The sequence below is a fragment of the Denticeps clupeoides genome, chromosome 6, assembly GCF_900700375.1.
Source record: "Denticeps clupeoides chromosome 6, fDenClu1.1, whole genome shotgun sequence".
NCBI classification, from domain to species: Eukaryota; Metazoa; Chordata; class Actinopteri; order Clupeiformes; family Denticipitidae; genus Denticeps; species Denticeps clupeoides.
The window spans coordinates 3,588,085-3,656,976 of record NC_041712.1 but is presented as its reverse complement, the minus strand read 5'-3'; the positions used below and the strand labels follow the sequence as shown (position 1 = coordinate 3,656,976).

At 42.5% G+C, this 68,892-nt stretch overlaps 1 long non-coding RNA gene across 1 annotated transcript; it reads right to left on the bottom strand.

Annotated features, from left to right (window-relative positions):
* Positions 1 to 15,356: 15,356 nt before the first annotated feature.
* LOC114791814 (uncharacterized) lies at positions 15,357 to 21,149 on the bottom strand. Its single transcript, XR_003750045.1, has 3 exons — positions 21,083 to 21,149; positions 16,238 to 16,341; positions 15,357 to 15,446 (listed from the first exon to the last, which is right to left on the bottom strand). It is a non-coding gene; the product is annotated as an uncharacterized LOC114791814 (long non-coding RNA).
* Between the last annotated feature and the right edge of the window lie 47,743 nt (positions 21,150 to 68,892).

Genomic DNA, 68,892 nt, shown 5'->3' with positions numbered 1-68,892 from the left:
CGTGTCAGGCAGCATGTCGTTGAGAAGACGTCTGCCGCCTCGCACTCTGAGGCGAGGTGGAGAAATGAGCTCTGGCACCTGAACGCGTGAATACATTTTCTCGACTGGTAATTTCACCCCGGACTGACAGAGTCGGGATCAATCTCTCCAGAAAGCCCTTTTTGCCTGCCAGTCGTTGGAGATGGTGCGACATGCCGGAAAATACGGAGCCAGACAAATACGTCCACGAAACATGACAGAATCCTCCGGCTCGAGCGTCCCGGCGCACGACAGAACAACACGGCGGTTAGACTCTAATGTGACGTGAAATGTGAGAATTGTGGAAGTGTGGAAGAAACTGCAGAAAACCGCAGGCCTCAGATGGAGAGCTGAGGAGAGCCCATGGGATGTGAGATCTTCTGTCCGGGAAGGCTCCATTACTGATGGAGCCTCACAGACACGCTCCAGGACAGACTGCATGTGAAGGGGTGGCAGGGGGCGATCAAAACACCGCTTGAAGATGGTTTTAAGCCCAGAGTAACCCATCTGCTCTGGTATTATGTAACACATTACTGGTGGTGGGAAGGTCTCGTTTCAGGTTTGAGAATCTATATGGAACATGGAAGAATTGATGCGTTCATAGATTTACCATCATCGCCCAAGCACACTGAATGCTATTGATTTTTTTATGAACAAAAAGGAACTACCATTATGTTTGCCATCATGTCTTAAGCTTGGCCATTTGTAGCTGTCAGTTATAATAGCCCCAAAAAAAAAAAACATTCCCCAAAGTGCATAAACCTTTCACAATGCACCAAACCAAATTTAAACCAAGATCAGTACAATTTTTAATTAAAATTAAAATGTAAAAAAAAAATTATTTAACCATGCTGTGCCATCTGATTTGCCGGGAAAACCTAATTACAACATCAGATAAAATGTATGCCGTACACCGGCCGCTATTACCCCTTCGAGCCTAAACTCATTACACCTCTAATTGAATTAACTGGCCAGTTAAATGAAGAGGAAAACGGCATTGCTCAACTGTAATCTCTTTTCTCTAATGTCAGCACGGACAGATGTGCAATCACTCACGGGCATCACGCTCCGACATGAGGCGGTATCACGAACTCCTCCTAGAGTTCCGCAAAGGATGCTCCAGTGTAATCAGAATATGCTAATAACACTCGGGGCCAAAGCCTGCATTCCGAGCTCAGCTTACAGTCGGTGTCTCAATCTGCAGACCTGAAACCACAACCGCGTTTTTGCTGCAAAGCCCTAGTGCTGTGGTGTGAATCAGACATCAGATCAGCCCGAGACGGTTTTGCTCTCTGCCAGCCTGAATGTGCAAAATATCCCAGGAGACTTCAAAGCTGCGTAATTGTCTCGGAGAGAAGAGTTTGCTTCTGTCTGAAACACATTTGTCCTCGTCTGACTGTTAGGTGTCTCGCCATGACGCAGACACAGATATCAGGAAAACAGGAAACATGGTACGGTTTCTGTATCTATTAGGGCTGTCAAAATGAAACACATGGATTATTACATGAACGCATAATGCAATTGCTTAGAAACGAGTTAAATTAATTAATGCATTTAACGCCGCTGCATTTTGTTGATTCACATTTACGTTATTTTCTAAAGGAAACATTTCAATGCGTACAACGCAATGCGGAATGCAGTTATGATGCAGTTATCATAAAATTAGACAGGGAAATATGGAATGCATATGATGCACTTTGCACTTAGCCTGTGTTTCCAAGCAAGGTAATCTATGCAGCAGCTGGTCACATGACTTATGAGACTACAAACAATGTAAAAAGATGTTTCAGAATAATGATAGTTATGACCCAAGAGTCAAGTGTGGTATTAAATCTTTTCATTGTAGATTAAGGAAAACAATCCAAACTTAATCAGCAGCACACCAATGCACTCTGCGATAAGCTGTCCCATATGTTGCTTCTACGCAGAAGACGGCCACGTGAGGTGGACGCTTTTCACACCTAACCTTGTTTCCCTCTTCTCCATTATTCACTGCTGTCAGGAAGTGTTTAGAATTGACTTTGAGTAATGACAGGTCTTGCATTGAACAACCTGCCAAGATGTAATTGCTTGACAATTATGCACTGCCCTCGTACATTTAAGCATAAATAGGTCCTCTAGTCAGCAGTTTGCAGACCCTGAGTTTGAATTGAAAAGGTTAGCGATGGACTCTTAGTCTTAAAATGTAGTTCTCTTAAAAAAAAGTCTCCAGAGCAAACTTTAAGCTTTTGACATCATCATATGTACAAACCAATTCATTTCAAAAGGGCGGCAAAGGAAACAATCTGCCCCTGAATAGGCATAATTTCTCTGCATTATTAAAAATGGACTTCAGAGCTCTGAATGTCAGGCGGCTTGAAAGCGGAGCCTCGGCAGGGGGCTTCTGAAGCTCACAGTGTACTGGAAGAGACGGGGTTTGGCTGAGCCGCTCTAATCTGCATCACTGTCTCATGATCGGTAGTGCTGGCGCATTGCTATGATGTCGGTGCATGGGGCAGCCCTGATATTTGATTTTTATAATCTTCGCCCCGCAAAGTCTCAGGATTTGAGTGCCTTGGAGTGATCGGCATGCCACTAATGGGCTCAGGCCTCAGCTCTACCTGTGCGCGAAACACATTAGCTGCTGGATGCACGAGTCAGGAATGTGGCGCTCATTAGCAGCGGGGTAACTAACTGGGGCCGGCTGCTTGCACGAGGGTGGGTGTTGGCATGCTGTCGCTGGTACATTCGCACTTTGCAGCCGTCAAATTCGCACCCTGCGTTCCTGTTTAAAATCCAGTCCACTGCAAACTTAATGTGACACTTCAGATGGAGCGAGCCCAGTCCTGGACACTGATGTCAGTGTGTCCTGGTCTTCCCACCCGCTGGATGTCCATTGTCCATTCTCTCGGCATCGCCCTGCTCCCGCGTCTCCTTCGGACTGACTCAACTTGACTTGCCTGTGTTTGCACATGGCCCGTCCGAGCTTCAGGGAGCAGCGTGCAACAGGGCTGCCTACAGTGCTGAGCGCTGTCCAGCTTGCAGGCTGACACCGGGGCCGGTGAGAATCCCCCGCGCTCCTTGACGGGCGTGCCAGCTATCAGCTTATGTCTCAGGTAATGAGACCAATTCGCTCCGGCTGATGCCTGGCCAGGACAGGAGTGTGATGCCCTCCCCCTGGTCTCCTCACCCACTGCCGCAAGATAGCCACTAAAGGTCTGAGGATAGATGGCAAGGTATCCTTGTGCACTATAAAAAATTAAATGTATTTCAGGTAAAAGCTTCGTTTGAAATCAAGTTTCAAGAATTCCTAACAAATAGCGTATCTTGTCAAACCCTTTGGCAGATTTATTTTTGGCATGATCATAGATCATTTGTCATGTGACATCGTTGACCTCCACGGATTTCCATCTTTGGCCTGTACTGCCTTAATCTTCCAAACCATCTGCTGATTCCCTCTGATAGTCATCTGCTAGAACTCTAATATACTACCTCAACATTACATCATAACTGGTCTCCAATAACCTCTATATGCCATGTTTTCCAAGGTTTCTTCCCTTTTCAGGTTTTTTCTTTGCCACTGTCACCTTTTTCTGCTTGCTAGGGGCCTTGAGCACTGATGGAAAAAAAGTGTAAAAAGTGCTGTATAATTGATTTGACCTGACTTATTTAATCCTAGTATGGTGTTTTTGAAGAATATATCCATGATGGCTTAACAATTAGAACTGATTTGAAAATTAGAGCCAACCGGAAACAGATATTTCATTTTTGCAGTATAACGTAATACTTGTTGATTTAGAGTTGAGAATTCCAAATGAGTAATCTTGGAAGAATTCAAGGCTCTCAGTTGTGTTTGAAGGGTCATCTCTTGAAGACTTATTTAAAATATAAAAAGTAATCCGGAAACTCCCGTCAAATTTCAAATCCCTGTATTCCCTTCATGAACCTGATGATCAATGCTGAAGCTGATCATTTATTTTTATAAATTTAATATATTTAATTTTAAATACCTGAAGCTCGGATGCCACCTGACTGCTCCCACTTCACGAGTAATATGTAACATGTTTGATCATCCAATTGCTGGTTGTAGACTGGTTGGGAGGGGTGCATTTGTGATCGCACATCATGTACACTATATAACAATGCACAGCCGCACTCCAGGAATTTGAGTGAAAAATCTGCTCAAAAATCTGATATTTCACCAATATACAGTACACTCAAATATGGACCACCACATAATTATCCTACAAATGTAAACATTGCAATTACACTCTTTTCTGAAGTATGTCATTTTGATACATTCACATGGGTCACTAAATCAGTTTCAGGGTCTTCTCATCTGGCTCTCAATCTCTCCCAGTAGCTTTTGTTTAAACCTTTTAATCAGTACATTTTAGATAAGACGCTGAACATGCATTACTAATACCTGCAACTTCAATATAGTCCTATCTTCATGTTAGTTACTCGGTTATTTGCTTCATTTTTATTAACCTAGTGTCAGGATTAGAGGGCATGTGAGACCCAGCAGTGGCAACCTCAGGACTTAAATTAACCCTGGTAAAAAAAAGAATGTGATTGTATTAAAAAAAAAAGTGTGCTACAAATACTTATGTATTGTCAAACGGAAATAAATGGGGTATGTAAAATGTAGCCGAACTGTCGGTTTAACTTCAGAAATAAGTAGTGTTAACATCATTTTGTCACGGTCCCAGCGCGGGACCAGAACATGAGCATGTGTTGGACGAAACGAGAAACCCCGGTGCGATTGGACACAAGGAGGCAGGGAAGTTTCCTCCGGTTTAGCATACGAACAAGAGCTGACATGAGCCGCAACACCACACGGATGGTGTCCTTTGCGTTTTAGGTTGGATTGGGGAAGGGACAGGATGAGGGAAGAGGTGAAAGGTGAGGAGATGAACAGGATGAGTCTTACGGGTTGAGATGGAGAAGGAGCCGAGTCGAGTTGACAGATGCCAATCAATGACTGAGCGGCAGGGAGTGGCCATCTTACCCAATGCGCAACCCAGATGCGGTCATCTCAGGGCGCATTTGCAGACATGGCAGGGCAGGGAACAGGTTGTTTGGGACGAGGGGCTTCAGTCAGTTTAATGCAGGCAGGGGGATGCAGAGCAGTGAGTGGGATTGGTCCTGAATTGGCGTGATGGTGGTAGAGGAGCCATTCATCAGAAGCATGATGCAGAAGTAGCATGAGGGAAGAGGCAGGGTTTTTTTACTGGGAAATCCAACCATTCGAATCGACATTCAGCAAGAGAAATGGTCAGTGGCATGAAGGGTTGGTTATCCAGCTGAGCAGAGAAGGATTTTCCAAAGAGCAGAATTTGGGGACAGTCGGGGTCATACACAAGAAAGCAGTGAGGAAAATGCCAGCAGCAAAACACCGTAAGTTGTTATTTACTCCACTTCAAGTTTTCTGTGGCAGCTCCCCGGCTGCGGCCACCATGACAGGACTCGGCGGGCGGCATAACACATTGTCAAACAACTAAATAGCTGAAACATGCACACTCAGGCTTATTCTTTCAATATGAACACATGAAATGTGAAGATGAAAGTGAAGTGAAAATGAAGTGATTGTCTGCAGCACAGCAATGAAATGTGTCCTCTACTTTTAAGTGGACAGCCATGGCAGGCGCCCGGGGAGAAGTGTGTGGGAACAGTACTTTGCTCAGTGGCACCTCAGATTCACATAGGGCCGCTTCCATAAGAGCTAGGCCACCATTTCCCCAATGCTTAAGATGGCTTTGATAAAAAATATGATTAGGATGGATATGTTGCCACAATATTTGGCACATTATAAAGTAGTGTGCATTGTGTAATTTAATAAAGTGTCACCATAATTTCTTTAGAAGAGAAATTTTAGTTTCCTCCAAAAAATATCTGAATGTCCACATTTAAATGTTCCTGAAATATGAGCTGGAGAGATAGCTTCTACAGGAAGATATCTATTTGCATTTAGGTGATGTGTGAGCTATTTGCATTTAGGTGATGTTTAAATTTATTAAATTTGTTACAGTTTTTCCAAATTGTATCATGTCTAATAATTGTCAAATGCTATTTGCAAACACTTTACATATGCAAGATGAAATTCCTTTCTGCAGTGGTGTCCTAACGGGAGAGGAAGAAGACACGTCATCATTGCCGGTTCAAACCTCAGGTCTCCGAGGTGCCACTGAGCAAGTTACCGTCCCCACACACTGTTCCCTTGGCGCCTGTCATGGCTGCCCAATGCTCATCAAGGGTAATGGTTTAAACAGATGACACATTTCGTCATGTGCACCGTGTGCTTTACAATGACAATAACTTCACCTTCTCTCTACCACTCTAGTAATTAACTGGTGAGGTTACAGTCACGTCTCTTAGGACCCTTCACCTTGACAGCTTTCACCATGAGCACATCTTCTCAGCACATGTGTGACTGCATATGTGATGTGCATGCAAGGAGAAGGACAGGTCTGAATGCTCAACCCTGACATAAAGGGTGTCACGTGACGGTAGGAACGCAGTACTGGGTGACGTGTTTCCTATTTAAACCGGCGGCACCAGCTCTTCAGTGCTCAGTCATTGAATGCCATGTACTCGGTGACCCGGCTCCACCTCAAATGCCAAGTAAGTCCGATCCTTGTTGTTATCTCTCCTCCTCATCCCTGTTACCTGAACTGCATCTTCTTGTTTTGTCTTTGTTTTACGAGCGTCCACATCCGAGGGTGTGGCAGCATTAGCTGTATCACAATCATAGGTCAAACAGAGGTGATTCACCCTCCCCCTTCACTGCTCCGCACTCGGGTCATTAGTCTCTTCCTGTCCCATGTCAACCTGTGGGTCACATGGCTTGTTTAGGAAAGCAATGGGTGAAAATAATGTAAATCACTCAACTCAGCTGGCCTCCCAAAATGTGTCTTATTTTGGACTAAATATGATATGTTGTCTACAATTATCACTCACAACAATGATTAAAAAAAGAGATTCCAATCAAGCCCCCCAAAAAGGAAATGTTCAAAAATGCCATATGTTAAATATGTGAAATGACAAGTAAAAAATGAACCTTTATACTACTAAAGCATTATGTGTGAAGATTCTCAGTCATCCAGGGGAATTTGTCTGAAAGTTGAGTCATGGCAACTGGACTTTCTTTCTTGAAAGTAAAGTGGTGAATTGTATGTTTGTGTCCCCAGAGTTGATGTGATCTGCGAAGGCCTGTACTTCCTGGCTCTTGATCTTCACCCTGGTGTCATCCACAGACCTGAACCACATACCTGAGTTGAGTGCTTTCTCCTCCACTTCTTCTCTGTACAGGTTGGCAACAATAGGTGACACAAGCGAGCCCATGGCACATGTCTCTGTCTGTAGAAGTCGCCCTTGTATGTGAAATAAGTGGTGCTCAAGCACAAGTCCAGGAGCAGGCAGATCTGGTCTGGGTTGAGGTTGCTTCTGGCGGTGAGGGTGCTTCTTCTTCCAGTCTCCTTCTTACAGCTGTTAAGGCTGCAGTGGTGGGGATGCTGGTGGTCTGTGTGTCCAACCACAGTGTGAGCCAGAATTGTGCCCAGGTGTCTAGCAATGTTATACATGACTGAGTTAATGCTACTGACTATGAGTCTGAGTGGGGCTTCATCCTTGTGTATCTTGGGGAGTCCATAAAAGCAGGGGGTGGTATCCCCAGGATAAAGGCGGTAATAGGTTGCCCTGTCAACGGCATTTTCCATTTCCAGGTGTTTCAGGCAGTCTAACACCTTCTTTTTGTAGATGTTGGTGGGATCCCTTTTCAGTTTTTCGTAGGTTTGTTTGTCCTCCAAAAGCGAGACTACTTTTGTCATTGTTATCTGCAGAGTTCAGGATCACAGTGCATCTTCCTTTGTCCGCAGGCAGTATGGTGATGGTCTCATCTCTGCTAAGAGATGACAGGGCCCTTCTGTCCTCCCTGGTGAGACTTTGAGTCGTAGTTGTTCCGCCTCTGCCTCTGGAAGTTTTTTGTTCTGGATGGCAGATTCTGTAGCCGTAATGAAGTCCACAACTGGAACCTGTTCAGGAGTGATGGCGTAATTAAGGCCTTTGGCTAAGACCTCTCGCTGATTGGGAAAGTTCCCTGTCCATGCTGCATTTACATTTTACATTTACAGCATTTATCAGACGCTCTTATCCAGAGCAACTTCCAATCAGTAGTTACAGGGACAGTCCCCCCTGGAGCAATTAGGGTTAAGTGTCTTGCTCAGGGACACAATGGTAGTAAGTGGGATTTGAACCTGGGTCTTCTGGTTCACAGGCGAATGTGTTACCCACTAGGCTACTACCACCCTACGAGATTCTTTACCCATTTGTGGAGGCCTCAGACACAACCTATCTCCACCCTTTTTTGCTGCCCTTTCATCAATCCTCAGGAGAATCAGGCCCAATTCACATGTCCACCAGGTTGGCCACATTTAACAACCCACTTAATGGGGGCAGGAGGAGCTGCCAGGGCGGGGCTGTCACATCCACCCCCCCTTGCCTTTGGAGCTCCTCAGGGCTGTGTGCTCAGTCCAATGCTGTTCACCCTGCTGTGCACGACTGTGCAGCTCCAACCACATCATCAAGGGGCAGTGGTGGCCTTGTGGTTAAGGAAGCGGCCCCGTAATCAGAAGGTTGCCAGTTCGAATCCCGATCTGCCAAGTTACCACTGAGGTGCCACTGAGCAAAGCACTGTCCCCACACACTGCTCCCCAGGCGCTTGTCATGGCCGCCCACTGCTCACTCAGGGTGATGGTTAAATGCAGAGGACAAATTTCACTCTGTGCACCGTGTGCTGTGCTGCTGTGTATCACATGTGACAATCACTTCACTTCACTTTACTTTACTTAGAAGTTCACCTCATCAGCAGGAACAATGAGTCAGCGTACAGAGAGGAGGTCCAACGACTGACGGACTAGTATAAGGTCAACAATCTGTTTCTGAATGTGGACAAAACAAAAGACATGATTGTTGAATTCAGAAGAGAACAGATGGCCCACTCTCCACTGAACATTGACTGATCTTGTGTGGAGATTGTCAAGAACACAAAGTTCCTCTGGGTTCATCTAGAGGAGAACCTCTCCTGGAATCTCAACACCAGATAAACAGAGGATAGTGAGGACGGCTGAGGAGGTAGTCCATAACGACCATTTACCACATGCGATGTATCAGGAAAGCCCCAGTATTGTTAAGGACCCTACAAACACCTCACATGCTCTCTTCACCCTCTTCCCATCTGGAAAAAGGTACAGAAGCATTCGGACCCTCACTGCCAGACTCTGCAACAGCTTCATCCCACAGGCCATCAGTTACCTGAACACTCAGGGACTTTCCACTCTGGTCTGACACACACACACACACACACACACACACACACACACACACAACCTCTGTTATATTTAAAATGTTTATCTATCTGTAATGTTATCTATTAATCCACCATTCCATTTTGCACAGCAGTATTTGCACTATTTAACTTTGTACATTTAATTTTCCTTTCAATAGTTTAACGCTGTCTGTCACATTGTTGTCTACATGTGTTTGTGTCCCCTGTTTGCACTTTATGTAGTTTGTCGATGTTGCACACGTGCACTTTACGTGAGTACGTATCTTTGTTTAAATGTTACATGTAGCACCGGAGAAAAGTTGTTTCATTTCACTATGTACTGTCTAACATGCATGTAGTTGAACTTGAACTTGAACCTCGTGTGATGCTGTGTGTGCTTTGATGGGTTTTCTGGCCCACGTGCTATGGTTCTTTGTAATTTTTTAAAACGTTCACATTTCATCATGTCACCCAACGTGGCATTAGGGGATGTTCTACATTTAATTGAAATTAAGTATATTTTTAATGTTCTGCTGCAGAGGGTATTTAAAGAACAAACCATGGAAACTAATTCATGGCAGAGATCCTATGATGAATGATCCAGTGGTCAGGTTCTGTCATATGCAGTACCGCCTGCAAGGTTGTCAAGGTACACATACTCAGTGGTGGTGTACTGATCACAACTGGAACCTGACTCTTTTCTTTGGCTAATAATATCAGACAATTACATGGCACCTGACTCTGTTTCAACTGTGCAGCATCAATCTTGAGATTTTTTTCTCAGTGACCTTTCCCTGTCCACGGCTTCTCTTTTGGAAACGAAACCAATTAGCATGTTTTCATAAGAGCTTCTTTCTGATTATTTTGCACTCGATCAATGCATTAATAAGTGTATCCACTTGAAGGACTAGAGGGAGGGGATGTTCTTAGTACACCCGTGTCACTCTCAACACAGGGACATCCTGCCAACATCCTATGGGCCACATCATTTCATATTTCATATTGCATTGCGGTAACTGGTGGATCTGCCAGATTTGCCACATTACCATTCCTACATTGCCTTAAGCATATTAGAACTTGCAACACAAGACATTGAGGATGGAACAGAGCACTAGGTTCAAAATGTAGGAATAAGGTCAATAGAAAGTTGAAGACAATAGTAGAACAAAAGAAGAATCAGAAAGAAACAAAAGAGAATGCAACAAAGGCACAGATATCTTACCAGACAATGAAAGCAAAAAGAAAAGAAGAAATACAAGCAACTTAACAATGAAGTCAGAAGAAAGATACAGATAACATAATATAATTATGTTACAATATAAATAAAAAAAAAATGATGAGGGAGGCCAGGACTTTAAGACTGCTTACAAGGAGAAGGAAATCCAGGGAGGATCCATTGAGAGCAGAGATGACAGTGTACAGAAATAGGAGCAAGGTGAAAGGATTCAGTTGAGGAGATATATTCAGTTGACAGGAGAATGAAACTAACTTGGATGAGGCAGAAAAGATGATATGGCAGCTTATCAGAAGAAAGGAGAAACTGGAGAATAATTTATCTCTGCAAAAAGAGTGAAGGAATACGTTGACAATTAGAACCTTGGAGGAGCAGTTTTGTTTGGCTGCGAACTAATCACCAATATTTTTTCTGTACAGCGATAAGCTCATGAGGGAGGCACCTGAAGTCTGTCAAAATGGAGTCAGAATAGGAGGAAGTCTGGTCCAGTGTATCAGATATACCCATGAGTCCAGCATTCTTGCAAACTGAGAGCAAGAGCTTCAGAAAATGATGGACAGAGCAGTGCAGCATTCAAAAGTTTTAGAGAGCAAAGTTAGACGAATGGAAACCCAAGGTAATGCAGATAATGAAGATGAAAGGAAGTGGTGTGAACTGTGAAATAAGAATTAGACTGAATTTACTCACCAGGATAAGTATAGTCAAATCAATGATTTAAAAAAAAACAAGGGACTGGATCATTTTAAGGGCAAGGATAGCAAAGCAAAGTGAAAAAAGTGAAAGTGTCATTGTGAAACACTGCAGCACAGCAGTGTAGCCTGGTGGGTAACTTACTCACCCACGAACCAGATTCAAAGGTTCAAGGCTCACAGGTTCAAACCCCACTTACTACCATTATGTCCCTGAGCAAGACAGTTTACCCTGAGTGTCTCCAGGGAGTCACTACTGATTGTAAGGCGCTCCGGATAAGGGCATCTTCTGAACACCATAAATGTAAATGGAATGACTGAGGTTTACAGGAGAAGATGTCTAAAAGTAGAAATAAAGTACCAAGAAAACAATATGTACACTAAACTCTGTGCTCATGCAGGGTCACTGCTAAAGATCACAGAGAGAGAATATGCAGAGCTAAAAATGCAATTCAATGACCCACAATTCCATAACCTATAAAAATAACTGAACTCAATGGTCAGTTCGTGACAGTAAAACATTATCATTTATTAGTAGTTCAATTACTGAAATAGTGCTTTGTCAAAAATATCCAACATTAATGCTAGTGTTATGGAAAAAAATGAAGCCCGTGGCAATACCCAAGCTAAACCGTAGCTGTATAGAGCACCAGATGGACAGTTCAGGGACAGTCCAGAGTCAGTTCAGCAGGAACATTGTCTGAGCCTTATGGTGAGAAAGCACTTATTTTAGTCACCTTGGAGGAATTTCTAATTTCCACTTAGGTGTCCAGCTCTCACCATTTTACAGAAACTGCCTGTAAAATTGTAGCCGATCACACAGACACACAAGCTGATTCGCTGAAGACAGCTCCAATCGAACTAGGAAATGCATTTGTAAAGAAAAGTAATTGTGTTAATATCTTATTTTATGGGACTATGCTTCCATCCTGATCACATCTTGCTCCATTTCAATCAATCAATTAGTGAGACCTGATTATATTACTAATTATATTGATACCAATACAAGGAAGAAATAAAAGCTAATTTAAAAACAAATAAAACAAGTTATTTTAAATAGTGCTTAAAGATTTTTGAATCCTCCTACAGGCTGTTCCAAAAGCAAAGAGCACAGACACTAGTGATGTAGATGATGTAAACTCTTCATGTAGTCAGGTCAATAAATGGACTTCCATCTTTATTCTAATAAGTAACCAATGAATGGGGTTTCAGGACAAGTGCAGAGTTTTAGTTCTTACACTGATCACCTGAAGAAACTGCTTTTAGTCTCTGTTTTCATTGCACATCACAGTGATGCTCAGGGTCACTGACATTTTGGGTTCGACCTTTATCTTTATCTCTTTATCTTTAAAGCTGAATAATAGCCATTGTACGATTTTGAAGGAATCTACAGGTGTCCTGATCTTCCATATGTGGCCCCTTCCTTAGTGACCTGCACATTCTCCAGCATACCATCGGAGTCTATATCATTGTTTGCATCAGAGCTCAAACTGAACCTGAGATCTGGATTAGCTGCTCCAACAAACATTATTCAAGATGCCATTGGCCTGTTTCGCCTCTGCCATCTACACTTTTGTCTCTTTGTTTACCTTCTCGGCCCATTGTGCAGATTAGGCTGCAGCTCCTCTTGTCTTGTGTTGAAGGTAAATTGAATGTCTGACAGAAGAGGGAGAAAAGAATTTAACAAGCTCTGTCCAACTAGTACGCCTGCTGACATGTCCACAGCTAACAAATGCCATAGTGAGGGTAAGTACCTTAAAATTAATGTGACATTTAACAGATAGACTCAGCTGAGATTCTTTTTGTGTACCCATTGGGAACAGAGCAATCTATTCTGAGTGTCACTAGCTACAACCAGTTATATTCATGTCAGCGGCAAACCAAAATCCTTTCAGCAGATGGAATCATAAATTGAGAATAAGAGGTGGCATTGCTGGATCTCAGCATAATTGGGAATCTATAAATCCAGTTAAACAGAATATGAGCAACTATGGACTTTGTGATGCATGTTGTTCTTTTCAGACACTGAGATACACACTGTCATAACTGTCAGTGATCATGCATCTGTGTCTTTATCTCTAATACAAAAGAATGTTATTCCAACAAGTAAAAACTAGAGATCATTGCTTAAAGATGAAGATTTTCAGATATTTAAAATTTATATATATATAAATATTTTATATTTATACTGTAATGACAAGCCTTTTACAAATCTGTATAAAGTCCTTCCGATTAATTGCTCCTTCCAGAATTCTTCCAATCAAACTACAATCTGGGAAAAATATTTAGGTATTAACGTTTCACATAGACTGGTATAAATAATTAAATTAAACCACATCCCACTTTTTAAAGAAAGTAGATGGTCTGACCAGATGGAAATCTCTACCCATATCACTCATGGGGAGTGTCGCCTCAATAAAAATGATGTTTTTTTTACCAAGAACTAACTATTTATTTGGAATGATCCCAAGCAAACAATCATCTGAGTGGTTTAGGTCTCTAGACTCCTCCATTACAAAATTCATTAGGAAAGATAAACCACCGCGTATTAGCTTAAAAATGCTGCAAAGAAGCAAGGACAAAGGAGGATGAGATCTACCTAACTTGTATAACTATTTCTTAGCCAACGGGGTACAACACATTGCTGGGTGGTTAAATCCTACCCATCTAGATGAGCCTTGGCTGGACGTAGAACAGGCACTATGCAATAATATGGAGATTTCAGACCTACCGTTCCTTAGAGCAATTATCAAACGAGACGTATCCTTTAAAGGCATCAGTATTAGCTCATTTCTGACAGCGTGGTGGGACTTTCTAAAAATAACTGGGTCGTCACTTATCCCATGCAAATGTACACAGTACACGTATGGTAACAACAAGAATAGATTCTTAGAATATCAACAAATTAAATTCAAGTCTAATCAACTTGCAAATACCACCAAGTGTGGTAGAATTCCTTAATCTAAGAAATCCAAACTGTCTAGAATATACAGGACTTTTCCCAGAACAGATGACTCAGTCTCCCTTCCAATTCTACATGTATCAGTCAGCTCAGACCCAAATGTCTGGTCTCCGATTTGTTTAAAAACTGTGGTAGGGCCCGGAGATCCGCCCTGGGCCCAGCGTCTGGATGTGCCTAGACTCTCGGCCCTGGGCAATTTCAGGGATGGGGGTCAGCAGGGGAGCTGACTCTACGGAGTACCTTGCCCCCCGTTCCTTTGCTCCCTGTCCCCCCCTCCACGCTCTGACATACCAGCACACACGTGGGGCCTTGAGGTGCAGCTGCGTTACTGGGGTGCAGGGACCCTTGTGGCCACCTGCACTTCATCATACATATAGGACCTTGCGGGTGGGCACACTGAATGGCATCAAGAACAGAGGTCTGTTTAATCGAACTTTCCTCTGGTGCCAGAGCCCACTTTTCAGTTTAAATGGCACTTAGACATTGAGGGTTCATGGGAGGGGCCGAGCTGACAGCAACTGCAGTTTGGCAAAGGGTGGTCATACACCTCCCTTATTTTAAAAGCATTTTTAGAACAACATGCTCCAACACCACATTTGAGTTGGTGATGGGAGGCAGGGGGTCTTCTCACACCCTCTCTCTCTGTTCACTGTCTGGGGAGCCAGTGAGCCGAGAGGACAAACTGGCTGCCCGGTCAGGATCTGGGCTTCCTTACTGCTGTGGGGACCGGGTGGTCTTCTTGCGTCCACCCCAGGGTGAAGGGAGACCCCTCCTGGGTCTGGGGTAAACTGCCCCTCTGGGGGTGGTCGTCCCTGGATCTGGGAGATTAGAGTGTGGGTATGGGGAGTGTGAATGTGTGCACACATGTGTGTATGAGGGGGGGAACGTATGCTTGTGTTTGTGGGTTCCTGCTTGACTATGACTATGTGGCAGGTCAGGTCCTCACATCTCACATCTCATGCTACCCAAGGGGTGGGAGACAATTCCTCCCCTCAGTACTTCCTGCCGGTGGATGATGCCCGACCGCCGGTTCGTTGGTGGTTCTCAGCTTCTCGGACCGGCTGCCCAGTGGTAGACTGGCTCACTCCCGGGGACTGCTTGGTGGGTTCTGGCCCTCCTGGCTCTGTTGGGTCCCTGGCAGTTGGTGGGGTTCCTTGGGTCTCTGGGTCGCTGCACCCATTACCTGGTCTGCCTGGGCGTGTCCGGCAGCCAACGGAGCCTGCAGGCTATTGCAGTTATCTGGGGAAAAATTTGGACCTAAGCCTTATTTGGCTTGGTGGCAAAAATGCATTGCAGATGACATTTGGCTGTTTCCAAATAAGAAAGTGAACTATAAAGTCAGTTGGCACCGCTGTAGGTGATTTTTTTGAAAAGTGAGAGCATTCAACCCATGTGGGAGGCTATTGCTCTTATCTTGAAATGTTCGGAATTTGGATAACATTCTTTATTCAGATGCTTGGAATAGGACTGGGAAATTGACTAACTGTCCACTATGTCCTTTATTCTTCTATCCTCTTATAAGGAGGGGATGTGGAAACTTTTTTAAATATTTGAAAGAGAAATAATATTTATTATAAACAGAAAGCAAAAGAGCGTGATGGCTCAAACAACAAAGAACACAGGCAGCATGTGACAACTATCAGCCTACCATTACCGTGAATTATGCGAACAGAAGACGCGTTAATGCAGGAATACTTCCTGTTTCCCTCATGCATCATATAAAGGGCCCTGATCACAGCTAGAAATGATCACCCTAACCTCGACTAGCTGGGTGCCCAGCAGCTTCGGTCCATGACACATGCTGATATTTAATACATGTTGATGATGTCATGCAAAAATGTATAGACAAATTCACACAGGCATTGCAAAAAAATGTACTTGATGTTTATTTTATAAGTATTCTGAATGCTTATTATATTACTATAACAATGTATTGTATGGAAATGTATTCAGTCTGTAATTTTAAAAAAGATTTTTCCAGACTTGATTGCCTATTTGTGTGCCATCCACCACAAAGCCTTTTGTCTTACAGGTCAAGGAGATGTAGCAGCTGCTACACGCTGTTGGTCATGTGCCACCATAGTCAATTCAGTCGTGCAGCTGCATCATCTGAATAGGTGACCCACAGCCTCACCTGGAAAAAAGAAAAACAGGTTTTGGCGTCCAGCCCAGGTGTCGAAAAAAATCTGTGTTGAATCTGGACGGCTTTCCAGTCGCATTAAGCGCAACTATCAAAGACCTTGGACAATAATGCAGGAGGTAAACAAGAGGCAGCACAGCCAACAAACTGGCCGTGCTCCTCTCAGCCATCTATGGCTACGCACTTCCAACACTAAAGAAATGCATCCAAATATTACAAGCAATAACTGGAGTGAAAAACAGCAGATATTGTTTGTCTTGTTTGTCTCGCTTAAAAAGTATCTTTGTATGTGACTCATGCATTTTTCTGAAGCACTGAGTAAAGTTCAGTGTTCAGCTGGTTTTCTTTCTACACATAGAAAGACCTAGTGCGGGAACTAACAATAAAAAAGGTCTAATTGAGACTGGTGGAATAAAAATACTTATTTTGAGACCTTAGAGGTTATTAACACCATCCTCATGCACCTTTGCTGTCAACAACTACATCACAAAGCAAGGTAGACGTTTCAGGGTTTTTTTTTTTTCCTCGTCCTGGTCAAAGAACTTAATTTCTCTCCTCACAGGCCACACAAGAGCTTCAAAACGCTGCAGCATGCTGCTTAATTGGTCCATAATAAGCTCCATTTCCTGTCGTTCTGAAATCCGACGTGAACCCTGCGAGCTGGGGGACTGGAGGTCAGACGCTAAGTGAGGAGTCTCTGATGATTGACTGATCAGTCAGCACCGTTGCCCTGGCGTGGCCTGACATTTCTGCCCATCATGCCTGCTGCGTTGTGTTGGGAACAGCCTCAGGCGTCCCCCTACACTTGTGCTGGCCTTTCATCTCAGAGTTGTGCCACTCCAGTTTCCTTCTGCTGACATTTTCCTTATTGCACGCTTTACTAATATCACCGCTTTGTCTCTGTCTTCCACGTGTGGTCCGGAGCTCTTGTCTCAGCAGTGGACTGCAAGGCTGCGCACATGAATGTGGCTCTCTTGTTTGCTCGCAGCTTTGCTTTTGTGCCCTGTTGCAGCTCTCACGGAGACGGGTTCCTCCTGTGAGTGGTTCTGCTCAAGGTTTGCACCTTTTAACAGGAAGTGCTGTTTTGCCACAATGAATCAAGGCTTGTTCTCGATGAGCTTTTAGATCTTTTTTTCTATGGAAAGCAGTTTCATGAAATGCACAGCAGATAAAACCCAGCATGGTGTGAATTGCCGAATTCAAATGCAGCAAAAGCTTTAGTCTGATGCTGAGTGGCGTTCTTGTTTTAGATCTTGCACCATGCAGCAGGTTTCTGTATGTCCACTCCAGTTTGATGGATTTGTTCTGTTTTCTTATGAAATGTTTTTCTTTATTTTTTTTTTTGTCTGACAGTTAAATCAATGCCAATTTTACAATCACTACACGTCTACAGCAGAAGATGTAGAAGAAGAAAAAACAAGGAGCGAGTTTATGAATGCTCTGGATATTATATAAATATCATTTACAGCATCTGTGGCAGCAGAGCAATGCTACTAAAATGAAATGCATAGTTATATTGCAGACTACTAGTTTGGATTTCTCAAGTTCCACTGGGAACAAGTACAAATGTTTTTCCCGCCTTATTTTCCTTCTCCTTCTTCTTGTGGAAATGTTAAAATAACCTGACAGCGGTGAAAAGAATACCAGCACTGCATTATTACAAAGTGACGTGGGCTGCGGTAAATGACTCAGTAGAACCACATAACTGAAAACGAGTGTCTGAATAATTTCAGGAATCTGACGTAAAATATGCTGTACAACGACACAAATGAATCAGACAGCATATTAATTATTAATTTTCTCAGCTACATTATTCATAAAACACCATTTGGAAATGCGTTTTTATTATTTATGGCAGGGAAACACCCTGTCATTTCAAATCTCTGTGATGTTTTTGTTGTCTTTTTACAACCAGCAACCAATTAGATCTTCGGCCCAGAAAAAGGTGGACGCTTGATCTACGTTTCTGTTCATGCTCATTTCTAGTCACCGTACATAAAGTTAAAGGTAAAGACACTGTCACTGTGCACACAGCCAAGAAAGGAAATGAACATTTACAAAAATTAAATTAAAAAAAACGTGGAGCAAGAAAGGCTTGAATTCAATTAAACTTTTTTTATCCGAGTAATTGATTCGTTATTGTACTGGTCTTTAGTAGTTGCTCATTTGGGTCAGGGGAGGAAAGGTCAGACTCCCCCTCACCCCCCGCAGCTCGCAGTCCTCCTGTCTGGCTCAGATCGCAGTAGATGAACCCTTTGTTTGCATACAGGTACAGGGGTGGTCCCGCTCATCTGACTCCATTCACCCCCGCTATTCTCTTTTCAAGTGATACTTCCTGACCATTTTGTCCTAAGTCCACAAAACAAGCTCTCATTGTGACGATCACAAGAGGGACGTTCATGCGTGAAAACGGAGCTTTATTTCCTCCATAAAAAGGAAAAAAGTTGCAAATGAAAACATTACCATAAATTAGCATATGCCTCAATGCTGGGGTGCAGAGTAATAAAAACATACTTAGCCGGCGTGTCTCTTTTTTAAAACTAACAAGAACCCAGGAGTGAAAAGGACCTCTAATGATTTTTGCAATAAAGTCCAAATGGTACAATCAAGAAGCCCTTTACAGGCTCCCAATTAGAAGCTTGAGGGACGTTTGAGCATTTATGTGTGGAGAAGCTATGATTTAGTTGCTGTTTGGCTTGCTTGAGTCAGCAAATGTGTTCTCCTCAAGAGCGTTTAATAGCCATGTAATGAGAGGCTGTGGTTGAATGGGCTGAAAGGAATTCCTGTTTTTTCCAATGAACCTTTCTCCAATAAACTCTTCCACCCCCCCGACATCGCTCAGATATCTGGGCAATGTCAGTTCTGTTAACACAGTTTCATCACACCTCGAAACTTATGAAAGGCAAAAATGGGACAAAATGCTAAAAAACAAAAATGTTTTGTTTTTTTTTTGTGCCAAAGCACGTAATTGAATAAAGCCGTCCAAGCTCCGGGAGCTATGCCTCTGCCAAATAGCAATGATTCAGCACAACATTACACGCAGAGTGCAATCCACAAATGTATAAAGTGCCATATATTTGTAGCAAATACACAGTATTCCCAAAGTCTTCCCATTATAATGAGTGATGAGACCCTTTTGCCCCTTTGCTTATATAAAAGACATCCATCTTCTCCAGATGAAAGTAATCTAAGTGTTTTAACGTGGGCAAGAGGAACTGCACCATTCAGTTCAACAGACTGGAGAAAATTGAACCTTGAGGAGAACAGATAAACTCCAAGGACCATTTCTGCTTAAAGGGACAAGGAGACACAAACTCAATTTGTAATTGTGCTACAAACATATCTTACGGATCCTCACTGGTGTATTCTCTTAATATAACAATACACAGATTATGGTCTAAAAATGCTGTTTGCTCCATCAAACCACCCGTTTGTGCTCTACCCGCAGAGTGAAGGTTTATTCTGGTGGACGCAGTATGATGCAGGCGATTTGGGCTTCTTACACCCAGCCAAGTTCACAGGGGTGTTCAGGTCAAACCCAAGTAAGCTCCAGCCTCCTTTGATCCTAATTAACCTCATAGGGATGCAGATAGTGTAGCTGTAACCTTGGTTAACCCTTCGAACAACAACAATGCGGCTTTGCAATGCATGTGTCTAATCGTGCCCGTAAAACAATAAACCCATCTATCAATTACCAAAAGGCAGAGCTATTTTTGCACCATTCTCTTTTCTCCCTGTACTCATTCATCACACTTGTAATAAAATGCAGATTAAGGACGTGAAGGGGTGAAGGTACAGAACTGTAGATGCAATGAGTACACATACTCCCAAAAGTACCACAGAACGTATCAGTAAATCAGACGGATTACATTGGAAAACCTCTGTTAAACACTGCAAGTCATCGACAAATGGCAGGTAAAATTTTTTCTGTGCCAAAAAAGAAGCCTTATGTTAACATCGTCCAGTAAAAGCCATTGACTTTTCTGCTTGCGAGGCATCTGGGATGGACCATCACACAGTGGAAACGTTCACTGTGGACAGAAGGATCAATATTGTTCTTTTTTTTTTTTAATAAGAAATGGATGTTGTGTGCTCTGGTCCAGAGAATAAAAGGACCACCCAAGATCTGTCATATTATGGAGCTGAGTTAGTGCTCCTGGCCATGTACATAGAGATTTAATGGCAAAAAATGTATATAGAGATTTTGGGGCAGTTTTTCTGCTGCCTTCAGGACACCATATTTACCATGGCAGCCCTGCATGAATTCACTTGTCGTGAACTTGCTAACAGTTATTTTCATTATTTAACATTACAGCCGTGGAATAGCCATTCGATGCTGGTTTTCAAAAGTTGGCAACCGTGTTAAATTTCAACAAAATGAAACAATGAAACGCAAAGTTGGTGTTTGCATGCTAAGGGGCAATTAGTGTTACAAAAGGGCATCACTCCCTGCTTCCGACTGACTTGTGAACTATGTTCATTTATCGGCCGACCGCTCGCCAGTTTTTGCGGGGCTAATTTGCAGATGCTGCCAGCTACCTTTAACGGCTCCACACCATCCCTCAACCACGGCGGAGACGAGCAGGAATGCAGGGATCCAACGCGCTTTAAAGGAGATGCAAGCAGCCCTGTAGGTTCCCTCTCTTCCTTTCTGAATCTATAGCTGAACACACGCCATGGAAACGTCCGGAATTGTCCGGTGGAGACGCCCAAGAAACGATCAGAGCAAACTTACATTCTCAAACAGCGGCCAGAAATATTCCAGCTTTTGCTTTGAGAAGGAACCCTGGATGTTTTACCACTTTTTCATCTGCTGTGATTTGGCGGTCGGCGGGGCAGAATCAGCAACGGCTCCGGCGGCCCCGACGCCCCGCCCCTCAATCACTTCCAGACAGGCTGAATGGAAATGCCGGCGCGCCTGCAGTCACGCCACGCTCTAATCCTCCGCGCTGACAGCGAGCCCGGCACAAACGGATCACGAGGGCAGTGACGAACACGCCCTGAAAAAGCGGGAGGCTGCAGGTGCGCCGCGCCGCTTCCCGCAGGCCGGCAGGGAGATGGCTTGTTTTACGGCCTCCGGCAGACAAAGCCTTGAAGGAAATCCCTTAAGTACACATTCAGATTCAAAAGCAGCTGAAAGTGGCCAGGCAGGAACTGGATCCTGTCTCGACACGACTCGAAAAGAGCACACAGAGATAATAACGTGAGGGGCCGAGGCCTCCATACTGAGCTGTGCTGATTTGCTGATGCATAACGGCCTCCGCAGAGTGTGTTTTACAGGTCTTACCCAGATTACACCCGCAATTTTCACGCTGCAATTTGCATGTGGATGCATGTGAATGTATTTCCCATTCTGTGATTAAATCACCACCTTCATGGCATAGCAGCACACTGGATTACTGTGTTGCGTGGGAATAGATTAGTAAGGAAATGGTATAATTAAATACGTTCTGGGTCCCCGGTGACACCCCCCCCACACACACACACACACTGTGATTTTGAACAGTGGACCCACAGATGGCAAGGAGGGACTGGCTGGCTGCTCTCCACGCTTTAATGGTGGAATCTGCTCCGTGCTGCTGTCTCGCAGGGAAACGGAGTCCCGCGAAGGGGACAGCTGTGTGCCGGTGTGTGACGCCGGGCCCTTTGCACTGCTCTGCCGTCCCCTGGGGGTCGCACCGCCTTGTGAGTCCATCATCCGCCACACTGCACCGCTTGTCAATGATTAATGCATCTGCTCTCTAATATGACGGATTAATGCAATGGCTGCAGAGTGTGTGTGTGTGTGTGTTTATTTTAAAAGACTCCCATCTCTCTGCTACAGATGAGCCCAGGCCATCAAGTTCCAGGACAGACAGGAAGATGTCCAGTGCATTTAACTTCTATAAATAATACATACGGGGGGATTCTAGATACACTCATCCTGCCTTCTGTCTCAGACCATGCCCGACCCAGGGTCCACACTCATGAATTTCCAGTGAGAGTCAATGTCGGCCCTCTGACACTTGCTGGCTTATTTAGATCCTCTCTGTATCATCTGTTAGATGGGTGTTTCCTTGCTTTCAATTGGGAGGTTTGAAAGGTCGCTGCAGTTTCTTCACAACTCTTTAGAGTCAGAGAGTCCTGTCAGCAGCATCTTCCCTCCATTTCCAACCCGATCAAATACAGAGTCTTACGGGTGCTGTTTGTGTGACAGATTACCGGCTGCTGACTGCATGAGCAATATATGATATCCGCACGGATGAGCTGCACTTTTCATGTAAGAAATGCTTACAGTAGCTGGTGTAGATGCAGAAAAATTCCCGCTCCAGAGAGGCCAATTCGAACCCCGCATACAGAACAGAATGAAACCACAGGCTGTGGCCTGCTGAAAATAAGTGGAGAACCAAGCAGGGAAATAAATGCATGTTCACCGAGGTGCTGCGGAACAGCAGTATAGTTGCATTTTGATGTTTCCAACCTGTGATAAATTCTTGTTATGCTTTGCTTTTTTTTTTTTTCTTGCTTATCACAAAAAGTGCAGAAGTAATGATGGCTGTGCTGAGTAAATATGTAATTGCATGGGGAAAAGGCAGGGGTGTATTAACTGAGCACACTTCATTTTTGAACGTGTGCATTGGGAGCATTGAGTGAGTCAGGGAGTGTGCTGGTCCACTGGGACTCCTTTGTGCTCCGGCAGACAGGAGCAGCCACGCGCCGCTGGATGCTCATTAGGCGCCATGACGCTAATGGTAATGGTTTCGAGGCAGAACCATCCACCACATTTCGCTTTCAGTGACGTCTCGTTTGGAGGGTGTGTGCGCTCTGCTTTATTTTGGTGCTCTCCACATACTTGGAATTCTGAGGGATGCTTGTTAAGAAAACCAGTGCGCTTCAGAGATGAAAACAAAAAAGATCATTGCAAGAAGCAGAACTAACGGAAAATATCATAGATAGAATTACTATGGTGTAATGAAAGTTTAAACATACAAATATGTAAAATGAAAAATACCATAAAAATCCTCTTAAAAATCGGTCAAAAACCAAGACATCTTGAACCCACCTCCTTTATGTGCTCATAAAGAGTTTAATTGCAGTATTCAATGAAACATGGGTCTTTATTGGATGGTCATATGAAAGCAGCGGGCTGTCATTGTTCATTAATACATGCTCATTAGATCCCACTCTGCCATACTCATCTCCACACAATGGCCCAGAATTTCCAGCATTGGTGGACTTGGCAGCACAAATATGCTTGTATGCTGTATCAATCACAACAGGCATGAAGGGGTAAACAGGCCTGCTTCCAATGGATTAGGAGCAAAATAATGAATCTAAAGGCAGAATGGTACTTCAATTAACCTTTTGGTGCAATTACACACAATGAAAGCAATATCATTAAAGAGAATGAGATCGAAATACGTGATGTGTCTTTTAGTCGGATTAACTCCGATGCTGCAGTGGTGATAAAAAGTGCAGAATCCCTGTCAGCCTCTTTGCTTTGTCTGTATGAGGCCATTTCCTCCAGGGGATTTAATGGAATTTTTGCGATGCACACAGATATAATAAAGATTTTTTTCACCACTGTATGCAGTCTATGCATATAAAGTGTAAATCTCACACATCTCTCTGTGGAATTAGTCTAACAAACAACCAATATATATATATTGTGTTATGTGTGACTACCTCTATCTAACAAGACTTTTAACTGGAGCACCATCTCATTAACCTAATTCAGACTACGATTTATGATTAAATCTGTAAATAAGGATTTTTTTAAAAAGTAAGGAAACATGTTTGGCCCTGGTAGCCTCCTGCCAATAGCAGCCTTCTGTTCTATATAATTGACCTGAGTCTGAGTTGCAAGTCTTTGAATAAGTATCTTGTTGAATTTCATGGTCCGAACCCTCCGAGGACACTTGTGTCACTTCCCAAAATGTTACAGTGGCTGGAAAAATGTGACAACCATTACCACGCATGCACAGAGATTTAAGACCACATTAACTGCAGGTGGGGAGATCATTTTTTTATAATTTTTAAAAAATATTATTCTGGCAGAACATTTAACATTTTTCATTGACCAACATCATTTCCTTTGTAGCAGCAGCAACATTCTGAAAAAAAATGCTGGTGCACCTGATCACTCCAACGTCATTACGGACTCATTAAAACAGTGCATGCATGCAGCAACAACGTGCATTCCATGTGTCTGTTGCAGTTCCTGGCAAATAGTCACATGGGTCTGTATTTATTTCCTTTTGGCCATTGTTTACTTTGTGTTTGTTATATTAAATATATTTAACAATGTCATGCTTCCTTCCCCATTACACCCGGAGTCATGACAACGGGTAACCTGAGTGATGTGTTCATCTGCCTACTCACTTACAGTGTTTTGTAATTATTTATTAAACTCAAGTCTCTTTGTGCAATGCAGAACAATGGCAAACGCAGGCCTACAAACAGCATAATAGGGCCCATTCACACTTCTGGTTCTCTAGATCCCAGGCTGCGACAGGGAATTACAGGGAATCCACATGAGATAAACATAAAACTATGGTGTGGAACACACGGAACTGGAGCACCGTGTCTTATTTATTTATTTATAAAATAAGGTTTGATTGAGGGCCAAACGCACAAAAAAGTACATATGATGTTGACATATGAATCACATTTCTATATATGTGCACACATACACACACCAAACAGAGCGCTGAGCAACCATGACAGTTTGGTTAATTAAACTGACACGTGGCAGACCAGCCAATTCCTTCTTAAAATGTGTCTCCAATTAGCACAGCTGACCTGGCAGCTGCGTGGACTTTCCTCTAATGGAGGTTTCAGATCAGAGCTCCAGCTGCTACCCTTCCACACCCACCCCAACAACCTCCCTCTCACGTCCAAGTACTACGCCCATGTCTGGTTCCCAGCTGGGATGGCCCTGACACCGGCCACTCGTAATGAGCTCAGACAGGCGACTCTTTGATAATGGACACCCCTTGCGGGGCTCTAAGGAGTTCAGCTTCACCATGTAGATTGATGAAGATGTTGACAGGAGCTTACATCCACCATGAGGCATTATGGGTCTCTCTGTGGTGCTCTTGGGGAACTGACGCTACATGAACCATGTAGCCTGCTGCTGATTCGAGCATTATGAGTATACTTCTCTATCAAATTCAAGGGAATTAAAATGAAGAAGTAGCTCTGTAGCAGGCTGTCTCTCACTGTATATTCAGACATGGCTTCCTGCATATACATTTTAAACAGGGCAGAAACGTATACTCATTAATATTTCAATAATTTATTCACTGCAAGACACTGCAGCTTGCTTGTTCTTTCAACAGGAACACTGGTATAATCTCAGGGTGGCTTTGCAGGAAACATACAAACAGTCCTTTTGACTGATTGATGAGGTTGTTAATAATCTATTAAAACACAATTAAAAGTATATTTGGGCCACGCAGAGATCTGGTAGTAAGTAGAAGCCCAGGGCTGCTGGGACAGACACTGAAGACAGTTGCACATCTGTGGGCAGGGATGAAGGCATTTGTCCAGCAAAGGATGAAGGGCGTTGGACAAAATTCACATCCAACACTGGTAAAATGGGATATATTAAATATGGCTTATATATGGGGAAAGAAAACACAGTCCACTCCTGCAAGGTAGCTTTCTTCAAGATAGCAGATCAAGTCAAGTCAAGTCAAGTCAACTTTATTGTCAATTCTGCCACATGTACAGGACATGCAGAGAATTGAAATTACGTTACTCTCTGACCCATAAAAGTAACATTAAATACAAAAACAGTAACAGTAACGAATACAGAGTATAAATACAATTTAAAAAGAAAGGCACAATATACAATTTTAAAAACACCATATACAAATAAGGGCACATGGTGGAGAGTGCAACATCAGGAGAGTGCAAAAACCAATAGTGCAACAGAGTTTAAGTTTAAAGTGACGAAGTGAAAGTGAGGTAGATGGCAGACCAGAGCTGCACAGAGTGACTGGTGCATGGTCAGTTTGTGTGATTTAGAGTTCAGAAAGTTTGTGGAGCAGAAGAGGGGAGTGAGGGGAGTGGGGGCAGAGCCGGGAGGGAGTTGAGTTTCCTGACCGCCTGATGGGTGAAGCTGTCCTTCAGTCTGCTGGTCCTGGCCTGGAGACTCCGCAGTCTCCTCCCTGATGGCAGCAGGCTGAAGAAGGTTTGCATTGGGTGGGTGGGATCAGCTGCTATGCCGAGGGCTTAGCATAAAAATTAGATAAAAATTCTGTTTAGCCAATTAGAGAAACATTTCTCTAATTTGAAAGCCAACCAAGAACTAAAATGGTTAATGTACAAGGTCAACAATGTTGTAGACCTAGAGGTCAACATATATATGAATATGATCAATACAATTCTAGTGCATACAGCACACAGTGGTGGTGGCCCAGCCAAGGTGCCACTGAGCAAAGCACCGTCCCCACACACTGCTCCCCAGGCGCCTGTCATGGCTGCCCACTGCTCCATCATAGGTTAAACGCAGAGACCACATTTCACTGTGTGCACTGTGTGCTGTGCTGTGGTAATCACTTTCACCGTGTTTATGCGTTCAACATCATATAGCATATTTACATTTCAACAGTTACTCATTTCCAGAATGACCAAAGTTTGACTTCTTTGTGTATGATACCCACCTTCCCAGCCATGCAAATTAAAATCTATTTTGCCTGCTTATCTGCTGTACTCTATTTGTATCTAGTTTCCCAGGTGCTGCAGTTAAATGGTAGATATATGAGTCAATTACCCAATCATAATTATTACACAGTCAGAAAATTTATGACATTGAGTTTTACAACTTATTTTCCTCTTTGAAGGTATCAACATCAATCATTAAGCAATTAAAATTACTTTGCAAATGAGTCTGTGTTCCTGCAGATATGATTCATGAGGTGACATCATTTGCTCTCCCAAGCAATTAAAGAAAATGTTTACACTTGAAATCTTGCACCACCTTTACCAACCCTTAAATTGGGTGTTGTTGCACCAAACTTGCCTTGGTCACAGTCACATGGTGTAAAACCCTACTGTTAATGTATGAACATTTGCAGTGTGCCAAAGCAACACTTCTACTCTGCATAAGTAGGTTCCAGAGCAACTGTCAAAAAATAAGTTCATGAAACAGGGGTCAATATCACTGGTATATTTCTTTTTCAGACAGTCTATCAATGTACTGTGATGTAAAGTAGTGCGGTATGAAAATAGCATCTATAGTTTATCTAATATGACCATATATAGTGTAATAACATTACCTGAAATGATCAAATTTGTAGGCCATAGTGGGTCTTAGCTTGTATGGTCAAACGAGCTGGTTAATTCCAGGTTAAGCCGGTCATTTTAGAAGTGTGAAACGACTTGCCATTCTGAAAGATTTCTGTAAAACTTAAAACAAGCACAATTTTTTTTGCTTTGTGAGGAACACTTAAAAGAGGTCAATGTTATTTGTACTTGCAAACTGCATTGCAGTAGATCACCAAAATAGGGCCCTTTATTACTTAATTTAAAGCTTAATAATTTAGTCAGTTACAGTACTCACTTTGTTTTTAGATTCCCTTCCAAAATGGGAATCGTCTACCTATTATGAAACTATTTTCATCAGAAATTAACCTGTGCTGTGTTTTTTAGTTAATTGCAAATATGATTTGCAATACTTATATAGTGGTATTGTAAGTGTGTAACTGAGATCTGAAAAAGAAACCATGCAACATTTGATATTTCCATTAATGTGTTAACAGCATTACCATGTGTCAGGTTGACTGCAGCTGGGCTCATCACCTGTACCCAATCCTGACGGCGCATAAAAGCCAGAGATTTCCGCCCCTTCGGAAGGGATGGCATTTATGTGGACGTTAGTGCACTGTTGTGTATTTGTGTATTTTCAGTTCTGGCAATCGCCCCACTCCTGCGGGTTTGTTTTAGCTATTCCCCTTTATTACCCGTTCTTGGCCACCGCGCCATTGTTTATTTGTATTTATTGTTTATTTTATAATAAAAGCCCTCCCCCGTCAGCAAGCGGGCGTGACACCATGTGTTTTTCAGAGGTTGCAAATGTGCATCTGTAGTCTGCTATTCAAGTTCTTTTACAAAAAAAAACAACGACCTGTAGCATCTTGAATTTATTTTAACATGGCTCCGTAATTGAAGTATGTGTTGATACACCGACAGCAGCGAAAGCAACAGCAAACAGACCTTAGAGGGATGAGAAATTTACACGGTGCATCTCATCTGTGGCATTCTGTGTTATTATTTCAGCCCTACAGCAAATGACAACGTGACAATACTCATATGCTGAATACATTACTTGAGCACTTAATTACTGCTATGGGGAGCCGAGAACGGTTCACTGTACTCGTGCAGTATACCGTTCCGAACATGCTATTATTGGAACCCTATGCAGATGAAAGACAAAAGCTTTTTGTAAGGATGCGTGTGATCTTGACAGAAAACTGCGGGCGGTGTCTGACAGGTTAGTCATGTACAGAACTTCATCACAGTGCTGCCTTCCTTCGCTGCGGCTGCAGGCAGATGCAGGCGGCGGCTCAGCGAGAGCCGGCTTTTATTTACCTCCCGAGAGGAGCATGGCGGGCAAGAGAAAGGGCCAATTATGTCAGCGCTGATTGGGAGATCTGCTGGAAGCGGTGAGATAATGTAATTTCATATTTATGGCGCGGTCCCATTCTGAAGGGCCTCCGGGGAGCCCAGGGGTGCGCATCACGCACAACCCCTCTCTAACCATCCTTTCTCCATATAATATGCAGTTCCCTTTGATTAGTGCACTGTCTGCCTGATAAATATTTAAAGACATCTGCCAAATGCCAGGGCTGGAAATTCCATTTAAATAAAATAAAATTGTAAAAAATTTACTCCAAGAATGGCTTTTTATTGATCACCACTTTTCTTTATTGCCTCCAGACTCTTCTGTAGACTGGCCCTGGCAATAAACATAAATCACGGAGGGCGGGCGTCCGGCCCTCGCCGCCCATCTCTATAGGTGATTTTGTCACTCCGCCACTGCCGTTGTGTTCCGCGGCTTTGTAAAATTGACTCACACAGTCAATTAAGACCTTATAAAGATTTTTTTTGTTAAAACGAAGTACACGGTGAAGCCATCCTGAGATCATACAGGCCAGAGTCACAGCTTCCCTCGCGATAAAAATACACCGACAGCTATATTTTCTGTTGGCTGCTCTCCTTTTTTTTTTCCTGACTGGCAAACAGGCGCTTTATCACTTGCGACAGCACATCCACAAGGCGCTCGCAGACAGGGGCACCAGTCCCCCGATTCAGCTGATATTTTCCCTTCCCCGTCGCGAGGCAATTTTCTGATCTCTGACTCCCTGAAAGCCTCGGTGACGCCGACCAGCTGCGTCCGCCTCGCAAGCCGCGCCTGTGTGTTCGCTGCGGCCGCCGCTCTGCCACCCGTGCTTGGCCTGGCCCCAGCCGCGCCTGGCATGGTGAAAGGGGGGGGGGGTGACGTTCATGCCACCAGTTGTGGGTGAAGGACCTGGTGCTGTGCGCCCAAATGGCCATTTCCCAAGCACCCGGCGTCAAACCCGAGTGTTGTGAATGTGTTCAGACCCCTGTGCCAGACGGATTTCCTTCCAAACCTTGCTCCTGGCATGGGATGGGATCGGGTGTCCCCGAGCTAGAAGTCAGTCAGCTGGCCATCACTTATACAGGAGCGGCCAAAAGCCGCTGTAATCTGCGCTCAAAAGAGCTTCATTACAAAATGTAGCGCTGCCAGCCAGAGAGGTCTCATTTGTGCCACTGACCACCCACTGCAGGGAGGAGAAAAGGCAAAACAAACGGGTCGGTTGCTTTACCAGAGCGAATGTTTGATAGAAAAGTAATGAGAACAAAATAAGAGATTTGGGGAGGGTGCCACAGGCTGATAATTAATAGTAAAAAAAAAAAAAAAAAAAAACCTGACCACACGGCGCTCCCGTTTCTACACACCCTCAAAATGATTTCATTTCACATGTAATTTAAAAATCATTTACTTATTTACTCTAATTGCCCATTTCGTAATGCTTTCACACTTTCATGTTTGGGGGGTAGGCTGCGTTTTTGAAGCAATTTCACCAAAGGAGAGATTTAATGGCAATTAGAAACATTTTTTGCCCATTTCTACATGGGGAGTTTAAAGTCTAAACTTTGGCCAGTTGGCTGGAGTAAGATTTTCAGTTTGACACATCATGGCTCCCTGGTCTGTCCCCTGACCATATTGCTGGGTAATGGTTGATTCATTTTCTTCTTTAGAGTGTCTGGAGTATAATTTGGTGCATTGTCAGGGTTTGTTTCAAATTGGCTTCTCTGCTCTGCCTTGAACTTCCCTCATCTTTCCACAGCCAGGGAATCAACAGTCAGAGAAAACTGCCCTCATAATGCAACTCACATACCAGATATTACCTTAGTCAATGCAGTCAGTCATAAATGAGCCCATCTACAGTTGAAGCTCTTTTTCTCATTTCTTGTCCTTTAGAAGGAATATCTAGTCTGGTCTGGTCTGGTCATCATCGGCATTTGTGAATTAAAATTAGAAGATGAATTTGTCAGTGAGTTGGCAAACCTACATATTCCCGGTTTCACTTGAGAACAGTTAGAATGTTCTGGCATTTGTGCATTTTTATATATAGAGTGTGTTACTGGCTGGCTTGAATGAAATGCATCTTTAAATAAGAAGTAAAAGAGCCAGCTTAATCACATCTACAACAGTGTGCTCTGAAACACTGAACAAGGCTCGATAAAAATATAGTAAAATATTTACATATTTAGAGAACAAGTAAAAAAATAATAAGGGCAATAATTGATTTCAACTGAACCATTCTCTCTCCTCTTTCACCTTTCAAGCGTGCATTAAAACCCAGCCCAACTCTTTTCTTCCTGCCAGTGTCGTACATGTCACTTTGACATTAAATGTCAGTATTTGGTTTGTCCACTCTCAGAAAGAACAATGTAAAGTATGAAATCTCATAAAATGTTCCTGGATTTAGAGGTAAATTGTATATTTAAAAGCAGGTCTAGGTAATGGGCAATGCAATGTATACTGTCATCTTGCTGAAGATTCAATTATGGCAGACTAATGCCTTGTAATGCACAGGTAGTGCCGGTCATGTTCTGAATGAATACACGTCTGTACGGTAACAAAATCTGTGCAACCATAGCAACCCACTGAAAGTGACATGTCTGCTTTTAGAACAGTGCATTTAATTTGAACAAAATGAACAAACAAAGCATGAGAGGCCAACACTTAGCTGAGGCAATGAATGTTTTCAAATGCTACAATTTCTCTTTCATACTGAATGGATCTTTTGTGTTCAGCAATAACCTTTAATAGTCCCGGTTCAAAAAAGTTGAGAAAAAAAAAAAAAAAGTCCTATTAACGCTGCACAAAGCATCACACTTCACTGGCTCAGACTTTTTTTTTTTATAATGCTCTAGATGTAAGTGGGGTTTCAAGACATCAGCAGATTGTTCTTCAGTCCGAGGGATGTCTGTGTACTAAAACACACCGGGACTAAAGCAGCTGTAAACAACGCGGCCTAATCAGCAATTACCGTGTGGCGCTCACACGAAATTAAATCACGCTTCATGAATCACTGGTCTGTTTGCAGGCCTGCCAGCACTATTGTGTGCCTATTGAAGAAGCGCTTTGTTAAATGCTGACCCTCTCATTTCAGGGCTATTTTTTTTTTCAAAGTTATGCATTCAATGCATGCTCCGAGCTCTCATGGTTAAAGAGAGAACAGATGAAGTTCTCATAGTGCACTCTCCACCGGGTTCCGAGGTGCTGTGCTTTTTATTTAGCCAGAACAGGAGGTTTAAAATGGGTCAGTAATAGATGTGTCACTGCATCAGCCTATTTCTCCTGCAGACATGGCACTTAAACGCAAAAGACAAATACAAGCCACGTATTGCGTGGAACCTTGGGTGGAGGGGGTTTATAGAGCCGTCCTGCAGGCTGACAGGTTCTCAGTTAAGTACATATGGTGTGATAGGCCTCCCCATGGGGTTTACAGCAGAGAACCCATGTAGCTGTCAGATAACAGTCACCCTCCAACCTTACATAACAGTGGCTGAAAACATTCATCTGGCTCACTGGATGTCTGCCCATTCATTTGGTGTTCTTGTTTCGAGCTCATCCGAGGGCAGGTGGCTTAATGCATCCGTGCAGAGTTACACATTCCTGAAACGATGGAGGTGGAGGAGCTCACCTTTCCAGCTTTACATCTCTGATGGATGCTGTGGCCCTGACATGCATGCATAATAAAATCGTTTGCAACATTGTATAATTTTCCTCTTGGTTCAGTTTGCTTTCACACAGAGAAAAATCCAAGCAAACCAACTTTCTCTCTGCTTATTGGTCAGATGCCACAGCAAAAACAAATGTAAATACAGGAAGTAGGTCTTCTGTTGTGGACTATTACATGTGTGAAATCAGAGGGATATTTTTACAATGGAAGCTCATTTACATGCATTGGCTGTTGTCCTGGTGTTCTTTTTTCTTAGTATATTACATGCATTTACTACTTTAGGCAAATCATAAAGTTTGATAAAACAAAATTTGAAATGCTTGGTTATGACTAGATATACTCCTGACAAAGTCGTTTACTATATAGTTCATGAATATTGACGTTTTTGTATGTCATGTACAATTGGGTGCATATGTAGTCATCAGACCAAAGGTCTATGAGGCACTGGACTTTCCGTGATTCATCTTACAGGATGTTGAGGGTACAAACTAAATAACTGCATAGACTGTTGTTCTAAATTCATGTGATTTATAGTGTTTGGTCCTGTTTTGGTTCGGTATGTGTTTGCGAATTGATTCAGATCGAGACCACTAGTGGGTAAGACACTCGCCTGTTAACCAGAAGACCCACGTTCAAACCCCACTTACTACCACTGTGTCCCTGAGCAAGACTTAAGACACTTAACCCTAAGTTGCTCCAGGAGGGGCCTGTCCCTGTAACTACTGATTGTAAGTCGCTCTGGATAAGGGCATGTCAACACTAGTGTTGTTTTTGCCGGCCTGTTTTAATTTTATTTTTAGTCTAGTTTTTGCGTCAAGCTATCATTTTAGTCTTTATTAGTCTTAGTCACGTCCAGACTCATTTTAGTCTAGTCAAGGGAATAACGTCTCGTCTCAATTTCTCAAATGAAGAGACATTTTAGTATAATTGTTAGTTTGATTCAAGCAGACAAAAGCCTAAAGGTGAGAAAGCACCCTAAGAAAAAATATATGTGAATTTCCTCACCATCCTCCATTACGCATGCAACATATGATTGCTTTTTAATGACATTTTGTTACTTTGTCCTTTGACTTCCTTTGGAGTCCCATTTAAATGCAGATTGTGTTTAAATCACAGGATTCATGAGACGCAATTGAATTTGTGCATTTAGTTTTTTCCCTTAGAGTTCACAAAACAGCAATTTCCCCCAAAGTGTTTCGAGCGACCTCCAGCATATGAAGAAGAGTTGTGGTGAGTGTGTCATTGTGGTCATTATGATTATTACCGTTGTACCAGTTGCTGTGACTTGGAAGGATTGGGGAGGGTTATCCTGTGGTGCTTTTCTCAGTGAGCTGCATCTTTCAGGGCTGTGAAAAATACCATCATTCCCACTGATAGATTGCAAAATGAAGAGCCTGGCTGTTTAATGTCTTCTAACTCATCTTTTGCAGTTAATTCAATGTCAAGAAATGAAGTACTGGTGCTGCTCTTTATTTCCTATACAGTAATTCATGTGCTGGCTCTGAATCAGCCTCCCTAAAAGCACGAAAACGCCTTTTGGGATTACTTAAGAAAGCATAGGACCACAAATGAATTTTACCATTTCGGGTTTTAATGATGAAATGCATTACATGTTTGCTTAGTCAGATGGAATAGGTTATATAAGTAAGTAAAAACAGAAAAGAAAGAACACAGACAGAGTGAAATGGTGCAACAAGGAAAGCATATTTCGGTAAGCATGGGTAAATGATCGCTGAAAATGGCTGTATGGCTGCATTAGAAAATAGACGTGATGAACGGCTGCAATTACGCTGCACTGAAAATGCGCCCACTTAAAGAAAATCAGCTTCCACTTTGTCTTTATGCTCCCCTCATCCACTCCAAGTGTAATCTGAGGAGCCCTTCTGAACAAAAAGTGCAGCAGTGATACTATCATTTGACTTCAATTTGGCATTAATGTTTCCACTATTTTATAATCGAAGAGATGTGTCAAGGCGACAGCTAAGGAGCGCCAGGAGAGGAAGCCTCCATGTGTCACTTCCCAAGGATGCTGCAACGCAATACATCTCATCAAGACACAGATGAAAAGGGCTGAGACAACTCTAGCTCAATTTTGAGGGGCTGAGGGTTGAGTCTGCATCTTTATTAATGGCTTTGCACAGAGAATGCCATCATAATATTCTAATCACACGGAGCGAACCGATGTGCCATAATCCGGGGAAAAGGATTGTTACTGGAAACAGATATGGTGCTGCTTATCTCCCAGGATGCATATCTACACAACAGTCAGAGAGCCCATTTAAAGACTTATGGTTGTTCATTTAGAAGGTGTTTTTTTATGCAAAGTGTCCTTCACAAGCCAAAAATGCAGTCCATCAACTGGCAACAAGAACCAACTTTACGACTGGTCACTCCAGTCCTTAAACCAGTGCTAGACTCCCAGCTTCAAAATTAATGGACACATTTGAAAGATTATCTCCATGCCAGCGGAGTAAATATTCTCCTGCTTTCATTTTAAAAGTCAGACCTTTTATCAAAAGATTTATAATTTAAGTGGGGCTTTTTGTGGTGAAGGAGGAGGAGGAGGAGGAGGATAGACACATAAACATAATCTTGGCAGTTCTGTTATTGCACTCCTAACCCCACCCCACATCCCACAAAAAAAAAAAAATAAAAGTCTTCCTGTTAAAAGTGCATTCAGAGCTTCTGCTCTGTTTTGTCTCTTGGCACTGCAACCTCCACCGACACTCTTCTCCCCTGCATCCTAATCATTTATAATTGGACTGAATGAATAGACGACATAAAAAAAAAAGTTTTTTAGGCTGGGCTTTTCTGGATAACTCGGTCTGGCAACCTGTGAATTCTCTGGGCTGTTTCATATGGCTTAGCCGGGATGACCAAAGGCAGGCAGAGCCTTCAGATAAGATAGCGTTTGATTAAAGATTTATTTCCTTTCAGCCTGGCTACATGTTGCCTTTTTGCTTCATTTCTTCCTGGCGCAAAACTCAAAAGCAGCCATTGTCCTGCCTGTTCCCAATGGGAACCCTGTCAGACAGCAGGGCTTATTTTGATATATTTGGACATACCCTTACACACCAGATATACTGCCCCTGTCATCGACGCTTAAAACGTGTAAACAACAATATTCTCCTGCATGCTAATTTTCTAAAGTTAGTACACTCTACACATCATCGTGGTCTTTTTTTTACTCTAAGCCGCAAATGTTTTTCAGTCATTTTTCAGTAAAATTACAGGAAACATTCATATCATTCTTTAAGTAAAATGTCCTAAAATACAAATCTTCTAGTCTTGACCTGGCAGGCCTGAATTTATGCTAAATTTGTGTTATGTAAAGGGGTCGGGTTTTGAATTTGATGTGTTGGAAGCAGGAAAAATGGTGTGGGGGGTCTGACAAAACATATTGTGATGGTAGTCAGTAGGTCTTCCCAGGATAAAGTCATTATTACCCACCAAACGGGCTGTAAAGAAGAATACTAAGTGAACCGGTGACAGGGTCCTGGAAACTCAGGTATGTACCGCTGAAATCCTGCTGATAGAAAAGTGTCAGAACACACAGTGCAGAACAGCTTGCTGCATTCGGGCCTCATGTTGACCCCTGTCCACTGCTGAATAGATGGCAATGAGCATCAGAACTGAAGTAATGGAAAAAAAGTGACCCGTTCGGATGAATCATGTTCTCTTTCAGAGCATGTGGACAAGCTGTTGTGTGTGTCTTTCCACTTGAAAACATTGGGTTCTGCCGTTCCACGGCAATCTGAGGCATTCAGGTCTGAGCCATGGAGACCCCCATCTCAGAATTCAAATGAATTAAAGGATTTACTGCTAACAGCTTGGTTACAGGAGCCACAGGACACCTTCAGAGCTGGGATGAGGAGGACCAGCAAAATATCGGGCATGGGGATTTCATGTTATGGCTAATCCATCAGTAAAATCACTGCTCAATCTCAGTTATTTAGTGATGAGAACACTGGCTAGTCAGCAGGGGGGGCACGGCCATCCTCAAGGATGCCGACCTGAAAGCAGATGAGCTCAGAATCGGCCATTTTGTTTGACGCAGGCTCATCAGTGTGGTTTTGCCCATTTTAGCCTTTTGTTCTGATTGCCTCCTTGTTGTGGAACCTTTTTTGTCTCCAGATTTCACTTCTTGCCTCACCCTTGTCTGATCAGGTTTGGAAAATGATGCTACCAATCAACTGCTTGCCCCTGGAATCTTGTGGGACCATTCTCAACGTAGAAGTGACTCTGATGTGGTAGAGGGAGGTTGGTGTTGACAACTATTTCTTTTTTTTTTTCAGTGCACCGAGCAACACAAACTGAAATAATCAGACACATAATACAACAGATGAGGGTTTTTAAGGGTTAATTGGATTTTGAAGATCTCCTTACATCATAAGACAACTCATTATAATACTTTTTTCAACCAGGGGTTTTACAACAGTAGGTTGCCTAGGGGCCTCGAGAATGACTGTGTTCTTACACAACCGCCATTAATCTGCAGTAGATCGCAAAAACGCATGTTATGTAGATTTTTTATTAAAAAGAAATTAAGTTAGCGCAAACCTAGACTAGTGATATGGAATAAGGTATGGTCTACAAACGTTTTGTCTAGCAAAAAAATCCTATGATTAAACACCATCACAGAAAGGCAGAAATACATACTGGTACACTGAAATACTACATTTTTTTTCAGCAGAAAAATCCAAATTATTTAAATACATCTCTTCTACTCTGGCTCATGGTGGTGATTGTTTTTTTTTTAAAATTGAATTAGTCCATTTATAGAGAGAAAAGTCAAGTAAATCAGTGAATCATGCAGTGTCCACCAACTATAATATACACAACTAGGAGGCACAACATATACACACGAAAACACAAATTATTTCAACAATGAAGCCTTGAAGCTGGCCATAGTTTGGTTTAATGTAGGAACACCCAATGTGTGAGGCCATGCTGCCCCTGGCCAATGCACTACATGATCTGGGTCCTAATCACCCACAGGTTCTTCGAATTTGGATGCTGCGTGATAAGGACCCTTTAAATGTTGGTGAATTCTTACATGCCCCCGTCATGTTATGTCTATGTAGGATATGATGCTACATGGTTTTCAGTTTCTTTGTTTTGTGTGTTTTTGGCCATTGCTCAATTACTTTGGCTTAATAAAAAAACTACATTAACAACATTTATGCCTCCCTCACTTTCTGACATGGCATGATACCATGTTGCAAAATTGTTTGTGTGTGATCTGTTTAATAAGAGTAGGAAAGCCACCATTCTCACCCCTCGCTTGGTTAACGAAAGCAGATAACCCTGCAGGCCCCAGCACACATGATCACAGAACAGAAGAGTTGAGAGGAGTAGCTACGGTTGGCCAAATCCAGTATCTTTGTGCTGACACTAAAACTGGCAAAAGCACAGATGAGCAGATGCAGTAAGATGAAGGTTAACCCCTGAGATATTAAATTAAATGTCATTTTCTTATATCATTTTCATGATCAACAAGCATTGTTAGCATCTACTGCAGCTAGTAGTGGTCTAGTATTGGTTAGTTAGATTTTTTTTTTGTGGAAATTTTTATGGATATTTCTTACTTAGTTTTATTTTATTCACATTTAGAAAATGTTCAACTCTGCAACGGCAGAATACAGAATATATGGATGTTATCATAGAAGTGATTTCAAAAAATTCCTTGCTTAAGTACAGCTTACTGATGCCAGTATTTAGGAATTTAATGTAGATCCTGTACCCCTCATTAAAATGTTCAGTAACACTTACCTAAAGTGTTAGCTTCAAACAGCTGTCATGACCTTTATTCAGAAAGATGTTTAAAGTCCTGCACCTCCATTACTGTCCACAATGCTTCCATGTCATCATAGTGTAAAAGCTAACCAGATAAGCCCGTCTTCTTCATTTCTCATAGCCTTCATCACCTGTATACTTTTTAATATTTAAGCTGGCTTAAGCTCCTTTTTGATTCCAGTATACATGGCATAGAAAGATGTTATTTAAAAAGAAACAATAGAACTTTCTTTATCTGTGGGCCCAACTAACACACTTGAATTTGAAGGTCCAATTAAATGAATCAAAACTTCACAGCAATTCCAAACATTTGGGCACAATGAACTTTTTTTATTAACAGCCAAGTCAAATTTGGAATCGGTTAATTAAAGCACAGCCTCGGGTCACCTACTCTTCAGAAGTTTCAGTTGCACAGACTTTCATTTGGCTGGTGCCCCGGCTCCGAAAAGTACGGGGGAAGCATAGGTGATGCCATGAAATTTTGAAATCAGCTTAAAAATAATGATACAGTGTTTCAGAGTAACCAAACCTGCTTTATTAAACACTGCACATCATTAAATTATGTTTAATTATCGCATAGTGACCAGGTGCAACTGGTTCCGATAGTGATGTTAGAATGTTGCTAATAATTTTCTAGAACAGAAATTCTTAACTACAGTACAGGCCAAAGGTTTGGACACACCTTCTCATTCAATGAATTTACAGGACCATTTACATTGTTAGATTCTCACTGAAGGCATCAAAACTATGAATGAACACATGTGGAGTTATGTACTTAACAAAAAAGTTTGGTGTGGGTATGTTTTGCTGGTGACACTGCTGGGGATTTATTCAAAATCAGAAGGCACACTGAACCAGCATGGCTACCACAGCATCCTGCAGCAACATGCCATCCCATCCGGTCTGCGTTTAGTTGGACGATAATTTATTTTTCAACAGGACAATGACCCCAAACACACCTCCAGGCTGTGAAAAGGCTATTTGACTAGAAGGAGAGTGATGGAGTGCTGCAGCAGATGACCTGGCCTCCACAGTCACTGGATCTGAACCCAATCGAGATGGTTTGGGGTGGGCTGGACCGCAGAGTGAAGGCAAAGGGGCCAACAATTGCTAAACACCTCTGGGAACTCCTTCAAGACTGTTGGAAAACCATTTCAGGTGATGGCCTCTTGAAGCTCATCGAGAGAATGCCAAGAGTGTGCAAAGCAGTAATCAGAGCAAAGGGTGGCTATTTTGAAGAAACTAGAATATAAAACATGTTATTTCACCTTTTTTTGTTAAGTACATAACTCCACATGTGCTCATTCATAGTTCTGATGCCTTCAGTGAGAATCTACCAACGTAAATGGTCATGAAAATAAAGAAAACACATTGAATGAGAAGGTGTGCCTGTACTGTAAATGCACCAACATTGATGTTTTTTTCATTTCACCAGACTGGGAAAACATTTAAAAATTAATACACATGGGATTTTTTTTGCTGTACCTGCACAAACTAATGCCTTTGTACATAGACACAGTTTCTAAAATTGAAATTGCCACTACTGTAAACTTCAGTATTACTACTTCCCTAAAGGCAACTAGATCGTAATAGTAATATATCACAATTTCATATATAGACCTATTGCAGACATTGATGGCTTAGACAGTGGTCCACAATCCAAAGATGTCCAAGTGGTCAGAAACTGGCCTAAAAGAAAGATAACCAAATATGGTACTGCCTCAAAATGTAAAAAAATGTGCAGATAGAGCAGATCTTGCCACATGTTTAGTCGTGAGACACCTTCAACATGACAGACAGATTCACAAGGCAGAGTCCACCATTGTGTGCAAGGTCACCCAGCAATCTGCAGCTTGAGTCGTGCATTCACCCATCAGCATTCTCCTACGGAGAGCAGGAATCATCTCACAATTTCCCCCGCTGTGAATAACAACTAGTTATTAATGCAATTCCCCTTGTGATCCTCGCGTCAACAGCATGACACCTGGTTTACCATAAGGGTGGCAGATCTGTTCGACTGAAATAAGTGTCCTTGGAAAAAACACAAACAAAATGAATGCGTCATTGACAGCCAAAATTAACCGTATGAAATGAATCAGAGCATCACTCAAAACAGCTGCTTTCATCAAAGGTATTATTATATTAAATGAAATGATTCAAATCTAGTATAAACTGTATGATTTGGGCCTGTCCCAGACAAAAGATGACAATAGTGGAACAATGATGTCTTCTAAATGGTGACCATTGTCATATTGTCTGATGACAGTTTTGCCATCTCTCGGTGTGTGTGCTGCTACTGACTCTCCAAAAAAATGCAACACGGCGTATTTAACAATGCAACACCAAGGTGAAACAGTAGCACGTGGGGCAGCAATAAAGAGATGCTTGTAGAGAGGCTCCGTAACTTCCACATAAAATGAAGAACTGCCAGAGCACAATTCATCTTGCGCTGTTTTTACGTATGACAGCGACGTTTACCACATCGTCTTATAAAATTGCTGAAATCACACAGTCTGTGGCTCGAGAGTCTTATATTCTGCAAAGTTACTCTTTCAGGACAGGATGTCATTCTGACCTTTTGCTTTCAGTGGCCATTGTGAAACCCTCCCACACTCTAATCTGAGGATTTAATATGAGGTAGAGGGAGATATTCTGTTCCTTTAGCTGCTCTCACTGTGACTTTGTTTTCATGGACTGCGATATTCAGACCTTATCAGACGTTTCATTATGGTGTTTACATTAGTTATAGAATATTTTTATGCTCGAGAGCATAGGTGGGTTATTGCCTCATGTCACACCCATAGTACATGCATCTAATTCAGTAGACCATTTATGAAGTCGTGTTTCGAGATTGAGAGAGTCATCATCCACAAGCCTATATGATTTTAAATGCAGGCGGTAAAGTGAATTCCTACTAGAACGTTTGCTGCGAATAAGCGACCTGTTGCGGCCTAATGTGAAGAAAATTAGAACACACTACACGTCTTTTACAGATGAATTCCAATTCCAAAAATAACAAACTGGAATAAAAAAAATCCAAGCTTACTTCAAATATGACCTTATTTGGGTTAAAGCAATGAATAATCATGTTTTCATGGGAGTGTGTTATTCAGAATATCATTTTACTCTGGTTAAGGGGCAGTGGTGGCCTAGCGGAGGGGCAGTGGTGGCCTAGCGGTTAAGGAAGTGGCCCCGTAATCTGAAGGTTGCCGGTTCGAATCCCGACCCGCCAAGGTACCACTGAGGTGCCACTGAGCAAAAGCACCGTCCCCCCACACTGCTCCCCGGGCGCCGGTCATGGCTGCCCACTGCTCACTCAGGGTGATGGGATAAATGCAGAGGACAAATTTCACTGTGTGAACCGTGTGCTGTGCTGCTGTGTATCACATGTGACAATCACTTCACTTCAAGATCAGAATATTACTGTCCGTATAAATGTAGTGAGAGCTGCGTAGTGAGAGGGGAGGGACCTTTTTCTGGGTGGGAGGCTGGAAGTGTCTGACTTAGGGGTGGAGACAGTTTACCTGCTCTGTGTGTTTTACCCCTCCAGTACCCAAGAATTGCCCAGGAGGAAGCATGATGACTTTGCCACACCTTTGTTGGGCAGCCAGGCCTCCTCCAGCTACAGTGAGCTGGCAGCACACGGTGCAGGCGGACTGTTGTGCAGGTCTATTATGTGGAAATGCTCCCGGTGACACTTTTGCACAGCGAACGTGTTCTCACAGCAGGCCTTCGAGCGCAAATAACTGCATGCATTTACCCGAGTCAAGATGTGCTGACCTTAGAAAAAAAAAAAAAACAGTGCCGCCCTCGGCTTCTCACAGCGGCCGTCTCCTGGCTGATGTACAATGGAGGCATGCAGGCTACATTAGAAAAGTGTGGTCTGGATGGCTCCTGCTGTGTTTAAAGGCCTGGCAAGTGTTCCGGCTGCCAAAGGGAAAAAGAAGTAACCATCAGCGAGCCGTGAGGGAGAATGACGGAGGTTACCAGTGAACTTCCCACATCTCTTGGTCTCGCCTGCCAGATAAGAAACACAATTAGTGGGACTATTCTCAGACATCCCGCTCCCTCCTTATGCCATGCGGATTTCATTAACCAGGGCCGCGGTACGGCTGATATGATTACGGCTCGAGAGCAGAGCGACGCTCGACTCTAGCGATGCTCAAGAAAAGGATGATGAGGGAGGAATGGAACAAAAATAAATAAACCTAATAAAGGTCAGTGTGGCCTCTGCTGTAGGACAAATTGACCAGGGAGAGCGTCTGGACTGTGCTGGCTGTGAGAAACTTGTGTAGCATCCACACTGCACACAAATGGAATGTGGGGCTGCTGCCTCGTCGCCCTCCCAGAGACGGACACTCCCTCCTGATGGCGGCAAGCGGGGACAGTCAATCCATCAGAGCAGCGAACCCCCAAAATTTGTGGCCATTGTCACCGGGATAATCAAGGAATGTTTATGATCAGTGGAGGGGAGAGAGCAGTAGCAACAATGCTATTAATCAGCGGTCCTGCACACACACACACACACACACACACACACACACAGTATACTGTGTCATAAATGGGTAAAACATTTACTGTATTAACCATAAGTCCTCTAATGTACGTATTCTGCAATCATTTTATTGGATGAAAAGCATCTGCGTTAAAATCTGCATAATCACACAACGGCTAAACTAGAAACTGCAATTACGTTAATCACCAACCCATTCATGCAATGTTAATACTAGGCCTTTTCAAGACATCTTTTAAACACAAAGGATTATTTTCAACTTCCCTTGTTAACTTTTATAGAAAATAAATGTACTTCTAAGTAATACATTTGTGAATGAGAAACGCTACTCTTACTTCACTATAACACTCTGGCAACACTCTGGAGCATTTGCGGTTGGTACCAGCCAACCACAAGGGCACACACACTCACACCTATGGACAATTCAGGGTCGTTAATCCACCTGGTGTGCATGTATTTGGACAGTCGGAGGAAAACAGGGAACCCACGGGAAACTCTTGCCAACACGGGGAGAACACACCAACAACGTCCAAGCTGGGATTTGAACTCACAACCTTGAAGGTGTCAGGCCACATCTCTGGCTGCCGCCTTATTTTATTTAGAATTAATGTGAATAAATACAGGGAAACACTTAAAAATATTGCTCTATATTATTTCTTTTCTGTTTATTTACAAAAAAATTGGCAGAAATTTTAGTAACCAAAGTGGGATAATCCAGACTGAGAAGTGGGTTAAATAATAAAATAATTAAATAGTTAAATAGCTGATTAAATAATTAACACAGCCATTGGGGACACATGTGACTTGTGTATTTCGTGGTGCATTAGGAAGTGCATTTGAAATGAAACTTTTGCCAGGTCAATTGTGAGAACAACCAGACCCGCTGATCTGCTGATAATGATACAAATCTATTGAATAGTGGAAGCAAAATTCCTACAATTTAAGATTAAGGTTTGTACTTCTAGTTGGACCACCTCTGAATAAACTTCAAAAGTTCAAAATGAAGCAGCTAGAATCCTGTGCCCTGCTCTCAGACTGCTGCCCTACATAAAGGAAATGTACTTGCATCCAAGACCCATGACGCAGGGGTAACTAGAATCGATCCTGCACTGTCCACAATCTTCATAAATTGCCCATTTCTGTATTCAATGCACCATAATAATGGAGACTTTAATGCCTACCATGCTCTGATACCTCTTGCACATTCAGAGGGTCTGGGAGATTTCATTTGTAAAGGTCTGTTAAAGCCCATTGAGATATAGAGATTTGGGGCTACACAATAAACAATTATTCAAGGGTAAACTGTGTTGTAGTCATTCTCGGTATGAAAAAATACGACGGGGGGCTGCAATATGCCCCCCAGGAACTGTGTTTTTTGTCATTGCCAGCTCTGTGGCCCTAATAAGCAGTCAAGGGTGATATCTTTACACACACACACACACACATTTGAGAGAGACACGGCCACTTTCCCCACTCACCATGCTTTGTCTAAAAGTGCGCGGCATCCCTTACTCTTTGTTTTTAATTAGTCATCTTATACAGCTAGATCGCAGGGACATCCATTTCCAGAGCGCTCCGGCGTCCTAAGAAATTAATACAGCTGCAAGCATCGCACAATGAGACGACAAACTATGAATGCAGGCGAGATTAGGTGGCTGGATTTATTATGAGAAAAGTAAATTGCCTGCCGGACCCATGGGAATTTAATTCTTCACATTTAATTGATTGGGAAATGCTTTAATTGCCACAATTTGGCAACACACATGACAAGCTTGATCTCAACACAATTTACACGCTGTTCTAAAGGGCGAGTAAACTTTGAATTCCCGCTGATCGGCGTGAGGGATACAGGCGATAACTGTCCTTTTATGTTAAAGACACCTTGAGCTTCAAACATCCGCATGGCCTACACGCCTGCCTAGGCTTGGTTTTCAGATCCAAAGGCAATAATTGCCCGACATCTTACTCTTGTGTTCTTTGCGGCCTCCCTTTCTCGCCCTGGCTATCTGTCTTCCCCCCCAACTGGATTTCCAGTATCCCCGAGCCCCGCTGCTAAACCTCTGCCCGTGTGATCAGGGGAAAACAAACATTTGAATAAGAAGAGGGAGGCGAGTCGTCCTTGTCACCCCAACTCTGAGCGATGAGGCTGGGGCATTTGCATAAATGAAAACAGGGACAATACCTCTGCCAGCACAGAGGCTGCATCAATCAACAGATGAGCTTTTGTCCCTCCTATTGTCACCGCACTGTCAACGCGGCGCGGCTAAATGTGAGGAGCCAGTCTGAGCGGCGTATTTGCATACAGGCCATTACCATTCTGTTGCTGGAAAGCAGATTATAAATAATTCCGCCCGAGCTAAGGGCACCCGGATCATAAGATGTTTTACGGGAGGGGAGAGAAGCATCTCGTGGCCTCATTCGTTATGGAAATTAAAGGCTAGAGTTGATCCAAAAAGGCTAATGAAGCAACTCTGACACCGGGGGGATGTGACTTTCCGAAGCGAGCATGAACCCGGTGCAGAAAAGCGCAGTCCATGCTCAGTCCCCTTTTTTCGGGCGTCTCCCTCAGACTTGTTCGGACGTATTCGCTGGGGGACGCTGACAGTCTGGGTTGTTCCAGTTTTCTGTGCAGAGAACAGCGGGACTCTTGTCGCCAAATAAAAAGTCAATACTTGCATAATGATCTCTCGCCGGCGCTCTCGGAAGCTGACAGATAATGGCCGCCTCTGGAGACGAGCGCCACCGTCCTCGCTCAGAGGCGTGAGAGGGTTACGCCAGTCACGCTGGTAGCAGGAGTGGAGCCACTCAGCAGGGCACTCGGCACAATTACACAGGATCTGCTGAATCAAAGTGCGAATCAATGGCCGCCGCGCACGCACATAAACACGCAGGCATGGGGCCTGGCGGTAACGAGTGAATTAGCGAGGGAACATCAGACGCTAAAGATCGCGGAGACGGGCAAAGGATGGGCGCTGCATATCAATTCCAGCCCAGCCCCGCAATCAAGTGCCCCCTCAGATGCGCACCGGCGCTGTGAGTCTCTTTCGCTTCGTTCTCCTCACATCCAAAACACCGAGGTGTAATGAGTACATCTGAAAGCCGACATCATCGGTGAAGATGTTTTGAGATGTCTGCTACTCTTCTGACACCCTTCTCCTGTAGACGTGGTGGGGCAGTGGCGGCCTAGCGGTTAAGGAAGCGGCCCCGTAATCAGAAGATTGCCGGTTAGATTCCCGATCCGCCAAGGTACCACTGAGGTGCCACTGAGCAAAGCACCGTCCCCACACACTGCTCCCCGGGCGCCTGTCATGGCTGCCCACTGCTCACTCAGTGTGATGGGATAAATGCAGAGGACAAATTTCACTGTGTGCACCGTGTGCTGTGCTGCTGTGTATTACGTGACAATCACTTCACTTTAGACGTTTGTGACACGCAGTGACACATGCAGGAAAGGGGTCTGTGTAGGACGTACTCATTTAGTGTTCCACAAATGAAAAGGAATTTTAAATACAGGCTAATGCATTAAGAGTGATTTATTTTTTTATTTTTTTCAGATACAAAAAAATGAGCCGAATTGAGCCAGCGAGAGTAACCAATAAAAATACTTCAGACATGAATACATAAACAGCAGGAGAGATAGGGCATCGGCCCCGTTCTTCATTGGCACGTTCTCACTCCTTCATCTGAAGGAGGAGCTTTAATGGCTGTTGCATCTGCCCTGGTATTAATGAAGGCCCCTGGGGCTCAAGCAGCGGCCAATCACCGCTAATTAACCAACGGCTCGATTTATTGCTGCCTAGCTGCTGTTTCCTGAGAACAATGGGGTTGCTTGAGGGGTGCAAAGGCCAATCCAAGAGCCCGGGATTGACTGCGCTGTGAAGAATGGTGCCCTCCACTTTGTCTGGACACGCCTCCCAGGGGAAGCAGAGGATGGGAAGACGCAAGGGGGTGGGGAAGGCGCTGATTAGCATCCTGCAGACGTGGGGCGGGGCGAGACGAGAGGACCAGGACATGAGCACCAGATGTGCACCGAGATCCGTCAAACAGACTGCCACATGAGCCTCGATGCTCCGCCGCTTTCAATACCATCAGGCTCTTTGTTTAGGTGGCACTACTGTCCATGATGATGAGGGGACGTTCCTATAGAAAATGGACGGATGCGCCACGTATTGATCTAATCGGTTATCAGTCACATTGTGGTGAAACGCCTGAAACATTGTCAATAATTGAATGATGCATAACTCATGTTTGATCAACACAGAGCAGAAAGGCACACGTTTTGGCACATTTACATAGAAATTGATAAGGTTTCTGATATTCAAAGAAGTTTCACCATTGTCCTTGTCACTTCCAATGTCAAGGACATTGACAGCCTGTCACTCATACACTATCCTGATCACCTCAGCACCGTGCAAAGAATACATTACCATTTAGTTTAGATATGTTCACAAAAATAGTATTTATCAGAATATTCATTATAAAGTTTAGGACAGTAGAGACAACATTTGTTTTTTACTATTATTGTCATTTTCTCCCACTATTTAATTGCAAAAATAAATCTTAGAAATATTGCAACGTTGCCATGACTAATAATCTTGGAGGTTTAATAATATTAAATTATTGTATTGTCTACTGTAGAACCTACTTAGATATTCAGAGGTTGGGAGCTGCTGAATTTAGCAAAACAGACATGGACTCTGCTCCCATAAAAATGTGGTGCAATGAAAACAGGAAATTGCCAAACTGCTTAATTGTCTCTCTGCGACTCCCCAATAATCTGCACGAATGGCAGGCCCTGGAGATAAAGGAAGCCGGAAATGTCAGAGAAAAAGTGTACACTTAAATACGCTTAAATTGTTTGTCTTTGTTCATTCACGCGTCGCTAAATCATGTTTGAACACAACATAAGCTATGTGGTACACTGATGGATTTTATAGTCAATTTGTAACCTGGTTGCTGATGCAGCTCCTGCAGGCAGAGCTTTCAAATTTCAAACACGTCCAACTTTGGTACACTTTTTGATACAGAAGCATCAATCTTTAATCATTTTATATGGCTGGAGAAGGACTTAAAGCTGTATTTTTCTATTAGGTGTCACACAGAGAAATCACAAACCTAAACCAATGCACTGTACAGCCGAGCACTGAGATAGATCATCATTGATCACACCATCCAGCTCACCTTCTAGTGTTCTGCATCATGAAATGATTCACCACCCCTAGTCACTAAAACCAGACTGCCTTAAACTACCTAAAATGGCCAAACATGGATTATACAATGCATTGTACATGTTGTACTTTGTCTGTTTCTTTACACAAACACACACTCTATATATAATATATCAGTGCGTAGTCTTGCACTCATTACCTGCGATGCTACTCCTTGCTGCTTATTCCTGGGTGAATAAGCAGCCTCCTGTTCTTGTTGCCTTTTTGGGAGCCATTTCCAAAAAAAAAAAAGGTTGACTTCCTGTCAAACTTGTTTGCCGGGGCTCAGTGGAATAGACAACAGGGAGATGGAGGAGAGGGTACCACTGTGAGACTGAGAAGGGGGGGTGGGCAACGTAATGCATTTGTCGAACAAAAATGTAGACCACATCTTGTTTTGCCAGTAATGTAATATGATACATATTGAACTTGTATTTTTAAATTGAATAGTTTCTTGTGATTATAATTGTTAGGAACATAATGCTGATACTTATGGCCAGTTTGGCTCACCAATTGGCTCTTGGTGCTTTAAGTAGTTGCACAAAAATTGAGCGTGAAAGACAGATGGAATGTCAATTCTCCAAATAAAATGAAACTGCAATCATAGTGACACAAAAGCAAGAGGCAGCCAGTCTGCTGGGACACAATACTCCGGCATAAATGGCAATTAAACCCAGATCTTAATTAATGACTTATCTTCCTATTTTCGCTCTTAGTTGCTGATCTCGTTCAATGCTACTTTCTAAAAGTCCTTCTTTATTTATGAAATTGATTCTGGCCCACAGACCGGCTCCAGTTAATGTCTCCGTGGTAGAGTCCTCACGCATTGATTCCCTGTAACGGCAGTTTCACCCAGATGATTATATATTCTAATGTAATATTCCAAATGTGAAAGTAAAAAAAAACAAATAAATAAATCTTCGCAACACGCAGTTGACAGTAGGGCAATCTTTATTACAAGAAAAAAAAAGATTTCCCGTTTTCTGTACAGCATACTCCTCTGGGCTTTAATCAATCGTCTTATCTCATAATGTCACATGTTTACCACTGCAAAGGCCCATTAGGACGAAGAAGCCGGAGCTCAATATTTACATTACACTATTAACATTTATCAAGACCAAGATCACGTTCAGGCAAGATAAGGTCGACATATCAGATGTGTTCCTCAGAATGAATTGGAATGGGTCCGTCACCACTGTAAATCCAGACTACTTCGCTAAGCAGGCAGCTCTCAGGGAGGTGCAGTCTTCTGGGCAAATGAGAAAGGAAATGGCAGAGTGGTTGGGGGGGCTTTTCCAGAGGTCAAGTGTGAGACTCACGGTGAAAGCATAGCACTGTGTTTCATCACAACGAAGTCGCGGCACAGAGAACAGAGGAAGCTTGGATGAAGACTTTTGGCCTTTTGATTGGTGCAAAATTGAATCTTTCGGCCAGACAGCCAAACAATAGCATTAAAATCTCAGTGTAGTGAAGTATTTAAAAAAAATAAAAGTAATTAAAAATTACAGGTTGGTGATATAATGGGAAATCAATTTTACTTCTCTCATAAGTCCTAACTAATTATGTATTGAGCGTTGGCAAATTTCTGCATTGACATTTAACATGTTCTGAAACTGTGGAAACTTTTAATACTCATAGTAAATAACATGACATTTATTCTAATAAATCTGGCACAAGCACTGCAGTTGGTTTCAGGTAAGTTTTTCATTTTAAATAAATACTCTGAGATCTAATAACAAAAGTGTTAGGCTCCAGTCCGGAAGGGACAAGTCCGGATCCGGGGTTCAGACCGGAGTTTCGTGTTGGTCCTGTGTTGTTTTCACCTGTGTCTGCCTGTAAAAAACTGCCCTGTTTGGGGATGTTTCGCTTGTGTTCTCCATGTAATAAATCCCCTGTCTCGTGACATTGTGTGTATGCGTCCTCCTTCCTCGCCACGTCCAGCCATCGTGACAGAACGACCCGACTGTGAACAGAAACAAACAGACAGACACAGGTGGAATCAACCAGGAATCATAGTAACACAGGACAAACTCGAAACTCCGGTCCGAATCCTGGATCCGGAATAGCCTCTTTCTGGACCAGATCCTGACAAATTTCAGAGTAATTTCAGAGCAACAATGTGTTGCCATGTTTAACTAGAAGCCATATTTGTTTTTGCCCCATCCTACTGAGGGAGTGGGCTTACTGCATTATGGGTAATAATGTGGGAATATGAAAGAAAAAAAACTCCTCACTAATCTCATTGGGGTAAATTACACTATCGGTCACTGGCATTTACTGCCTGATTACAGCATTAATGCGTCCGGCGCACAGCAGAGTCGACCGTGCAGCCATGTGCAGAAAATGGCAGTCTGAATCTCAACCTGCCCCAACCCGCCCTGTTTATATTAGACAAGAGAAGGAGCAAGCGGGATAAAATCTTTACATTTATCAGATAAAACCACTTGGTCCCTCAAGCACAAAAGTAATAATCTCGACTCGCCAAAAGAAGAAAATGAGGGGAGGATGCAGCTGAAGCGTGCACACGTATGCACACCATTTTACCAAGTGTGTCGGCATGAAATCTCCTTACCGTGCTGCTAAGAAGGCAGAGAACTGCTGAATCACTGATCTCACACCCACTGAGCCTTTTAAAGTGGCTTTGAAAGTCTGGTTACAGCTGTGTGTGTGTGTGTGTGTGTGTGTGTGTGCGTGTGTGTCTCATTGAAGAGAAATGCACATTTTATTAGCCAATCCCTCCAGTAATCTTACGATTTCTTCAAAAGCAAAAAGACACAACTTGATACCTTGAGCAACAAAGAAAAGAGAGAGCCATTTGAAATCAGGCTTCAGAGTTTTCCGAATCACCCCACCGAAGGATATTTGTTTTGTGCGGCGAAGAGAACTAACGCACACTGTTTCTAATGGAAGGAGCCCAGAGAAGTGTGAACTATGAAGGATCCAGATGAGCACTAAGCGTCTCAAGAATGAAGAACTTTCCCCCCTTCGCTTGGGAAGCTGCGCGCAACTTTTAATTAGGTGGAGGGTGTTTCCGCGACGCAAATTAGAGAATATATTAAACGCACTCCCCGCGCTGTTTGACTGTGACTGCTTCACCCTGCACAGCACACACTCCCCACTGACTCTGCCCTTTGCCTGCTTCAGAGACTTGCTGCTTGACAGGAATTAATTTTCTCATTTTCTTTTTGCTGACAATTGAACAGACAGTAGCATAAATCACACACACAAAAAAAAGGCCACATCTATGCTTCCTCATCTATTTTTGGGCTGTGATCCTATAGTTGCAAAATAACTTGCTTTTAAGCAGAAGCATAAAAGCATAATCAGCTCAAAAATTAGAGTAATAAGTATTGTTGTATTACTGGACACCATACGTAATTTACCACATCAGTCGAAATAACAAAAGAAACGTGGTAGAATCACCGATATAGGCAAATGTATGATTTGTGCATGAAACATCTCACCTTCTAATTGGCACAGTTACCGTTCAAAGAAAGATATGGGCTGACATAAATGTTAACTGTTTTATGAGCGGAATGTGTCAGCAGCTCGTTCGGCGTTGTCGTTCATTAAGTAATAATGGGCTCTTGAAAGGGCGCGTCTTTATGGACAAGGCTCATGCTCACCTGGAATTGTCACCCGTCCTTAAAGCAGCCCTGTTACAAGTAATTAGCCAGACATGGAGGGAGGGCTATTAAGCAAAGACTCATTAATTCCCACGAGCCCCCTTAAATGTCCTGAGCATCCTGATAAATTTCACAAATCTGATTTCAGGGGATCGTGGAAGCATTCATCAATAATCATTAAGATTATTAATGATTTTAACAAAAGAGTATAACAAATGAATTTTATGTATGTGAGTCTTCTGTGTTCTTTGAATGTCTTCTCGATTTGCTAGACTGCTTTCGTTGTGCTGATCAGAAACGTGGTTCTCCGTTTCGATAATAATGAAAAATAAAAATGTCAAACGCAGTAACAGTGGCAATGGAGGAAAGAAAACTTTCAATATAACCTTCAAAAGTCAGGAAGGTGAAGGAACTGCCTTCAACAGTGTGAGAATGTTTGTCTTTTGTCATAAAAAGAGCTCACGCATAGGCAGACTTATTTCCACCCACTGAAAAGTCTCAAGTAGAGAAGGCAAACATTAATAAATCCAGACAAATATTGTATTTTTACCTTTATCGGGCATAATTCTGCAGGTTCCTGCTTATTGTGCAAAGTGGAACTGCGTTTGAGCGCTACTGTGTCTGGTCAAAAGGGCCCATGTAGCTCACAAAAAAAGATCAATGCACATTTAAGAGATAACAATGACCTTGATGACCAAGACCGACTTGAACTCAAAAAAGAAAAAATTACACCAGACTCAGCTTTTGTGAAGGCACGCACTGGCTTTAGGCGGAGTGTGGAAAGATAAGGCTGATCCCAGCATTATGGTCTCATATAGCCTAAGGGAGCCCTGAAGCCATAGTAATAAGCGCGAGGAGAGAGGCCCGCGATGTGCTCGGCTAACCGGCTCGTTTTCTTCCTCCATCTCATACAGAACGTATCGATCCAGGAAGATCTGTCAATTTCTGGGTTGCCCTTGATTGGGTGCAGGTTTGAGGTGTACCAAGACATCATTATCTGTATCTGAACTGAACATCAGAAGTGGGCGTGGTTACATATATTTGTAAATTGATATTTCGTTAAAGCCTGTACATTGATGAGTGACATCTACTTATGTAATATATTTTTACACATTACGTGACACAATGTCTGATGAATTCAGATGTATTTGACAGCTGTAATGCATTCTTATTGATTGAAATTCAAGGTTAAAAATATTCCAAACAACTAGTGAGTCTTCGTAATTGGAGGAAAGGAAATCACGCTGTTAAAAAGAATCAGCTTCTAAGCTACATGTTTAGCTATAAGTTGTATGAGTTGCTTTTTCCCACCAACTCAACATAGGAATTACAGAATCTGGTAGTAAACAGCTTGCTATAATGCAAAAATTAATAGCTTGAAGAGACCATGTGAAAATGAATGTCTTGAGTCTCCAGACTTCTGTGTATGTTACTTAGTTGAGGGTAAACTATACCCGCATTATGATGCCCTTCAGTGTTCTGGTAGGACATTGTCATGCTGCTGTAGTAGTAGTTCAACACATTTGTGGTGAAAATACCTCAAAAAGTTTGTGGAAATAAGCACAGTGGGCTGCAAGTCTTGGTTTTTAGATTTTCACTAGAAAGTGTGCAAAGAATATGTCTTTCCACATTTCCTTCCACAGAATACTGACCGGTGATCCCAGCGTTGTAGGCCGCATGCATACTGATTAGAGCGGCTCCGGTGAGAGACATCAGGATTCGCAGGCCGCTTGTGTGATTCCCAACTAAGCCTCTTTGGGAGTGGGGTTCAGCATAATCAGGCATAACACATGCCCTGATAAAGGTAAGCTCCATCAAAGACAAATAAAAACATCACTTTCTGAGACTGAATAAGCAGGCAGCTGAAGTCATGTGACTGGGATCTAATCAAAGGCATGCTGCTTTTGGCGGATTCTTTGATTCATGGCATTTAGTTTGGTGCATTATTATACAGCAGGCTGTAACAGCAGCAAGACATCATGAGGCCGGTTTTTGCCCCTTTCTTCATCAGGCAAAGGGAGTTAAATCCTCACTTACACCCACATCACCCATGCTGAAGTTACTCCATGAAGCACAAATTCAAGCGATCGTTGGATTCCAAAGGGAGAGATTAGATGAAATCTTGAAATATGTCACACTTCTAAGGCTCTGGGACTAAGTCAGAGCCATTAGTTCCAACTAGTATTGTTTTTGTCAACAACATTTTTAAGAAATATCTTTATCAATGAACCTTTAGGATGTCACTGGAATGAGGCAAAATGTAATGTCATTGATTTTCGTTGATGAAAACAAGACGTGACATTATTTCTTCTAATTTAATCACATTATTATTATGAAGTATTTCTGTTTCCTGTGTCACCCATATGGTTCCACAGATGACGTCACTTTCTCAATTCAATTTCAGGATACTTCTGATGAGTGAGCAGATGGCTCACAATGATGGCTTTACAATGAAGTGGAAAAGGAAACATTAATGTGTGGTCAAAAAAAACATGGAACAAATCGGAGTGTCTTCTGTGTCTGGAATGGATGTAGAGTATCAATAATATATGTAATATATAAAAAATAACCTTGATTTAATTATGAAATGTCCAAATTGCATCACAAAAAAAAAACAAAAAAAGATACAATTTTCATTGACTTAATCTAGACTAAAATAGTCATGGACTATTCTGACTAATATATGACTAAAATGCTTAGACTTTTAGTTAACTGAAACGTGACTAGACTAAAATGAGTCTGGACATGACTAATAAAAACTAAAATGACCACTTCATGCAAAGACTAGACTAAAATTAACATTGAGACAGGCCGCCAAAAACAACTATAGTTCTAAACAGAGAACACTAGAAACAGTAGTGCATGGCCAGAAAGTTGTAAAAAATGATCCCAGAAGAGCACCTCAGCCTCTTTAGACCCTCTAGCCTTCTTAATAGGACGGGGAACATAAAAACTGGATTAATGGGAGACAGTAAATAAACAGCAGCATTTATCTCACATTTGCAAAGGCAAAAATTATGCGTTTGGGGATTCAGACTCTAAATAGATGTTCTCTGTTGTAAGGAACACGAAAACTGTGCAGAAATTTATTCTGGAAAGTTTAAAAAAACAGAGCACTTATCTCTAACTCGAGAACAAGATATTCCTAATTTGTAAGATCTTCTTATGATGTGACTGGCTCTTGCTCGCACACACAATGACCCTCAGCTGAAATTCCTAAAGCAGTTCCATGGCCATGCAAACTGGAAACAATATGGAAAATAACTATTTTTCTAAATTGTAAGTTGTGTATATACACTTTTGATATTGGATCATTTTTATTTCCCTTAGCACCATAAACCGTAATGTTCGGATTTGATTTGTTCGGGAGGAGCTACTACACCATTTAAGGAGGCTGCCCGCTGAGATATGTTGGCCTAGAGCTCGATGAGAAGGAAGAAGTGGAGACAAGTTGTGGAGAGCACACAAGAGATAGATAGTTGGAGATTCTGTTGCCCTTGTGTTGTTTGATCTCCTTTGTGTGTGTGAGTTACATTCTGTTCATCCACTCGGTTTATGCCAGGGCTTGTCCGCTGCCTGAGGGCTGTCCATTTGTTGTATATAGTGTGTGTCCAGATGAGGGTTTTGTGTTGCTGTATATAGGTTTGTCACACTTTTTCCACTGTAAATGAACACATCTTTATTGCACTTTGAAAGTGAAGTGATTGTCATTGTGATACACAGCACAGCACATGGTGACCAAAATAAATGTGCTCTCTGCCTTTAACCATCACCCTGAGTGAGCAGTGGGCAGCCATGACAGGTGCCCGGGGAGCAGTGTGTGGTGACGGTGCTTTACTCAGTGGCACCATGGCGAATCGGTTAAGGACCACTTCCTAAACTGCTAGGCCACCACTACCCCCATTGATTTGTGTGTGTATCCCAGCAAATTAACACCTCTCCTTTGTTCTTCATGTTCTCAACCCCTAGACCGGAGCGTGACAATAATAATTGAAAACCTTTACAATCGTACAATTTTTCCGATAAGCCATAAAGATGCATGCATGTCCCATCTGTGAATTACTTTCAATAAAAGTACCTGCAGAATTAATATAATGTATGGAAGATAACATCACTGACAGGGATTGGGATCTTTTATCTGCTCCTGCTCAGGATTCTGTGAACCAGGCACGTGCAGAGGGGGTCGGGGTGGAGAGTGCATGAGCACCTGCCCCTTTTGTCTTTGATGCCCCAAGTGCCCTTTTTATCTGCTTTTTTTTTTTTTATAAATTTATTATTAACTGTGTATGTGTAGGCCTGCCTGTGCCCCTCAACAATAACATTTAACTATTAAAAACAATTCTAGTTCAATATAATTATCAGGATGCCTTCAGTCACATGATGACCAATAACCAATGAATGCTTATTGTTGGCCGAGCGGGCACGAGTTTCCGGAAATGAGCTAGCCAATAGTACGCAATGTGGAGCTGAGCAGTTGAATGGGAATAATTAATGGCGCAGCAGAGTAAAACCGCCGGTAAGTGTAGACAAGGCAGGCATGGGTCTGTGGGACTGGGACAATTTTGAGCGCCTCTGCACGTCCCTGCCGTGAACCTACCTTATTGAGAACCAAACTGTATTCAGTGACGTCAATATAGTATATAGTGCAGTATAGCAGCTGCACTCTCCATGTTGCATTGACATACGTAAGACTGCCCAAATACATTCCACCTTATGTCGGGCTGATTCAGTCCCTATTGACAGTCAGACAGAAGACAGACAGAACCAGAGATCCGGCACGGAATCAACTGAGGGCTGGGAACTCATTTTAATTTGTGTTGTTATAGGATAGAATAGTGTGGTTTGTGGGGAATGGGATTGCCATTTGTGAACTGATTTGGAATCTCTGGAGGCCTGTGATCCTGAGTCGAATAAAAGGTGCAGTGAATGCCCTCAGTAATGGCAAAATTGTTGATGAGCATAACTGAATCTGGGAATCTGTCTCAATGATAAAATGGACCGGAACGTGCTGTTATTTGGGAGTTCGTCACATCAAGCAAGTCCTGGTTCCTGGAGCTGCTGCAGCGTTTCCCCAACCAGTCATGTTCCTGGCAGTAACTGACCAATGACTACTGAGTGGAGCACTACTGGTGTCTAAATGCCCATCTGTTCAGTTCAGAGCGTTACGCCCTGACGCTGTCTTATATTCATGTGCATCGTGGGATACAGAGAGAGTAGGATAAAAAAAGAAGCAACACTTTTGTGGATTTTTACCACCAATATCTATTTTAAACTGGATAAACAAGCTCTGGTCTACAAGCGGAGTTAAAAAAACAAACAAACAGGAAAAGCTCACATGGGGACACTCCACACACCTTCACCTAAAAACACAATGCACACCTCAAGACATGGGGTCACATCAACTCCCCCCCAGACCAAGACCATGTAAACAAATGGCTGAGCACAACCACTCCCTTCACTTGTCAGTTCAGCATTTAATACCAGAATCCAGAGCACTGATGCAGGAAAACTGAAACAGGGAGGATGTCAGGTTTGGGGAATCAAGGGGGCGTGGCCTGCAATCAGAGCTCCGGGAAGCGTTGTCTCGTGTGCCCGGTCTTCACAGGATTCCACCATGATAAAAGCAAGGTAGATATTATACCCAAGTTCAGAATATGGATAAGGTTCTCATACAATGCAGCCTTTTTAGGTGACAGTTTATGACAAAAAATGCACATGTTGACTATTATATCAAATACAGCATGTTCACTGAAGCAACGTTTGCTTTGTGTCACAGTTACTGTTTACTCTACTGGCTGAAGGCACATTCCAACGTAGATGCACTCTCCCTTCACTAAAATACCCGTCCACCAGTTCAGTGGCGTATGTGCCTATGTGTACATGAACACTAATATTCTGTTAATAATCTCACTAATAGCTCACCGGGATAAAGTCAGTCACACAAACACCTCATTCAGGTCTGGCTATTGGGATGCGAATTTCAGCTGGACTGGAATGATCAGGCTGAACATGAAATGATCCATTAAACAGGAGAATATCAGCATCTATAATCACATAATCACCTCAGTGTAATTACTGTTTTCAAGCTGAGCCAGTGGAGTAAATAATCCAGATGGCCATGTGCAAGTCTTACAATAGATAAAGATTTCAATTCCTCAAATTTGACAGCTTTACATATTTTATCACACGTGTTGGGATGAGGGCAGCTTTCTGGGCAGATGCTGAGCTTTGATGGAGCCTGGAGAGCCTCTGCAGAAGGATTTGGCCGAGTCCCAGCTCATGTTCTCATCCAGATTCCAGGTCGGTTTGGTGCTTTGGCTCAGAACGTGATGACATGTTAGTCTTCAGTTCAAAGTTGACTTTTGACCCTGTCATCAAAGTCCATTTTTCTAGCTTCCTTGGCATTCCTCTTGCTTGGTCAGCTGAAGCAGAATGACCCTGTGGAGCTTGCTGACAGCAAATGCCTCTTTAAATGACTTGACAGAAATTCTGAGGCAATCTCAGGTGAGTTTATTATGTTTGTGACCAAGACATCAGCACATTTTTTTTTAAAGACAGACAGCCCAAATTTGTCTTGCTTGATGACATGCAGATGCTGCACAGCCAGTGCTCAGCACAAAAAATCCCAAGTAGTGAATTTGTACTGGCAGCTCACCCAAGGTCCTGAGGAGAATTCCTGGAGCACTGAATGCAGGCCACGCCCCCTCTTGTTTATTCCGCACTACTATAAAGGATTTCCAGCGTCAGTGCTTCGGGTTCTGGTGTAGAACCGTGAGAGATGTGTGTTTTGCTCCATGTAAGAAAGCACCACTAAACAGTGAATATGGACACTGGTAGTTATGTGATAAAACAGGTGGTTGACTGAATGAATGGGGGAGTGGACATTTTGATTGTCTGTTTGTAACCTCAGTTACATTTAAAAGTGAAGTCATTGTGAAACACAGCACAGCACACAATGAAATGTGTCCTCTGCTTTTAACCATCACATTTGGTGAGCTGAGGGCAGCCATGAAAGGCAACAATATACAAATAAACAAAACACCAAATATTCAATATTTAAGATATGCATATACAGAAAGAAGGGTTACTATATGGAACAACTGAAAGCAATTTGCATTTACATCTACAAGAATATTCTTTCGTTCAGTCTTCATATGACTTCAGCTCATAAATGACTTCCAACTAAACACAGAATATGGCTTTCAAATGGTGGGTGAAAATGTTGCTTTACGACTGAGTGTCACAGCAGGAACAGTGCACCCCCATCAACACATGCAAATGCCAAACATGATACTCTTGTCACCATTTATTATCCATTAGATGATAGAAGGAGTCCAGAGTGAAAAAGCAGTGCAAATTAGCACTGCAATCCAAAACAGTGCACCAATGAGAGTGACCAGTTGAGTGTGTGATTAATTAGCACTTTAGTTAGTTAATGAATAAGCACAGTTCATTCCAGACCAGACCAGCATGATCTACCAGGAGCAGCGCAGTTTAGTGTAGAGCTGCTGAGTAGCTGACCTGCTGAGAGTGCAGGGAAGCTGGGGTGGGGGGCAAAGCCGGGGAGTGGCATCACAGGGGACCATGCATAACCAAGGCAAAACAGAAAACCGAATTTCAACGGGACCTAGGTTAAAAGTAAAAGTAAAAAAATTGACAGATTTTAAAAAAATAACACAAGAATTGAGAAATAAATAGAGACTCCTCTCCCTTCAACCACAACCTCTCTGTTTAAGGTGGTGCCTGCTGTGAACAGCAACTACGGCAGCTATAACAACAATTTAGAGACATGCTCATTAGTAGTATAATTCCTGAATACTACGGCATGAGTAATTTAAATATTCTCCTCCCCCAAACGTTCCTGTCTGGAAGGGAAACTCCTACAAACACACGCAACCTTTCCATTGCTAAATTCTCCCTGCGTGTCCATAGTGAATCCACACAGCGATTTGTTAATGGGAGGAGAAGGATGCGAGTTGGCACTGTTAGTAAAATACTCCATGAGACAGGACTACGTAAAAAACATTTTTTACCGACAACATTCCTTACCAAGAGCAATGCAGCATGGTAACTGAGAACATCAATTATCAGCAGAAATGTCAGGATGCTTCTCTGATGGATACAGATTTTTTTTTAGGTTTTTAAGGCAGATCCGATGCCAATTAAGGCTTCCTGCATACCAACCTCCCCCCACGGGACCGGAACATTCTACACCCACTTATTATGAATCACTGTTGTGTCTTCATTTAAGTGCTGTGCGCATATTCAAGATGGAGTACCTGTGGCTAAAGACCACGACACTCGTGGCATTGCTGCGCCGTGACTTGATCAAGAACACTGCCACTTCAACGTGCACCCTTCGCATTTCTAATGAACCTGAAGACATGTAGAAACTTCCCACAACTATTCACTTTTTTCCTCCTAGATGTTCTCTGTGTCAGTGATGTTTCCCTGAGGAGGCGGGGAGGAGGAAGCTGGTGTGTATTAACAGTGAAAAAAGCACATTGCAAAAAAACTGTGAAAAAGATTCTGGTCTATATTTAAATCTATATTTGAATTTAAGAAGACAAGGTGTTGCAGCTATTTTTTTCTTTATTAATATTCAGAACAAGTACATTTATTAATATTTATTAACCAAACAGATTGTAACATATAATAGCATATAAGTGTGTAAATGTGGAAAATGTGTGTAAATATGCTATTATATGTTATAAGAGTAAAATGATGAGAAGTGCTTTTCTTGTAACATATTTTAGCATATCAGTGTGTAAATATGTAAAAGATAAATGACATAAAAACGAGCTATAAGACATCACAGCAGGATAGACATGAGAAGACAGAGATGCACAGGAAAAGGGCAAGAAACTCCAGAAGAACCAAATCAATTCCAATTGATCAGTCTGGGAAAAGAGCTGCTTCAATAAGACATGTAATTGACGTTCAGCCAGCAGCAGGACATTGGTTTCCTAAAAGGCCCGTCATCACTGCATTTTCAGAAACAGTGCCGCACAAGGGAGATAACAATTTATTCAATATTCAAGCTGGGCTTGGGTGTCTGTGAATTGCATCACTGCCTTGGTGATGGGAAAAAATCATCAGAATTACTTTTGAGAAATTGTCTTTTAATTAAGGCCAGCTTAAGTGAAAATTTCCCTTATAATAAAACAACGTCTTTTTAAAAATGGCCTTGGCGGTTGTGACAAATGTACTAATTGAGCTGCTGCACTGGTGGTTGGAAATCTACAGGTAACATCTTCCAAATAGAGAGAGTATTTTTTTGCTTTATCACCTAGAGGAAATTTGAAGCTACTCTTTACAGTTTCTCGTTTTTTTTTGTTTTTTTTTATTACAGGTTTTTTAATGGAATGCCAGGATCTCAGGATTTTTCTAATGTGTTTTAGTCATGCAAAAAGACTCTGGCCTGTTTAACACATAAAAAGATAGGCCTTGGCGGTTTTAATAGCCATTTAAAGGTGACACATGATCAACAGAAGATTAGAGAACACTCTTTAAATGCCACCTTCAATGTGACCTATAACCTCTACTGGATTGCCCTGTTTGTCCTCGATGTGTGTGGCTGTGGATGGGGGCGTGGGCCTGCATGTTTGTTTCTCTGGCTGAGGATCTCACTAATCATCTGCCTGCAGCGATTTAAAAGCTGGTTTCGAGGACCGTCCTATGTGGCTTCCTGTCCTGTCCTGTCCAGCCACTCTCAACCGTCTGAACTCTTGTCTGCCTCTTTAGCCCAAGACCAGTCTTTTACACCCTAATTGGTCCATTACCACAGTCCCGCCATTTGCAACATGTACATTTAAATGTAGACTTTATATAATTACAGCCAGTTGTTAAGTCTGATGTAAAACGAATGAGGACAACTAAACGACCGTTTCAGCCAATTAAATTAAGGACTACCCATGTCGGATTTGATATTTGATTTCTACAGGCATAAGCCAATGTGCTCAGGAATATAATGTTAGCAATCAAGAGTTTATGATGATCCAGACAGGAAGCTCACCAGTCACATCCAAATTTTCAAAATACACTCACTATTGTGGAGTTCATCCCGGGACACTGGGCGGAGACTGTCCCGGAGCAGGACACCAGCCCACCGCAGGGCACACAAACATTAACACCTATGGCCGATTTAGTCACCAATTCGTGTGCAAACTCCAACCTCCTGTTCCGCTGTGCTAACCACTGTCTTACCAACAACTACAACTTACAAAATTGTTTATGATATTTACATAGTTTTTGGCCGTTGCTGTGATGCTGTTGTGTGTCTAAAAGAGTGGCTCTGCAGACATTACTATTGTTCAATTATACACAAATGAAACCTATGAGAAGTAAACCTATGAGCAAGTAAAATGAATGACATAAAGATTGTCAACTGGCTTTTTAAATAGCAGTGTCTGTGTAGTTTGAGACAAATAGCAGCAAATGAGTCCAAAATTAGCATAACCTATAAAGAAAGTACAGATAAAGATAAATGTGTAGTGCATGGACTTTTTTTTTCAGTTATAACTTTACTTTTTCTTAAACAGGCAAGATCTTTGGACCTAACTTGGTCAACAACCTTCCAAGCTTCTCACCACATATGACAGTAGGTGAGAGTGTCACTTGCACCTCAGTGACTTGGAGGACGTGGCACATCTCCACATCAAATCTGCATAAGTAACAGTTTTGCATCCTGCAATCAGTCACCCGCTGCATTAACATGGCAGAGCAGGGCCTTCAAACAAGATCCATTGTGTGTGACCTACTATTCCGAACACCAAACTCATCACATCTCCAAACAGTCAGTCACATGATCAGAGTTAAACTGCCATCTGCTGTGTGGAGGTAATGTGTGTGCATACAGTAGGTACGTATGAAATCATCTGCATAAATTGCTAAAGGCCCATTTTCACCATTTCAATGTGTAACATGTTATGAGTCTGTGTAGAGGAAAACAAAGGTTCTGAATATTTGGCCCATTTCTGCTTAGAATTAGCAAAGAGAAGAGTTCCTGTGATATAATGTCTAGTCAAACAGACACTTCCATTAGTTCATTCTGAATAATTAATCTGGATTTTAAGATAGAGTGGTTATGAATTTTCTAATTTGAGGTTGAGGTTCTTACTGCACTTTGGTTGATTTAGATTCTTCACCACATCAGGATCTTGCTATCTACCTGAACAATTCACAGATCTCTCCTTCTGCAACTGCACGCAACCTTGGAGTATCTATAGACAACCAACTCTCCTTCTCGACTCGTAACCAATATTTCCTGCTCATGCAGGTTCCTTCTCTAAAATATCAGACAGATCTGCCCTTATCTATTAACACAGGCCACCCAGATACATGTTCAGTCCCTAGTAAACCCAGGTCTGCCTCTGAATGGCAGCCGGCCTTTCCAACTAATACAGAATGCAGCTGCTGCTGATCTTCAAATTCTCCCACACCGCCCCTCTGCTACGTTCCCTCCACTGGCTCCCAGTATCTGCCAGAATCTGATTCAAAATACTGATGCTGGCCTACAAAGCCACACATGGAGTAGCACCATCCTACCTCACAGCCCTTATTACACCCCACACTGCACCTCGTATAATCAGAGACTCCAGTCCAGAAAGACACTCATCTAGACTCTTCTCTGTCTTGGCCCCTTGGTGGTGGAAAGAACTTACACTTAAGACCTTCCTCTTCAGACTATAGAGTACTTGTACGTTCTTTTTTGTAATCTAAGAAACAGAGTGAAGAAAAAGATTGTATTCATATTTGGTGTCCTAGTGAACCAGAATTGATCACTTCATTGATTGTAACATGAAAGCACGTTGTAAGTCACTCTGAACAAGGGAGTCTGCAAAGTGCTGCAAATGTAAATGTAAATGATTGATGCTGATGGCTGAACACTTGACTTCATAACAGCACTGTGTGCAGACGTCTACATAATTTCATCCATCCCTGTTGCTTGCTGTTTACGTTCCGCGGCTACGCGGATGACATGTGCGGCCTTCACGTGGTATGAAAGCGTAAGGAATGTATTCTGTAAATATGGCACGCTCTCACATTACCTTTGGCCCAGCGTGAGGTATGCAAAGTAACCATGGAACCAAGCAGAGAAGCGTACGCACCTGTGGCCTGCTGCTTTTGTTTGATGAATTCAACTATTCATCCGATACAAATGAGGGCCAGTTCTGTAAGAATGCCCAGCCATACCAATTATGATGAGGTTATTTGTCATGTTCTGCCAAACTCTGGCCAGACACTCTGCCCAGCGATGCCCATTAAGAGGTTTTATTTAACTTTGCTCAACTGACTGGTGAATTACCATGAAAAGGTTTGTTTAAAGGTGGTCTTTGGGGTCACTGGGGAAGCCAGTGCTGTGCTTTCTTTAACCTCTTTACTGTATGGGAAAATGCAGAGTCTAAAATTCTGTCTCTCATCCATTATATATGCACTGCAGGTGCTGGATGCATGAAGACTAGCATAATATTCCATTCTTCCACGGCATAAAATTATACTGCGTTATTGCATTTTTTTTTTGCTAACAAAATCACCAGGAGAGGAACAAAACAAACTACTACAATAAAGACGTTGCAGGAAGACCTCCGACCTTCCTTTTCAGTCCGTGCCAAACAATTCCTGCATAACAAAAAGGATGGGAAAACAATAACCTCTTTTTAGGACCTCCCCCACCCACTCTGAAAAATAGCCACAGTTCTCAGGGCAGAGAATGAAACTAGCTGATCACCAAACTAACATAATTTACTTTTAATATACAGGACTTGGAAACCTGAGGCCCATGATGCATGTGGCGATATGGATAAGCTACACTTAAAGTGGCCCAATAAGTGGAAAAGAACCAATCCAAGACACCTTTGGAAGGCATTTTTGATTAGACCCATCGTGGGAGAGAGCAGACAAAGCATTATGTGTAATGTGAAGAAGTTGCCTTCATGGTAATCCTGCCACAACATGTCTGAAAATATGAAAGGTGGTTTGTGTGGAATGGGCGAAAATATGTGGCTGGCTAGATCACCATGAAACATGCCAGTTTCCCAGGAACAAATATGCATCTTGCATATTGGTTAAGAGACATCAGACCTCCCAAGATGAGGTTTCCTCATTAATTACATTCATAATAATATATCAAAATCAAGAGTATTTAGTCATTGCACCTGTGCAAATGTAAAAAAAAATAACTTCCCCTGCTGCACACACATATGCACCCGAGTACCATCATTGGTGGACTGATTATTCAATAATCAACTGACAAGCACACTTCACACTCACGCCACACAGAGAAATGATCACACCCTGATCACTTCCCTTTAAAAGCTCCGGTTCCAGTGGGTTCTCCGGTTCTCAACCTGAGAACCTTGGTTTGATTTGATTTGGACTGTAAATAAATAGTTCTGTAAATCTGCACTTGGGTCCTTCATCTCCGCTCTTTCCTCTCTCCATTACACCACCTCAAGCTGAATACCAGTAAAGCTCTGTTGTTGTACTTTCAAAGAAAGCCACAGTCCCTGGTCATCTCTAAACTGGACTCCCTGCTGGCTGTGCTTATGCTGAAGACTATACAACCTGCTGCTGCTAGACTTGTCCACAAAGTTCCAAAATTCTCCCACACGGAACCTGCACTTGCTTCCTGTGGCTGGAAGCCTCCTGTCATCAGAAAAGTCCAAATCATACACAGTGCAGGTACACATTATGGGTCGATTATGTTATTTAGACTTTACATTTTGACCATAGATGGGACACCTGGATTGTGATCCCCGGTCCTTGGTGCTATGCAAGGTAATTCTGGTTGGAACAAGGAAATTGTAATGTATTCTAATGTAAATATAGACAAGACAGAGAATAATCAATTAGCAAATGTAGGTTGCTCATTTAACCCAGCCAGTCTGGATAGTGCCTGGGTAAATGAGGAAGGTTGCATCATGAAGGGCATCCGGTGTAAAACCTTTGCCAAATCAGTTGTGGGGACATGTGGCGACCACTAAGGAGATATTTAATATTTTAAATGTTGTTATTGTTATTTACAATTTCCTGTTAGTTCCTTGGATTCTTTTGATAGCTGGAGCAAGACTACACTGATGCACACGCTGCATGCAAACTGTACCACATCGTCATGAGCCATGATGCAGAAGCAGAATTCACTAATGACTGCTCGGAGTCCCTTATTATTTCTGCCAATAGGAAGTCCATCGAGAATGACTGTCATGATGGTAGGTTGTGGCAAATTCTAGATTAGCAAGGCAGCCTCCTATTGACTGAGTTATTATTTCAATCAAACGAGGGGGTGGATATTTGCCATTAGGAAGATAATTCTGGGTCTGGGTAGCAAAAGCGTCAGCACACAGGGGGCTTTTTAAATGGATGGTTTGTTCAAAATAACAGTAGCAATGTTAGTCAATTACTGCATCAGGCTTGGCTGGAAATAAAGAACCTTTAAATCCATGTGGCAGATGAATCTCTGGGCTAAAGAAGACCAACACCAACTATTTATCCCCAGTAGCCCAAAGGTGCTGGAAGGTGTAATATTAGTTGTGTTGTAATTTTCACAATTTTTCACAAACCTGTTAACAATCTTGTTCATAATTCATTAACAACATGATCATGTATGTGCAGAGCTGAGAAAAACTGAATTTTGAATAGATTGTCAAAATGATGTATCCAGTAATTATTCTACATTTACAGTCCCCTTGGAGACACTCATGGTTAAGGGTCTGGCTTAGGGACACAATGGTAGTTTGTGTCCCCGAGTGTCTCCATTATGCTACTACCTACCGATTCTCTTAGAGTACATCAAAGGTTGTGTATTCAGAATACTTTCAGAGTAGTTCTTCTGGGGGATGAATTTGTCAATTATTTTTTGCATATTAGCATCAACATGAATAAAATATCAGCATTAAAATGATCTTTTATTGTTTTTTTACTTGTTTTCCTCTACAGTCCTGTGTATGTGGCAGGTTGGAGGCTGGAATAAAAACCATTCTGTGGTCTCCAGGAACAGGACTGGGAAGTCCTAGGCTGGCCTAAATTGATAGAAAAGACTCCATGGTGGAGTAGAAGAAGAGGATTACATGTTCTGTTGGGCTCGATTTCCACTGGCCCTTATAATTAGATTATGGGCAAGCATTTAATGGTGGTAATTAACTTTGTTATTTACACTGTACTCAGTCCCTCCAGCATTTTGCGGAGCTGCGATTGCAACCAACCTGCGTGACTTCTGCGAGACCTTGAAATGTTGTCCAGTCGCCATAGCCTTTCAACAGTCATAGTGGACAGCAGATGCTGTCAGTATCATTGTACGTCCATTAATGTGACTTCTGCACATGCACACACATGAACACAGATAAGGAAGGGATTCGGAGTTCATTTCACACAGATTAGCAGAATATTAACCAGAAATAGTCTAATTGTTTTACAACTAAACACCATGTACTTTATTTTTTATATTGGAATAACATGTAAAATATAACATATTGTTATATTGTTCACCACACTTAATTATATATAATAATATCAGTATTATAAACTTAACAGACTGTTAAAGGCTGTTCTTGTTTTCTCACTGGAAAAGGTTGCCCACATTTTTCATACAATTTTTATTATTTCACTAAAAAATAATGTCTTAAATATATATTTAAGGCCTCAATAATTCCATTGAAAACAGTGAAATCCTGTGATGGCTGTGTACTGGTTCTCATACTCTTTCTAGACACAAGAAGGTGTCACAAAAATGTTTAAACTCTCGCAAAAAAAGGCCCATCTGCCGTCCGTAAACATTTACCAGCCGATCATAAAGAGCAGTGAGTAATTGCTTATCTGTTAGTCTGTCTGCTGTTTGGGGCTCACACCTCCCATGGGGGTAGTCAGACAGGGCCATCCTCCTCTTTTCCAGTCTACAGCAGGAGCCCTGGACCTCAAAAAGAGGCACAAGTAATCCTTCCGCTCCTTCCTTCCTCTTTTTTTCTTCTTCTCTTCTTCAGAGAGACAGCCGAAGCCACTCACCCATTCTCTCTGATCGGTAATTTAATGTCCTTTCAAGCTTGGGGGAGAGAGGCGTTTGCTGAGTGTCATATGGGTTTCTTATCCGTATTGAGTTTCCAAGCAGGATTAGTGTAATAGGAAGGCTTATGGGTTAGCACCCAGCGCTTTACTGGGATGAAACCTGATTTAATTGCTTCCCCCCCACCTCTCTTTTTTTACCAGTTAAGTTGAGACCAACCACATCTTGTGTGGTACGAGCCGTCTAATAGGGCCCAAAATGTACAACAACTTCCAGCATTGTTTTCCAACCTTGGGTAGCACAGGGGATACTGCACAAACACGTGGTGGTTGCAAGCATTTAAAATCACAACAGGGCTTCAGTAGACAAACCATGTGGTGCGAAATGTGCACAATTAAATATTCATTGAATAATATGTGGGGCCATTTCTTGAATTGTGAAATTATGTTAATATGGAAATAACAGCTGCTTGTTCAATAATTCATCTGCTGCACCACCCCCTCCCCTGAGATTAAGTAAGTGACACATGCTGTTTAATCAGGTCTCCAAGGATGGAGTTTGGGACATCACAAACACCCCCGTTTTTTATATTTCTTTTTCTATCCACGATCCGCTACCTGTGAGGAGTACGGGCGGATTGCTGAGGGTAGCTGTTCCAGAGAGCGTAGTACAGTTCACAATGAGGAACAGTTACGCATGACAGTGCTGCCTACAGCCATAAATTAAATCTCTCCGCCCCAGTCATTATGCAGAGCACCATGGTTTCATTCAGGCTGCAGCCAGTGTTGCCAGATTGGTTTGATTCCTGCCCAGCTGGGAACATTTCAGTTTTACTTTGTGGGTAAAAAATGGTGTGGCAGCAGGTGTCGAATCTCCAAAAAGGCACATTTACAAAGGTAGTGTGACAAAGTTTAATCCATTAATGAGAAGAGATTGTAGCCAACCTCTTGCCTGAGAAAAGAAAGAGACACAATATACGGTTGGGATGGTGAATAAAACCGAACAAGATAAGATGCTGCAAAGAGCGATATTGTCATTAGGCTGCTTTCAGTCAAAAGTTGAGAGTTCACATATCTTGTTCCATTCTGGACCGTTATATTGATGGTTACAACATCAATATAACTTGAAAACAGCTAGTAGC